This window comes from Camellia sinensis, chromosome 5 (genome assembly GCF_055761805.1).
Source record: "Camellia sinensis isolate YWXY chromosome 5, ASM5576180v1, whole genome shotgun sequence".
Lineage (NCBI taxonomy): Eukaryota > Viridiplantae > Streptophyta > Magnoliopsida > Ericales > Theaceae > Camellia > Camellia sinensis.
This window is the reverse complement of record NC_138965.1, coordinates 212,161,180-212,232,737: the sequence shown is the minus strand read 5'-3', so window position 1 is coordinate 212,232,737 and position 71,558 is coordinate 212,161,180. Positions and strand designations below refer to the sequence as shown.

At 36.8% G+C, this 71,558-nt stretch overlaps 4 protein-coding genes and 1 long non-coding RNA gene across 11 annotated transcripts; 3 read left to right on the top strand and 2 right to left on the bottom strand.

The window, feature by feature from the left end:
• The first annotated feature begins 15,470 nt into the window (after positions 1 to 15,470).
• Positions 15,471 to 21,651, top strand: CSK (chloroplast sensor kinase). Of its 6 annotated transcripts, none has more exons than XM_028258814.2 (9): positions 15,471 to 16,104; positions 16,775 to 16,936; positions 17,046 to 17,342; positions 17,851 to 17,916; positions 18,001 to 18,069; positions 18,175 to 18,267; positions 18,359 to 18,561; positions 19,478 to 19,754; positions 21,140 to 21,651. In XM_028258814.2, the coding sequence occupies exons 1-9, from the start codon at positions 15,604 to 15,606 to the stop codon at positions 21,383 to 21,385; spliced, it is 1,914 nt and encodes a 637-aa protein (XP_028114615.2). In that variant the 5' UTR covers positions 15,471 to 15,603; the 3' UTR covers positions 21,386 to 21,651. The 6 variants fall into 6 exon arrangements, 4 of the variants coding, with proteins under 4 accessions (XP_028114615.2, XP_028114614.2, XP_028114616.2 ...); XR_014331020.1 differs by having other exon boundaries at positions 15,525 to 16,104; positions 19,481 to 20,931; XR_014331019.1 differs by having other exon boundaries at positions 15,525 to 16,104; positions 19,478 to 20,931.
• Positions 21,652 to 23,796: 2,145 nt separating this feature from the next.
• LOC114312577 (uncharacterized) lies at positions 23,797 to 36,671 on the top strand. 2 transcript variants are annotated; one of them, XM_082871409.1, is made up of 15 exons: positions 23,797 to 24,363; positions 24,683 to 24,814; positions 24,900 to 25,011; positions 25,131 to 25,274; positions 25,552 to 25,656; positions 26,083 to 26,204; positions 26,248 to 26,325; positions 26,427 to 26,528; positions 26,612 to 26,725; positions 26,832 to 26,888; positions 26,987 to 27,053; positions 27,462 to 27,515; positions 27,640 to 27,714; positions 27,983 to 28,018; positions 36,091 to 36,671. In XM_082871409.1, the coding sequence occupies exons 2-15, from the start codon at positions 24,795 to 24,797 to the stop codon at positions 36,202 to 36,204; spliced, it is 1,200 nt and encodes a 399-aa protein (XP_082727535.1). In that variant the 5' UTR covers positions 23,797 to 24,363; positions 24,683 to 24,794; the 3' UTR covers positions 36,205 to 36,671. The 2 variants fall into 2 exon arrangements, 1 of the variants encoding a protein (XP_082727535.1); XR_014331018.1 differs by lacking the exons at positions 23,797 to 24,363; positions 24,683 to 24,814; positions 24,900 to 25,011; ... (8 more) ...; positions 27,983 to 28,018; positions 36,091 to 36,671 and having other exon boundaries at positions 25,519 to 25,656; positions 26,612 to 26,689.
• A 4,111-nt stretch (positions 36,672 to 40,782) lies between these two features.
• On the top strand, positions 40,783 to 43,490 carry LOC114312576 (RING/U-box superfamily protein). Its single transcript, XM_082871408.1, has one exon. It carries the CDS (start codon positions 40,935 to 40,937, stop codon positions 41,403 to 41,405), a length of 471 nt encoding a protein of 156 aa, XP_082727534.1. The 5' UTR covers positions 40,783 to 40,934; the 3' UTR covers positions 41,406 to 43,490.
• Positions 43,491 to 47,259: 3,769 nt separating this feature from the next.
• LOC114303589 (zinc finger BED domain-containing protein RICESLEEPER 2-like) lies at positions 47,260 to 50,951 on the bottom strand. The gene is made up of 6 exons (XM_082872554.1): positions 50,391 to 50,951; positions 48,866 to 50,273; positions 48,540 to 48,556; positions 48,249 to 48,275; positions 47,419 to 47,556; positions 47,260 to 47,352 (listed from the first exon to the last, which is right to left on the bottom strand). The coding sequence occupies exons 1-6, from the start codon at positions 50,949 to 50,951 to the stop codon at positions 47,260 to 47,262; spliced, it is 2,244 nt and encodes a 747-aa protein (XP_082728680.1).
• Positions 50,952 to 51,630: 679 nt separating this feature from the next.
• Positions 51,631 to 52,398, bottom strand: LOC145791175 (uncharacterized). Its single transcript, XR_014331016.1, has 2 exons — positions 52,221 to 52,398; positions 51,631 to 52,021 (listed from the first exon to the last, which is right to left on the bottom strand). It is a non-coding gene; the product is annotated as an uncharacterized LOC145791175 (long non-coding RNA).
• Positions 52,399 to 71,558: the final 19,160 nt, after the last annotated feature.

Sequence of the window (71,558 nt, the reverse complement as noted above, 5' to 3'; positions counted from 1 at the left end):
TGACTCAAGATGAGGATAGTGAGGAGGTTTCCAAAGATGTTACAACTGAGAAGGCATTAGCCGACGTGCTCATTGCCGACAAGAGCCTTGATGAAACCCTTCAAGAAATTGATGCTGAGCGTGCGGTGGAAAAGGCTGCCGAGGTGTCTTCCCAGCAGTCTGAACTCCAAACCCAGCCATCTGCTGTTGCTGAGGAGTCTTAATTTTGATATCTTTTTCCTTTGTATTTTGTACTTCCGTTCTTCTCTTGTTTGGAACAGTTTGTAAGTTTTTGGCCGACGTGCCTTCTTTTGAATGTTAATATAACTTTCCTTCTCTGAATGCTTGCATGTTTATCTTTCCTTTATTTCTCTTGTATGATTCTATACTTAGAATATTTTGCACATCTTTAATATATACTTCAATCTTGTGCAACCTCCCTAGGTTAACATACCTTGGATAAGACTTTCAACCTTGCTTATCTCGGTCTCGGTTTGATACTTGAAAACATTGTAACAAATATTTTCACAAATGTTGCTTTTACTTCTTAAGACTTCTATCTTTCATTATCTTCTAAGTCTTGGTAACATATTCACCTAGGCACGTGTATAGATACTTCTATAACCTTGGGTTTAACTTCAACTTGTAAATTTTCTCAAAATTTCAACAAGTGTTAAACGTCATCTCGGTTTAACTTCAACTTGTAAATTTTCTCAAGTTTCAACAAGTGTTAAACATCATCTCGGTTTAACTTTAACTTTTAAACTTTTCTCACGTTTCAACAAGTGTTAAACATCATCTCGGTTTAACTTCAACTTGTAAACTTTTCTCAAGTTTCAACAAGTGTTAAACATCATCTCGGTTTAACTTCAACTTGTAAAATTTTCTCAAGTTTCAACAAGTGTTAAACATGATCTCGGTTTAACTTCAACTTGTAAATTTTCTCAAGTTTCAACAAGTGTTAAACATCATCTCGGTTTAACTTCAACTTGTAAACTTTTCTCAAGTTTCAACAAGTGTTAAACATGATCTCGGTTTAACTTCAACTTGTAAACTTTTTAAGTTTCAACAAGTGTTAAACATTATCTCGATTTAACTTCAACTTGTAAACTTTTCTCAAGTTTCAACAAGTGTTAAACATCATCTCGGTTTAACTTCAACTTGTAAACTTTTCACAAGTTTCAACAAGTGTTAAACATGATCTCAATTTGACTTCAACTTGTAAACTTTTCTCAAGTTTCAACAAGTGTTAAACATCATCTCGATTTCACTTCAACTTGTAAACTTTTTAAGTTTCAACAACTGTTAAACATGATCTCGGTTTAACTTTAACTTGTAAACTTTTCTCAAGTTTCAACAAGTGTTAAACATCATCTCGGTTTAACTTCAACTTGTAAACTTTTCACAAGTTTCAACAAGTGTTTTAACTTCAACTTGTAAACTTTTTACAAGTTTCAACAAGTGTTAAACATGATCTCGATTTAACTTCAACTTGTAAACTTTTCTCAAGTTTCAACAAGTGTTAAACATCATCTCGATTTAACTTCAACTTGTAAACTTTTTAAGTTTCAACAAGTGTTAAACATGATCTCGGTTTAATTTCAACTTGTAAATTTTTTAAGTTTCAACAAGTGTTGAACATGATCTCGATTTAACTTCAACTTGTAAAATTTTCTCAAGTTTCAACAAGTGTTAAACATAATCTCTTCCCTCTGCCCCCTAATGTGAACCTAAGTTCCACTTGGGTCTCATTATGCATGTATTCCAGGAACAACGTTATATATCTTTATCAGTCACAAGTGTATAAACATATAAACGAGCTAAAACTTTATTTATTTACTTCAGTAAAATGACAAAAAAATTCTAGTAATAGAAAAATTTCAAATTGCAAGTGTTCCAAGGCCTTAGCAACTTTTTGCCCTCATTATCTTCAAGCCGATATGTCCCATTGCCCAGTACCAAAATGATTCTGTAAGGTCTTTCACAATTTGGGCCAAGCTTTCCCTATCTGGGATCCTTCTTGTTGCCGACGACTTTCCTCAGGACGAGGTCACCGATTTAAAACTCCCTTGGGTTGACCTTTTTATTATAAGCTCTAGCAAGCTGCTGCTGGTATGCTGCCAACTGAATTGCAGTTCTTTCCCTTCTTTCTTCTAGTAGGTCCAGATCTCGGGCTAAGAGTGCATCATTAGTTCCGTTCTCTACTCCCTGGGTTCTGATCCCAGGGATGCCAACCTTTAGCGGAATGACAGCTTCTGTGCCATAAGCCATGGTAAAGGGAGATTCCCCCGTTGATCTTCTCGGCGTAGTCCGATATGCCCAGAGCACACTTGGTAGTTCATCCACCCACTTTCCCTTTGCTTGCAGCCTTTTTTAATCCCATCCAAGATGACTTTTTTGGATGCTTTTACTTGTCCATTGCTCTGAGGAAAACTTGGGATTAAAAAGTAGTTCTTGATCTTGAATTTTGCACAAAAGCTTTTGATTAGCTTGCTGTCAAATTGTGTTCCATTGTCAGCAATTATTACTCTCGGAATCCCAAATCTGGTGATGATGTTCCTCCATATGAAGTTCTTTATGTCCACATCTCGGATCTTGGCTAGGGGCTTAGCTTCTATCCACTTGGTGAAGTAATCCGTTATTATCAGCAGGTACTTCCTTTGTCCCGTTGCTTGGGGTAGTTGATCAACGAGATCCATGCCCCATTGGGCAAACGGCCATGGACTGGATACTGGGTTTAGGTCTGCTGCTGGTTGGTGTATCAAAGGTGCGAATCTTTGGCATTTTTCACACTAATTCACATAGGCTTCTGCATGTAGGGCCACCAATACCCCCGGGTAATGGCCCTATGGGCAAGTGATCTGCCCCCAGCATGGCTTCCACAAATTCCTTCATGTATTTCATATAAAAAATCTTCGATTTGTGAAAGATGTACACACCTCAAAAGGGGTCCAGTGAAGGATCTTCTGTAGAGGTGTCCTTCTGCTGTCAGACTAAATTTTGCCGATTTAAATCTGATCTTGTGTGCCTCTTTGTGGCCATCTGCGTAACAACCCTCATACTGTTTACCGATTAATGACTGACTGATAGATTACCGATAAACACTGATTACCGTTAAACTGAGTTGATTAAAGTACTGAACTGACTGACTGAAAACTGGAACTGAATTGACTGAGTATGTATATTAAATTGTATTCTATCTGTTTGATTGATTATTTGCTTTGTTTGTGTTTTATGTTTAAATTGCTAATTGAAGGCCTTATCGGCGGCCGAATCTGGAATTGATTGAAGTTTTATGATCATCATAATTTGTGTGATTTTATGGTGTAATTATCTGAAAACTGATTAGGTATGAATAAATTAGATTAAACATTGATCAATTGTAAAACTTTGACTTATTTACCAAACTTGCCACTAAGTGGGCCACTATCTCACACATTGAGCCTTACACTTGATCATAACATAATTCCCTCAACCCTTTTCTTGAGCCTTGCCAACCTAGAGAGTAGAGAGGGAGAGAAATTGGTTTTTCACCTTGAATTGCTTGGTAATTGAAGTGTAGATTGCTAAATTGAACCTCTAGACTTGCATTCAAGGAACCTAGGTAAGGATTTCATCTTCTCATTCTTGTGTTTGAGCTAAGTCTTGCATGGTCCATGATAAATTGTAGACCTAAGCCATGTTTTGGTTCATACATGTTGACATAGAGTATAATTCATGCATGCATGTTTGAATTGTTGAATTTTGAGTTGAGTTCATGGCAAATTGTTGCATGCATGTCCATGTTTTGAGTGTAGGCCATGATTTCATCATGTTTTGGAAATAACTGGCTCTTTAGAGCATCAAATTGAAGCTTTAAATTGGTTTGAATTCATGCTTGTTTGCATGTTCATCTTGTTCTTGAAATTGATTTGAAATTGAGTTTGAACTAAACACCCTTGGGCTTTGATTCCTCAAATTGAGCTTTGAAACATGTTATTCTATGTGTTTATAAAGGTTTTCCAGAAAAATGGGCCCAAGAGGATTGGTTTTGATGCATTTGAACTTGGTTTTGAGCTTGGAGGTGCAATCTGGAATTTCCAGATTCTGCACTTCCGCTCGAGCGGGGGAAATGACGCTCGAGCGTGGAATCCGAGCATCCAGTATCTCTGCACTGTTTTACAGTCCGCTCGAGCGGAGGATTGGGCGCTCGAGCGGAATCATCGTGTCTCAAGCTCGAGCAGGCGTCGAGCGTCCGTCGAGCGGAGATTCCACCCATCCAGCACTTTTGACTGTTTTTGCAGAACGCTCGAGCGGGTACCTTTGTCTGCATGTCCGCTCGAGCGGAGTGACCTACGCTCGAGCGTAACCCCTGTTTTCTAAAAAATTCGAAAATGCTTTTAAAAGTACATCTTTGCATCCTCATCCCATTCTAGGCATTCTTAGGCCTAGTTTAAGGTATATTGTTGAGGAGATAGATGCAGAACACACCGAGGCATTAGGGATTAAATTATGATATTTCCCAACTGTGTAGCTTAGTGTGTGTTCAACCTGTGAACTGTGTAGGGTTGGCGACTGGGGAGACACGCTCTAGCACACTGTAGCCCGAACATTATGAGTAACAATTGTGTAAAGATATGTTCAACTGAGAATGTTTTCTAACTGTTTAACGAAACTGCTTTCTGAAGTACTTATTGTTAATTGTTGAATGTATGTCCTATATTCTGAAATGTATTGTGGCATCCTTAGCAACTGTTGTATACTGTTACTGCTACTGCTACAGAGATCTCTGTCGGTTCCCTCGCGGAACCATTACTGTTTACTGACTGATTGCCATCATTACTGTTCGGTCTTTAAGACCTACTGTTTACTGCTATGCTAATGGATGTACCACATATGACTGAATAACTGTTCTGACTGAAAGACTGAAGTATTGTTTAATGAACTGTTTTCATTACTGTAAGGACATTTCATTCTTAACCTCTTTACGCATTATGTTATTCACTGGGCTTTAGCTCACTGTTTATATCTATATGTAGGTGCTCAGCTACCAGATCGAAGTTAGGAGCGCGGGTTAGACTCCAGTTTTGTCAAGCCAGCCTTTGTGCCTCACTGCGAGGTTCCGAGTTGCCATGCTATGGCTTTGGGGTGTTTTATTTTTCCCCCGTCTGTCCCCACACTGTTGGACTACTGTATAGACTGTCAGCTGCTAACTGTACTGTTACCAAGGGATTAGGTCCCTGTACTGTGTGACTGTAAATTTTGTATAGACTGTACTGCTTGTATATGTGAATGCATGAAAAATCTTTTGGCATACAGATTGTCACAGCTCAATGGACATTATTTATTTACTGTACTGGCTTCCGCCAGGCCCTGTACTCTGTATTACTGTATTACTGTTCTGCAAGCCTTCGGTAATCTCGGATTACTGGCTGGTTACGGTGCTAAACCCATAGGGCTGGGTTTGGGTCGTGACAATCTGGCAGCTTCCCTTCCTTTAAGAATACTACAATTGTATCCATTCAGCTTGGTCCTATATTCGCACACATTGCTTCGTGCTCTGCGATCGGTGGTTCAATGCTCGAGCCCGACAGGTATTCGACCATTATTGTCCTTGCTTTTCCAGGTTGTACTGCACTGGCTAGGTTGGCCAATGCATCGGCGTGACTGTTATTATCTCGGTTGACCTGAAGGAGTCAACAGTTCTGAAACAAATCTACCAACCTGATGACCTCCTTTGCATAGGCCGACATCCTTTCATCTCGGGCTGCAAACTCACCTGTTGTCTGGTTCACTATAAGTTGTGAGTCACAAAAGACTATTACCTCATTTGCTTGTACTACTACTGCCAGTTTCAGTCCTGCAATGAGTGCTTCGTACTCTACTTCATTGTTTGAGGCCTTGAACCCCAAACGAATTGATTGTTCTAGTACCTGCCCATCTGGAGATATTAATACTACTCCTGCCCCCGCTTCTTGTCGGTTTGAACTCCCATCAACGAACAATCAAAAGGAGTCGCCGATGTAAATGCTGCAGGGTCTATCACGACCCAAACCCACCCCTATGGGTTTAGCACCGTAACCGGCCTGTAATCCGAGATTACCGAAGGCCTGCTTAACAGTAATACAGAGTACAGGGGCTGGCGGAAGCCAAAACAGTAATTAAAAGATGTCCAATGAGTTATGACAGTCTGTATGCAAAAAAACTTTTCATATCATATTCACATTCATAACTGAAACATATTTACATCGTATACGGAAACATTCAGTACAATATAAGTCTTAAACAATCGGTACAAAACAGAGACAGATGGGTGAGACTAAACACCCCAAAAGCAGCCTTAGCTTGAACAGATCTGGAACCTCGAAGTGAGGCACAAAGGTTGGCTTGACAAAACAAGAGCTTAGCCCGACGCTCCTAGCAACGGTCCGGTGCCTGAACACCTACATATATATATATATATATATATGAGCAGTGAGCTAAAGTCCAGTGAATAACATATGCATAAAGAGGTTAAGAATGAATGTCTTTCCAGTATTTAAAACAGTCAGTTATAACAGTATATCTGTCATTCCGTTTGTGGCTCATAATTCATGCCATAATAGTCATTTATAAACCATAATAGTCATATATGGTACATCCAATAGCAAACAGTACAGTAGGTCTTATCAGACTGAACAGTCAGTTGATGGCCATCATATCAGTAAACAATAGTGGTTCCAACATGAGAACCGACAGAGATCTCTGTAACAGTAACAATAACAGTAACAGTAACAGTAACAGTAACAGTACAGCAACAGTAATTGTTAAGGATGCCACGAATACAGTTCGCAAATAGGATAAACATTCATTCAGTAAGAAATATCATTTTAGAAAGCAGTACAGTCGATCATTCAGAAAATATTCATGATTGAACATATCTTTACAACATTGTTACTTACAGTGCACTGGGCTACAGATAGGCTAGAGCGTCCTCGGATGCCAACCCTACAATTACAGAATGAACACACACGAGGTTATACACTTGGCAATCAATGACTTAGTTTCTATCTTGACTCGGTGTGGTTCTACATCAATATCCTCATCAAGATGCCTTAACCTAGGCCTAGGAATGCTTAGGATGGAATGAGAATGCAAAGATGCACTTTAAAACACTTTTCAAAATTTTCAGAAAACAGGGGTCTCGCTCGAGCGTGGCTTTCTACGCTCGAGCGGACATGCAGATGAAGGTCTCCGCTCGAGCGTGACTTTCTCCGCTCGAGCGGACTGTAAACTCAAGCAAAAGTACTGGATGCACGAAATTCACGCTCGATGGGCGCTCGATACCCTCTCGAGCGTGAGACACAAGTCCTCGCACGAGCGTGCATTCCCCCGCTCGAGCGGATTGTCAACACATGCAAAGTACTGGATACACGCATTTCCCGCTCGAGCATCACTTTCCCCCGCTTGAGCGGACTGCATGAACTCAGGTTGTACGCTCGAGCGTGAAGTTCCCCACTCGAGTGTGAGTTCAAATTCTGAAAATTCCAGATTGAACCTCCAAGCCCAAACTCAACTTTTAACACATCAAATTCGATCCTTTTGGGCCAATTTTCTAGAAAACACTTGTAAATTCATAGTATAACATGATTCAAAACTCAATTTGTAAAATCAAGGCCCAAATGTGAGTTAATTAAACACAATTTCAAACAAAACTTCAAGAACATGAAGTGTATGCAACATACAAGAATTTAAACAACTTTAAAGCTTTAAATACTTGTTCAAAAGAGTCAATTTCCTCAAGAACATGATGAATTCATGAACTATATTCAAGATATGAACATGCATGTAACAATCCCCTTGAAAACAACCTCAAAATGCTAGAACATGTACATGCATGCATGGATTAAGCTTCAATTCAACATTCTTAGACCAAAACTTGACTTAGATCACTAAACTCCCATGAACCATGCAAGACAATACATAAATACATCAATGAGAGGTTGAATTCTCTACCTTAAACCTTGTATTTCAAGTGTAGAAGCTCAACTATGCAATTAGCCTTCAAATCTCTTAATCTCCAAGCCAAAACAAGATGAAATCACTCTATCTCCCTATCCCCCCTCTCTCTAGTCGATTTTGTCTTTCAAAGATGAACAAAAGATGTATTTAACATAAATGAGGTAGAAAAGGGATGGTCTAGTGTCAAGCCACTAAGTGGCAAAATGGTAGTTAAGTCCAACTCATACAATTTAACATTATTTAAACCAATTTAATCATGCCAAATCATATTTCAATTAAACATACCATAAAATTACATAAATTCTAAATAGCATGAAACACCAATCAATTTCAGTTTCGGCCGCCGATATGGCCTTCAATTCGCAATTCAAAGATAAAATATGAACATATCAATTAACAGTCAAACAGATAGAAATGCGTTTAAACTAATATACTTAATCAATCAATCAGTATTTCAGTCAATCAGTTACTTAACATGCTTAATCATAGATTAGCACTAATCAGTGGTATTATCAGTAAACAGTGGTGAGGATTGTCACAAGGTCTGAGTTTTTTCTCTTTCTTTTGTTCTTTCGCCTTTGGCTGGGCTCCTCTTTGCTTGTTTGAACATCGTTCATCTTGGCTCAACGGAGTCCGATGTACGATGGAATCTAGCGTGAACTCGGCCACGAAGTCGGCTAAAACTTGGCCTTTGATTGCTATTCTGGGTCTAAACTCCAAGTCGTACTGTCCCAAGGTTACTGCCCATTTAGTTATTCTTCCTGTCAAATCTCTTTGCTGTAACAAGGACTTCAAGGGGTACTCAGTTAGCACCACAATTTTATGGGCTTAGAAGTAATGGTTCAGCTTCTTTGAAGCCATTACCAAAGCCAGTGCCAATTTCTCTAAGGGTAGATACCTTGTTTCTGCATCGGCAAGGGTTTTGCTTACATAGTAAACAGCCATTTGCTCTCCTTTTTCTTCTCGGATTACTACTGCACTTATCGCATGTTCTGAAACTGCTAAGTACAAAAACAACTCCTTTCCAGGTTTTGGATTTGAAAGGACTGGAGCCGTGGTCAGATACTTCTTCAGGTCGGCCAAAGCGGCTTCGCACTCCTCGGTCCATAGGAAGTCTGTGGCTTTCTTTACTAAGTTGAAGAAAGGTCTGCACTTGTCTAAGCTTCTGCTGATGAACCTATTCAGGGCTGCAGCTCTTCCAGTCAGCATTTGCACCTGCTTTGCCGACGTCGGGCTTTTTAACTCTAGTATGGCCTTGATCTGATCTAGGCTGGCCTCAATGCCCCTTCTGGTCACCAGGTATCCCAAGAACTTACCAGATCCAACTCCAAATGCGCACTTAGATGCATTGAGTCAGAGCCGATATGATTTAAGGATTTTAAAGACTACTTTGAGGTCGGCCAGATAACCTTCAAGTTCCTTGGTCTTCACGACCATGTCGTCGATGTAAACTTCCACCGTTCGACTAATTAGGTGTCTAAACATCATGGTTACTAACCTTTGGTAAGTTGCTCCTGCATTTTTCAACCCAAAAGGCATCACCTGGTAGCAGTACAACCCTTTTGGGGTGATAAACGCAGTTTTCTCTTCATCCGCGGGGTACATGGCTATCTGGTGATACCCCCTGTAGGCATCCGGGAAGCTCATCCTTCCATGCCCTGAAGTGGCATCCACTAGCTGGTCAATCTTGGGTAGAGGGAAACTGTCTTTGGGACAGGCCTTATTTAGGCTAGTAAAGTCCACGCAGACCCTTCATCTACTGTTCTTCTTTTTCACCACTACTGTGTTTGATAGCCATGTCGGGTAATTTACCTCACGAATGACCCTGGCTTCCAGTAGTCTATCTACTTTCTCTTCTACTGCTTCGACGTGCATCAACATCGGTCTTCTTGCTCGTTGGATCACAGGTTTGGACGACCTGTCAACGTTCAGTTTATGGCAAGTGACCTCGGGGTCAATGCCAGGCATTTCGTAGGGCGTCCATGCGAATACCTCAATATTTGCTCTCAAAAAAGCTTCCAGCTCTTTTTCCTCTTCTTCGGCTAAACCCGAGCCGAGAAGAAAAAAGCGTTCTTCATCCCCCTTCCTGGACGAGGATTTTCTTCAGTGCTTCTTCACTCTTCTCGGCTGGCTCCTTGCCGACGTCCTCTAGGACCTCTACATCCTCGTCTTCGATCTCTACCTTCTCTGGTTCTCGAATACTGCAGGTGGATTTTATTGCTGCCATAGAGCAATTCTTTGCCTGCAGCTGATCTCCTCTGACCTCCTCAATCCCATGCTCTGTTGGGAACCGCAATAGTTGATGCAATATTGAGGGAACAGCCCCCATTGCATACAACAATGGCCTTCCCAAAATGATGTTGCAGGGGGAGGGTGTGTCGATTACGGTGAACTATGTTGTTATCTTCTTGGTGCCTGCCTGCACCTCCAAGCTGGTTATTCCCAGTGGCCATGTCGGCGTTCCATTGAACCCGACCATTGGGCTGTTAGATTACTCCATATCGTCTGGGTAAAGGCCGAACTCCTTGTAACATCAGACGTACATGATGTCACAAGAGCTGCCTTGGTCAATCAGGATGCGCTTTACTTGGCATTCCCCAACCTGGAGGGATACTACCAAGGCATCATTATGCGAATGCTGTACCATCTCAAGGTCAGCTTCAGAAAAGGACACTACTGGTCCTTGGCACTCCACTGCCCGATGTCTCTTCTCCCCAACTTGGTAGACATGCTGCAAATGCTTCACCTTCTGGGTCTCCTCCCTGATTTCGTTCTTGTTGACCTTCGAGTGAATTACATTAATTACCCAAGGTCCTCTTGCCTGAGGTTGCTGTGCTGGGGGAGGTGAAGCTATTAGTGCTTGAGGCAGTCTTGCCTGTTCTTCCCTCGTTCTGGCCTCATCGACAAGGTCTCTCAGATGGCCTTGCCTCACCAGGTCTTCCAAGTGTGTTTTCAGGGCTCTGCAGCCTTGAGTCATATGTCCGTCTTCATTGTGGTAAGCACAATACCTACCAAGGTTTCTTCCCATAAATTCTCCTGGTGCCCTTGCTGGTGTTCTGAAATAGGTTTGATTCCGAATTTGATCCAGGACTTTTTGAATTGGGATGCGGAACACAGCTGTCACTACCTGTATAGCCCTCAATTCTGTCTCTTGCTTGCTCGATCCATTGTTACCTCGGCCTCGCTTCAGCGAGCCGTTTCCTTTCTCTTGCTTTGTCTCCTTATTTCCCGACGTATCTTCCTCGGCTCTGACATACTTCTCGATTCTCGCCATGAGCTCTTCCATGCTTTTTGGCAATGTCTTTGCCAAAGACTTTTGTAGTGGGCAGTCGTCTTTTAGGCCGTTTTTGAAAGATACGACCGCCACCTCTTGATTACACTCGGTATTCGATTGAATACCTCATAATATCTTTTTGCATAGGCCCTAAGGCCTTCATCCTTACTGATCTTCAGAGCCATCAATGCGTCCACCCTTAATGGCTGCAGTTTGTTTGTCACGAACCTGGCCACAAACATCTCGGCCAAGCCTTCCCAAGTCTTCACGCTTCCCTTTAGTAGTTTGTGGAACCAATCTGATGCAATCTCCCCGAAGGATGAGGGGAACACTTTGCAGAACAACGGCTCGTTCCCACTGTACAATGCCATTGAGTTCAAGTATAATCCAACGTGGAAGTTTGGATCAGACTTACCATCGTATATTTAGAACCTCGGCATACTGAATCTCTTCGGCATCTCAAATTTGTCCAACTCTACCGAGAATGGTGTTCTCAACTTAACAAGTGAAGTTACTTCGGCATCGGCATTATGTTGTTTCCTTTTGAGGTAATCTCTCAGGTCTTCCTTGCTCCGCCCAGGAGCTCGGCTATCCCCCGACTTCAGTTTTTTTGGCATACTACTCTCAGCTTCGTTGCGGGGCCTTTTCAACCTTTCTCCGTGAGTTGTGTCGAAGCACAGCTCCTGCCTTTGAACATGCCGATGTTCTTTGGGGTCTGCTTCTTTAGTTCGATGTATCCTTCGTGACTTTTCCCTTCTTGACTCTCCTCGTCCGACCTCCCAGGAAGGTTGGTGAGAGTGTCTTTCACTCCTGGTGTGCTGAGGTGCTTCGGGGATTGTTTTCTGCCCTCCCTTCGGGGCATTGGCCGCTGGAGTCGGCGTGTCCTGCAGTGGGAATGGTGGCTACATGACGTTGTTTTGCATCATGAAATTGGCGACCGATTGCAGGTCCGCCAATTTGTTTGCCATCTCTTTTACCTCTTCGTCCCTCCGCAGACATCTGTCCTTCCATACCTGGAGGTCGACCTCGTTGTAGTATCAATTTTGATCTGGTTTCTTTGGTATGTCGCCAGTCTGGCCGACGTCTTTCATTCCGTGATTCTAGTCACGAGTTTCTGTGTTGCACTCGTCTCCTTCGATATCAAGGTCAATAGGCCTCCCACTCCCAGTAGGAGTGTTGTCCCAAATCTTTTCCTTCTGTCCGTTACTGGCCATCTATTCTCCTTTCTTTCCCACAGACGGCGCCAAATTGTGTGAGTGATTTTCTGACCACACTGCCAACTCAATTATTCAGCTGGAAAGTACTGGCAGAATAGATGACACCTAGCTATCCTGTAACAGAAAGAAAAGATTCCGGCAGTGGTTCGTCCACCCGGGGGCACTCCGACGATCAAGTCAGTATATCTCTCAAAGATAATCAATAGTGCTAAACTCACTATTCAGAATATAAATTGCGTACCTTAGATCTATGGGGGTGCCTCTCTTTTATAGTCAGCTCAATCCTAGTCTCAATAGGAGCCTTGCTTCAATGGACTTTAGTTCTCTGTTTATCCTAGACTCCTTAATAGATAAAGATAAATTCCCTAAGAGCGTTATCCTTATCTAGGCTGAAATCCTTCCTCATATTAGGACTCTTGTCCCTTATTCGCTTATCCCGGATTCCGATATCTTCGGAGGTAACCTCGGCGTCACAACCAGGATATGTGGCACCTCGGCTGACACTTCGGCGTCACCTTGGCCACGTGTTGGTACTCAGAAAATATATCCCCACAGATATGATGTTTGTAAGAGAAAAATTAAAATGATTATGGGGTTTGATGTAATATTTTGTTTGAATTAATTTTTTTTAATTTTGTAAAATATTTGTCTTGTAATAAAAAAAATAAATAAATAAACTTAAAAATCAAGTTGCCAAACACCGCCTTTGTATTCATCTCATGATGGTTATGTGCCTTACTAATAAGGTTATCTATCTGTTTGAAAGCTAAATTTGTTCATTTGGGTGTGTGTTGGGTTTGACCCTTATGAAATTGAGATCTTTTATGATTTGATTTGAGGTGATGTGGTTCAAATAAATTAATAAATTATTATTATTATTTTTTTTGTCAATAACAAAGAAAAGTCACTTGTTGGGTTGAATACGAATATCTTAAATGATATATTATCAATAAAATAAAACAAAAGAAAGAGAAAAAGAGTGACAGTACAATCTGTAGTTTTTGTAATGTTAAAAACTAGGGCCGTGTTTGGTTTTATTTTAGAATTGTGATTTCAATTAAAAAAACTTAAAATTCTTTTCAAAACTTATAATCAAACACACAATTCAAAAACATATCAAACTCAATTAAAAAACTATCTTCAAAACTCATAATCAAACGCATAACTCAAAACTCTTTTCAAAATTTAAAACTAAACTCTTTTTAAAATTTTATTTTAAAAAAAATTATTTATTTTTAAAAATTATTTTTAGAACTATGATTTGAGTGTGGTATTGTGTTTTGAGTTGAGTTTTGAAAAAAAAAAATTGTTTGGTTATGAGTTTTGAAAAGAATTTTGAGTTATATTTTGAAATTTTTGAAATTGAATTTTTTAAATAAATATTTAAAAACTTTCTTAATTTTATTTTTTAGAGTAAATATTTTATATTTTAATATGCACTGTATTTTATACATTTGTGTGCTGTATTTTTTAAATATTAAAAAAATTAATTTTTTTTAATTTTCAATATATAGTTTTTATTTTAAATATTTTTATTTTATAAATATATTTTTAAATATTTTAATTTTTTAGTTATGTGGTTTGATGATGATTTGAGCGTTGAGTTTTGAAAGTAGTATAAAGTTTTAAGTTATGTGTTTGATTATGAGTTATGAAAATAGTTTTTGAATTGAATTTTGAGTTATGTATTTGGTTACGATTTGAGTGTGAAGTTATGTTTTGAATTTAAAATATTAAAAAGAATTAAACTATTTACAAAGTAAAATAACATATTTAAAATAAAAAAAAATAAAATTTTCTTAAACATTTTTAAATATTTTAAGAAAATGAATCTAAAAAATTTCAAAATAGTACTCAAAATTTAAAATTTAAAATTCAAAACTCAAAACTCAAAATACAATTCAAAACCTCTTTTTCAAAACACTTTTCAAGACTCATAACCAAATAATTTTCTCTTTTCAAAACTTAATTGACAACTCCACACTCAAATCATAATTCTAAAACTAAATCAAACGGAGCCAAGTTTGTATAATTATTATTATTGAGAGAGAGGTTTGTGACGAACAAATGAGCCGAGCAAAATCTAATGTAAGCCTTGCTCTTGACCTAGCTACCGAGCTACACGTATCTCGGATGTTGGGACCAAGCTAAATGATGGGCTTGAGTCGTAGGTTGGGCTAGGTGGAATGAGAACGCTATCCTTGATCGGGGCAAGGATCGTAACCTAGTTAAGTAGCGCGTCAGTGATAAACCGGATTAAATCATACAGGATTGCACGCAGTTTGGCCGAGCTAGGATGAGTTTTAGCCATAAGCGCGGATCGAGTTATTTGTGGACCAAGCGATACTTTGAACTGTGCCTTGGTCTTGGTCATGAGCTAGGTTGAGTTATGAACGAGCCCGTCACATATGACCAAGTTGAGTACTATGATGGTTTCAGCCGTATAGGAAAGTCGGTTGGAGTGGCCGACCTGGGTTAGCTCAGCAAGAGGATTCCTAGAGCTAGTATGCTCAAGGATAACAGAAGTGACTCCTCGGCTAGAGTATTCCACGTGGCCCAATGAATTATGGCAAGAAATTCGCTTGAAGTACGTGTCAATACCATTTGGCAGTTTGGCCAATACTGTTTGGTAGTACTAACGATGACACATGTAAAGAAGAAAAAAGGACAATACTGTCACGCGTCCCAAAAAAAAGGATAGAGATAATGCGCATACAACTTTTATTAGGCTTGCCTTCATGCAAGAGGTTTGAAATTTTCTCTTTACTCAGAATTATCTTTGCTTTTGTCTTTCTTCTTTCTCTAAGGGTGCTAACTTGATTGTTGGAAGAATTTTTCGGCAACACATTCACCGGTAGCCCACTGTCGTTGTACTTTCAGGCTGAACGACATCATTTGGAGTAATGCAAGGTTTGTACGAAAGGAGTACATAAGCAAAGAGTATTTGTTCCCCAAATAATTATTATTTGAAAAAAAAAGGAAAACACAAAAGTGGTAACGACGTCGTTTCAATGTGTTTGGCTTCGGTCGGTCCACGTCTTCTTCCCGCAACGAGCAAAATATATGCGACTCGCCGACTCCACCTGACTTCACCCATTTCTCATTTCACTCAGTCCATCCAAATGTTTAAGCCCAATTGATTAATCCAATACAATGCTGCTACTCTCTGCGGTTACAATCCCTCTCTGCAACTCCAACTGTAGCAACTGTAACCTCCTTCTCTGCCCCAACAACAACCTCACTCCCACCACCACCACCACCACAACTTCCACCTCCACTCTCCGGCACACTCCACTCTCTCTCCTCACCACCAACGCCTCCTCCTCCTCTTCCCTCGCAAACGGCAGCTCCGAGCACCACTCCCTCCACAACCACAACCCTAACCCTAACCCTAGCCCTCTCCGTCACGTGTGCCTCGATGAATCGGAAGAAGGCGGAGGAGGAGGAGGAGGAGGAGAGGCCATGGTGTCTTCGGCGTCGGCAGTGGCGTCGGTTATACGCAAGGCGTCGACCTCACCTGTTGAATTCGTGCAGAGGATTGACAAGGATGGGAAGAAGAAAGGATTGACACTGCCGAGTCCTGACTTTCAGATACTCTCCCTTGAACAGTTGGATCTCTTTCGCCGTATCGTCCATCCCGATGCTCTTCTCTCGGTGTGTCTCTTTTCTCTTCTTCTAACTAATCACGCTTTTATCAATTGAATCATCTCACATTCATTACTAGTCATTAGCTGAGAAAGCTTTCGTTGTTGATTTAATTGAATGGCAATGTACAAGTGTGATGTGGTACAACCTTGGAATCGCCTTCAATAGCAGCTAATATAGCGCCCCAGGCACTTGTAGTGTTACCTCCTACTTACTTATCCCGTTTGGATCAAGTGATTTTCCGAGAAAGGATAAGAAATGAAGACAAAGAGATATGTTCTGTTCTTATCACGTTTGGTTTTTAAGTTAGGTGAGAAAATTTTGAGAAATGAAGAAAGATTGAGGGAAAGAGAACTCTCTTATTGCATAAATGTTTCATTTCTCACCAAAAGTGGTGAAAAACAAGCTCTAATTGGTTGTGTTTTTTTCTATAATACTAAGATTGTCATCAAAATACAAAGTAAGAAAAAGAAATTGCACCCATATCCCTACATCATATGCTTTGCTTTCTTACTCATCTAACTATGATTGTGAGAAAATATAATGTTTCTTTTCTTTTCTTTTCTTACCTAGATGAGAGATCAAGATAATTTATTAATGTGTTCAATATTTTTTTTGTTTTGTTGGATATTTCTTTTTTCAAATCATTGATTTAGGAATATGAAGTATGCATGTGCAGGTCTTTGTAAGACCGGCTGGAAGTTATGTAATGGACCAATTGGAGCTGCGTCGAGTTACTGTCTATCCACGAGTTAATGCAGCTGATATTGTGATATTAATCAGTAATTTTAGTGTTCCAACAGGGTTAAGAGTGGCAGAAGCTACCATTTCAAATCAACAAGTATGATAGTTTTTTGACTCTGTGCCTATATAAGTTGAACCTCCATTCTTTGTTGTTCCCCGATCACTCTTAAATTTAAATTTAGGGTCGATGTTGATTTGAATTGTAGGCAGAATTTATTCCCGAGTGCAGAGCGGTGGTTTTTCCTATGGTGAAACATCCATTTGTGGTGGGTTTTTTGGTTGCTGAACTACCTAAGATGGAATTTGAAAGGGAAGAGCATGATATAAAACACTGTCCTTTGCCTGAGGAATCTTATGCTTTGCCTCCATATATGGATATGAAATCATGGGAAGTTCAATCATTCAAGGATAACCAATTGGAAATATACAGGTTCACTGCTGAGCAGAGATTAAATGCTATAAACATTTCTCGGTCTCTTGCAATGGCATATGTTATGGATCAGGTGGATTACAGTTCCTTTTTCAGCACTTCTAATTTTTTTTTTTTTTTGGGAGTTCTGTTTTGTTTTTCCTCTCTTTATTTATTTTTATTTTTTTAAAACTTTTATTTTTACATACACAGAATTCTATATCATGCTCAACTCATAACTGATAGATAATAAAATTAGTACTGCCTCACAAATATCTATAATCCTTATCCCATTTTGAGTTTCTGGATTTATACTTTTTTTTTTTGTGTGGGTAAATTATGCATTTGTACTTGTGATCCTTCTCTAGATTACACATACATAACCAAAATTTCCTTTTTATTTAATTATTTTAAAAAACGAGAATCCTCTCTAAGGTAGGGTCATGTTGGATCTACCCCATGTAGTATGTATTCCATTTATATTATAGGTTAGTGGTAATGTATGCACAGCATACTAGAGGTTTAGATATTTTCTGTGTACATTACGGCCTTTCATTGCTTGGAATCATGGATAATGTTTTCTTTTTTATATCTCTCTACAGAAAGCCATATTGCTCCAGCAATCGTCGTGGCAAAATAACATCAGGATGAATAGTTTGGTTGAGCAAGTAAGATGTTCTTTGCTGTTGTACTTGATTTTAAAATGGCTTTAGAAAATTTATCATGATATCCTTATCAATTCAGTTTTGCAGATTCGTGGTCCTCTATCGAGCATTCGAACTTTAAGTCAAATGTTATCTCTACACATGAAGAGAAGTGAGGTGTGTGTTTCCATGACATGGGATTTATTTACTGAACCTCACATTACATATTTTTCAATTTTTTATTCGTGTTATAGATATTACAGCATGAATATTTTCATTCAGGTCTCTTATGATATTGTTGAAGACATTTTAGTGCAAGGTGATTGTATCAGAGACACCCTTCAACAACTTCAGGATGCTGTTTACGTGACAAAGGTTCTCTCTCTCTCTCTAGACTTATGATAATCTTTTAAAAGATAACCAGTTATAATAATATCCGATTATTTTATTGTGTGGGTATTTCCAGACTAACATAATCCGGTATAATGAAGAAACATTGAAGAAAATGCATCACTCATCTTACGTCCATCCTGAGCCAGTGCCATCTCAATTGTCCACCAACATTTCCACAGATACGGATGGACCATTTTCTTTCACTTCTACATCCAAGGATTTAGAAATACCCATGCCGCCTCTTGCTCTTGCACCGCTACAACAAGAAGGCATCAGGTAGGCTTTTGTCCTGTTTATGTTCTTCAATTTTCAAGGAAATTATTTTTAGTTATCAATTGTGATTATGTTAGTGCACTCCAACTTCTCGAATTTTCTTGAAGTTGCCCCATTCATGATTAGATGGTTGGAAGCCGACCAGCATTAGTATATATTTAATTTATTATTTTTTTTGCATTTTGCAAACTACATTGTATTGTTGTGGAAGGACCAAAATTATGATAATGGGAAATGGAAATGGAAATATCATAGGTGGAAAAAGGGAAAATGCAGCCCAAAAATTCTAGGAAAAGTTTTTATTTTATTTTTATTTTTTAAGTATGAATGCCTTGGAATCTAATTAGAAATTCCCAGGAATGTTTAATGAGTTATGCAGGGTATCTAGTAAGTATTAGCAAACAATCCATTTATCAAGTGTATTGGAAATCTTCTCCTATGACATATGATATGAGGGTTCCAAAGCATTTCCTTCCAGGATTTGTCTGTAAAGTTTCCTTTCTTCTGAAGTTGCCTTGTGATTTAAAACCCTGTGTTCTGTTGAACAGTAGATTGTCACGTTTTTGTGTACATTATTTAGTATTGCCTTTGGACAAATATGGGTGAGGGCTTTATTGTGCCCTGAAGAATCCTTGTGCTTTATTCACTGAACTTATATGAAATTAAGCACCTCCATCTCCTTGTGGGGCTCTTTATATTATTGCAGACTGTCACTAATCTATGATTGTATTGTTGGTTTACCATTCTTAGTATCTAGCATGAGCTACATCTGATGTTGAATATTGTTATGTTTTTGACATCAACTCATTTGAATATTTTTCATTATGTTTCATTTGACCATGTGCTCACAAGAGAGTTGTAGATTCATTGGTCCGTATGCATTCTGAAAATGTATGTTTCTTATGCTCGTTTATTTCAGAAGACCATGCAACGTTTCTGGTGTACTAGAAGATTTGGTTGGGGCTGTAAAACCTCTGGCTCATAAGCAACAACGCATGGTTGAACTACGTGGACTTTCACATTCCTTGCAAGTTGCTGTAGAAGAACCTGCTTTGCGCCAGGCTTTGAGCAATCTAATTGAGGGGGCTTTACTGCGCACACACGTTGGAGGGCAGGTTGAAATTGTGTCTATTGGAGCACCAGCCGGAGGTGTTCTTGTGATAATCGATGATGATGGACTGGATATGCACTACATGGTAAAAATTGAACTGTCTAATTTCCTCCCTACTACTAATCTAGCTATTGTAAATCCCCTGTTAGCCTCCATGTGTCACTTGCATACAAGCATAGAGATTGACCCCCTAGCCTCCTCGATGTGCTGTACCCAAGATTTGTACTGAGATTGACTGAAGAAGTTTCATTCTTTGAGGATGTAGGTGCTACGAGTGTGAAGTCTATCTTCCCTAGGATGGGAAAATAGAAATGTACTGATGGGGGACACACGGTTGTGAAAGGAAAAGCAATAAGAAAAAGAGAGAAAGTTTAGGAGCTTATTTCCACACATCCAATACTCACTCTCTGTCCACATCTTTTTTCAGTAAACATAACTAAAAATTCAAATGTATTAATTTTTCTCATACACGCATATTTATATTAAAAATACCCTTACCTTCAACCTAAAAACCCTAACACTAAGGTGGTGTTTGGGAACTTGGGTTCCGAATTTTTTTTTGATTTTTTTCACTAAATGACAAACTTTTTACAAAACCAAAAAAAACACATCCAAACAAAATATCACATCTAACCCTATAATCATTTTACTTTTTCTCTCACAAACATCACATCCAACCACAAAAAAATCCAATTATCTTCCCAAACACTAAAATTTTTTTATCTAATAATATCCTACAACTAAAAAAACTTACATAAAAACCCACTTCCCAAACACCCACTAAACCTTACCACCACTGGCCATCACCCACCACCCCAATCCCTCCCTCACTATCCCCTGTTGCTGTCACCCTCTCCCCCACTTTCTGCCAACACCCCAGCCCCCCTCCCCACTGTCCACGACTACTCCAACCCCACCTTCCCCTGACAACCCCACTGACCATGACCATGAGAGAGAGAGAGAGAGATATTGTGGAGGGGGAGCTTCACAGGGATTTTTTTTTTTTTGGGGGGGGGGAGGGGTTTGGTGGTTCCAGAGGGGGGCTCGCAGAGAGGGGTTCACAGTGGCGGGAGGGATTGTGGCCCTGGAGGGGTTCATATGGCAGTCGATGGATCACAGTGGTGGGAGGGATCGTGGTGATGGAGGGTTTCATGGCATTCGGTGGATCGTGGTGGTGTGGTTAGCAGCAATGGCCATGGCTGGTTAGTAGTGGTGGTGTTGGATGGCAGCGTGTACTGGGAATGTTGATTTTGTCCAAAAAGGTAATTTGTTTAAGGGGTAAAATTATATTCAAAAAAGGTTGTACTCAAGTGTGTGAACTGAGATTTTTGATGTGTGAAAATAGAAGCTCTTAGCAAGTTGTGTTTATTGAATTACCAAAAAATGTTTTGCCTTTATTGCCATTGTTCTTCAATTGTAGTACATGTAATTGGTAAGATATGAACTGTTTCTCAGTTCATTTCCCTGCAGACACAGATGCATTCGCTCACGCCATTTGGAGCAGATCTCCTTTCCGAAGATATGGTTGAAGACAACATGACATGGAACTTTGTTGTAGGGCTGACTGTTGCTCGAGAGATACTGGAAAGTTATGGATGTGTTGTTCGTGTTATATCACCACGGAGAACAGACGCTTCGCTTGGAGTAGGTGGAACCCGTGTTGAACTTTGGCTTCCCTCTTCTTCTGATGCATCTGATCTAGACGGCCCAGCTTAGGAGGTGTAGTAAGCAAGCGAAACTACACTATTGTTGAACAGTTAAATGAACTTGTGTCCAACTTCAGATTTTATGCTTACAATAAGTTGGAATTTGGCAACTGCCTTGCCTCTTTGGTTGCGATTTCTTTGTATAATTTGATAGAGAAAAGGTTACTCTCCTCACCTGTTCTCTACTTCGTTATGTACAGGTTGTATAATTTTTACTGATGCATATTTCAGGAAAAAAATTGTATATATGAAGATGGTGTGACTATTTTGGTGAAATGTTGTTTGCAATTTTATCAATTATATGTGGATGCAATTTACAGGAGAAATATGATACTAAGAACTTGAGTGGCTGTTGTTCTGGATCATTTTTAGATTGATTCAAAACGGCATATTTGTGATATCTGTAAAGTTATTTGACCACTTTTCTGAATTCATTCAAATGAAGGGCTGTGAATGAGTTGAGTCAAATAATAAGTTGTTCAAATTTAGTTTAAAATTTTAAGAAATTTTCAAAATATGTTATTAAGTTTGCTTGTTTGCTTTTTGAGTAGATCTTGAAGGAGTTTTAATTTAGCCGATGATGAGTTAATCTCGAGTATTTTGGTTTCTTATGGTGCATATAATTGAGTCGACTTGTCAAGTAATAAATTGTTTAAGTTTGATTTAAAAATTTAATAAATTTTAGAATGTATAAAGTTTGTCAAGTAATAAATTGTTTAAGTTTGATTTAAAAATTTTAAAATGTATGAAGTTTGATTATAAGGTAGTGGTTTTTATAATTCAAATGATGCATCAGCAATACTCACTAATATGGTAAAAGCCCAATATTCAGTAGGAAAGTATAACCCATGTATTGGTCCCTTCATGGTTTTTCTTGTTTCAATTTTAATTAAAAAGATTCTTTTTCATTTTAATAATGAAGTTGTTATTCATTATTTATTTATTTTTCGTTTGAATATATGAAATATGCAGATAGGTTATTTTACATGTTTGTTAAGGAGCATTGTCTCCAACATTGATCCTACAACAAGGTTGAAACTAAAGTCTCATCACATATGTTCTGGATGTTGAAGAGCTGGTTTAATTCCATCGAACCGCATACTCTGGATACTGAAAAATAAATGGGGAAATTACCCATAGGTCCTATGGGAAACATGTGATCTCCATTTAATCCCATAACTTTTTCACTACACCCAAAAGTCCTTTCCCCTCTCTCTCTGCTTTTTGCTTCCCTTCCTCTCTCGTTTTTTTTCTACATTTTTCTGTCACCGTGTTTGTCATGGAAGAGAACCACCGGTGATAATATCTTTCTCCATTGATCGGGGTTCATTGATAACCACCAAGCATTGAAATCAACTCCGACGAAGAAGATGATATATTTTCCGATGAAGAAGATGAATGGATCTACTTAGATCTGATATAGATCTACTCAGATCTACATCAGATCTGAGTAGATCTACACAGATTTGGTTAGACATCCATCTTTCCCCTTCGATCTCTTTTTTTTTTTTTTTTTTCTCTCTGCTATACACTTCTGTTTTTCTGTTCTAATGGAGAAAATTTTCGAATTCTGAACAAGCAGTTTTCGAGTTTTAGTTACAGGCGGTGAAAACTGTAAAATTTTGCAGTTTCAAATTTTTTTTTTGGTGCTGGAATGAATCATGGTTTAAAACTGTAAAATTTTGCAGTTTTATAACATTCTTTAGAACTGTAAAATTTTACAGTTTCATAACATGTTTTTTAATTTTTTTTTTCCCGGCAATATTCTAGACATTACGGTGAGTCTCCGGCGACCGTTAAACGGAAGTCCGACGGTAGTAAGATGTGAACAGTGTCTATAAATTAAAAAAAAAAAAAGGATTTTTTGGTAACAATTAAAAATGTGTTGGACTAATTGGTGTAAGTATTTTATTTTGGGATTAATTGGGTTTTGAACTTGTTACATGGGACTTATCAGTAAGTTCCCCAAAATAAATTTAATCTAAACCCAAACGTTGAGTGGGAAAATCTGAGTAGTTGCCACTGAACTAAACACCAAAGTTGGTGAAGTAGTTACTCATTAGGACTATTATTGATCCTTGAACTGTAGCCAATGAACTCAATGAGAGCACATCAAAGCCAATTAAGGGGTTTTTGAAATAAAGACAAAACCCATCACAGGGTTTAAAGTTCTCATTTTGAAAATTTTGAAAAAAAGCATTCTCTTCTCGAAAAATTCTCTCTTCTTCAGTTTATAATATTCTCTTTTGCACTTATACATAAAATACAATCAGAAAAAGTTGATCACGAAGCTTCTGAAGGGTAGGAGCACCAGATTCAACCCACATTAAAGTAGCTTTATTGTGATTCCCAGCTTTTCAGGCTCTCTCTCTCTCTCTCTCTCTCCATATATATGTATATGTTTGAGTAAAATGGGTATCTGTAATCTGCATTAGCTTACATGTATTACAACGAATGCTATTGAAAATATTAGTAATGCTCTACCTTCATGTTTAGATAAACGTTTTTGCAAGCTATGTGGAATAGCTTTGAATCTAAGTTATACAGTTTGTATTATCTATTATAATACTGGGGATTTGGATGTATATCTGTGAAGGGTCAAAAAGTATTCACGGTGGCTTGTTTTTGGGTCTACCTAGTTGAGGAATTGAATTGAATGTGCTTAGTTCTGTGCTCTGTATGTGCTAGAGAAGCGCAATAATCAAATGGAGCACATGGGTTGTTGCTTGCTTGACTACGGAGTCACTTGTGGTGTGTTGGGTGTGGAACCAAATATATTAATCTATTGAGTTTTAAAGGGTTGCCACTTTCTGGGTTTGAGTATAGGAGTTGATTAAGGAATTACTTTGTGCTTTTGACTTTTACACTTTCGATCTTGTTTTTAAGACGAATTAAGAAGAGGAGAGAAGGGAATTTGAGGGATTCGGAATTTTGGAAAATATTGGGCTAATTCCCGGTGACTGAATTCTTTTTATGTGAAGTCTTAGGGTAGGTTTCATCATCTTGTCTCCATGCAGAATCCTGCAATGTACTTGATGATATTAGCTTTATGACACAATCAAAATTGGGAGCAACTTTGGGTTGTGACGTAAACTAGCATGATTCACTCCGAAAGATTTTTTCATTTTTGCTACATTTTGTGGTTGATATTTCATTATAAAACTGCTATAGTATTAATTTTTTTATTGGGTATTTCATTAGAGACATTCTTTATTGTATATTTACATGAAATTTACATATGGTTCCAATAATTTATTTATTTTTTTCATCTAACACTTTCCCTGTTAACAATGTATCCTGTTCTCAGGTCTTATCTTCCTGCCACACGGATCTTTCTTCTTTTCTGAAGGATTGGCCTTCCAAAATTTGCCGAGCAATGCAAAACCTTCGAGCTTCTTTTTTTATGGATATAGAATAAAATGGGGATCCTTGGACGCAGGTTTGTGACTTCGGTTGATTTTATTGCTGTATTGAGCTCAATTTATTGATGTTATTTGTAATAGCAACTATATTGTTGTCTGCAGTGCAATTGTTACAAAGCCAAATGAGTCTGTGAGGCTTATTGTAACGACTTTTATTGGAGTTGTTTTTGGCTTCCTGATAGGAGCATCATTTCCAACACTTCCATTAGCGAAGGTGCACAAAGTATTCTCTTTCCTGTCTCTGTCTATAATTCCACTTTGCTTCTTGTTAATTTTATTTGTTTTATTCAGATTACATGATGAATATTTTCTTTTTGCATCCAAATTTGGCAGTTGAATGTCCCTTCCAGCCTTCTTCCTTCAATTAATCTTTCCTATAATGAGGACAAAAATTCAACATTTTTGAATGCTTTGTCTGCTTCGAAGGGCAACAAAAACACCTCAACTGAAGCTAAAAAATTGAACAATACGTCAAAGGTATATCTGTTTCCTTGTTCTTAATATGAGATGAAAGGTGCAAATTATTTGTACAAAGTTAAGAATTTACTGGAACAAAATATTTCAAATTTGATTGTTTATCTGCAAAAAAGAGTTTGGATTTGAAAGTTCAAAAATTATTTCCTTCTTTATCTTTTACCAAACAAACCATTTAATGGAGAAAGACTTAGAAATGATGATCTTACATTAATATCTTGGAGAGATCAACAGTTATATCCGTCTTTGACATTCCAGCGGGCTCATGATTCTAATGCAGATTTGGGTCCCATCTAATCCACGAGGTGCAGAAATATTACCCCCAGCCATTGTTGCAGCTGAGTCAGACTTCTATCTCCGCAGATTGTGGGGCTTACCCAGTGAGGTATCTGTTTTCTGTCGCAACTTTTTTATTTTCGTGTGCATGATGGTTCTCTTGTTGTTTGATGTGATACAAGTATTTTTATTTAGGACTGGAAAATTTCACAACAGAGCTTAAATTGTAAGGTGGAATTGTTTGGAACAGTTTTTGTAGCGCTTGCGTCTTCTGGTTTACAACATAGATGCTAAAAATAATCAGTAAGATTAGGGGGGTGAAAATGGAAGTATTCTAATGTGGTAAATGTGTTATGTTGGCTTGGGATGAGATGAGAATGATGACAGTTATCTTCTAGATTTTCTTACTAATGGGAAATTATTGCTCACAAAGAAGATTATGGATTGATAGCATTTATAAAGAAACATTGACCGTCTGATGTTAAATAGTTAGTTGGATGTGATACTTGGTGTTTGATAAAGTGGGCATTTGCAGGACCTAACTATCAAACAGAAGTATCTTGTAACCTTTACAGTTGGTTATGATCAGAGACATAATATTGATGCAGCAGTCAAAAAGGTCTCTCTCTCTCTCTCTCTCTCTGTGTTTGTGTTTGTGTGCTTTGTGCACATGCACACTAATGGCCACGTTTTGCTACAGTTCTCCGAAAACTTTACCATATGAGTTTGAGTGGTCAAAACGAGCTATTCATGTCAGTGCTCTAAAGCAGACAAAATGGTATGAAATAAGTACTTCATCTCATTGCTGGTAGTTCCGATGATGCAGATAGTTGATCTACTCCTTTAATGCCTATACATTAAATACTTTAAATCTTGAAGGTGGTATGCCAAACGATTTCTGTATCCTGATATTGTGGCGCCATATGATTACATATTTATCTGGGATGAAGATCTTGGGGTTGAGCATTTCAACGCCGAAGAGTAAGTGTTAAATGCAAAATGTTGTGTTAATGAAAGTTTTGAATAATTTCACTCAAAATTCCTCTTTTATTTGGCTGACCCAGATACATAAAGCTTGTGCGGAAGCATGGGTTGGAAATTTCCCAGCCCGGTTTGGAGCCTGACTGGGGGTTAACATGGCAGATGACAAAGAGAAGAGGTGATCGCGAAGCTCACAAGTAATGATGGGAGTATTATTCACTGCAAACCTTATTTGCCTTCGGATAAATTATTTGATGAAATGACTTAATTCCAACACCCCCACCCCCAACATTTTCTAACCAGTGAACCAGAGGAGAAACCAAGCTGGTGCGCTAACTCAAATTCGCCTCCTTGTGCAGCGTATGAATAGTTATTATTATCATTAATTAATCACTTCTATTCCAGCAGGATCTTCTAACAGGGTCTAATAATTCTTTCCACTTCCTTTTATTTTGTAGATTTGTTGAGATCATGGCTCCTGTGTTTTCTAGAGATGCATGGCGCTGCGTGTGGCATTTGATTCAGGTTCGGAGCAGTTATCATATATATTTTTTTTTATTAAGATTTGTGTCTTCTCTTTTTTTTTTTTTTTTTTTACTTCAAGTTCACCTAGTCTAGAAAGATTCAAAAATTTAAAAATCCATAAGAAAGTTCACTAAAAACCAAAAGTAAAAAAAACTCGATTTTTTAAGATTTTTTTTTGTTTGTTTGTTGTCTTTATTGGACTTTTTCTATTTTTTTAAGGCCCGTCTAATCTAATAGAACTTAAAAGTGAAATTTTTTTGAATAAAAAAAAAAAAAAATCACTAAAGACAGAAAAATGCCAATAGAAAAGCTGTAAAAAAAACGAGGGTCAAACTCCACCCAAGTCCTCATATGATTCCTCCCCGCTCTTCACTCTGTATAAAAAATACCTTATCTTGGGTGTTGTAGAATGACTTGGTCCACGGATGGGGTCTGGACTTTGCCCTGCAAAAATGTGTAGAGGTCAGTAGCCATCGTTTTTACTTATTTGAATTTTATCTTCTTTAATATTCACCTGTTTGTTGGTTTTGAAACAAATAACATACAAGGCATTAACGAGTACGTCTCTCTTTCCTCTTCAAACTAGCCTGCTCATGCGAAAATTGGAGTTATAGATGCTCAGTGGATAGTTCATCAAACTGTTCCTTCACTTGGGAACCAGGTAAGCACTTGGGGCACTGAATGAAGAAGATGGTTGAATTTGAAAACTGTTTTAGCAGTTGTTTTACTTGATGTGGAGTTTTAAATTAACAGAATTATACTTCTGAAACAATGTGTGAGCAGTTTGCAAATTTATGGGTATTCTTGGAAAACAAGAAAAAGTTTGATGAAGCTTGAGAAAATGTTCGCACCAAATGAATACCACATTTTATATAAATAGAATAGATGTGATGAACATAATACTGAATTACCTTTTTCTTGTTTGGTAGGGCGAAGCAGAGAAGGGGAAGGCGCCTTGGCAAGCGGTATGAAATGCTGTCAACATAATTTCTGTTGGGAATTTTCAAAATGGTTTTTAAAATTTATATTTTAATTTTTGAGTGTTTTCAAAACCTTCCTTGTTTTTTTTGGAAAGCATTAATTAAGCTTGGAGACTTTGTCCCACAATGAAAAGAGAGCAAAACATGGAGCACTTAATCAAGTGCTACATGGAACATTTTTTGAATATGGAATTATGAGATGAAAGCTAGTGTGCATGCACCCACACCGCAAGGATGATGCTTTGCACCACACGTGCGTGGCATGGGCTGTGTGGCTTTTGATGGTGCACTTAGCATTGGCGCCATGAGGGCGCTTTCCTATTTGCATCGGACAGGTTGGAACGATGACGTGGAATACAGTCAGCTCCATGTGGCAATAACGTGTCATCCTTTGGCGATGAGTCAACCAAACGATCAAACGGTTGTGTGTTCGATCTGGAGCGGGTTAATCATAACCGTTGATTGGAGATGCGCACGATCGTATGGATGAGATAGCACCCGATCGTGGTCAGGTGTGATTAGTCAAGGCATCTATTCAGTGTCAGAATGATCTGCACCATAGATCGCCGATCCAATAGTCAGATCTGATCGGATGCGATCAAGGGACATGACCATTCGATTAGATCCATTAAGGCCTATAAATAGGCTACGAAATCAGCCATTTCATTCCATCCAAAATCCTGAAAAGCATTCCTGCAATTCTCTCTCCCTCTTCCTCTTGATTTTGAATTTTCGATCAAGAGTTTCTTAAGCAAATTTCTGTTTTTCTTATTGATAATCAAGTTCTGCAGATTTGATTATCAGTGTCTTGGTTTCTTGATTATATCAAGAGTGTTCTAATCTATTGTCGTCAGTGCAGACGCCGATAGACTAGATCTTTAGATCAGGTTTCATTGTATACTGGAGACAAATTTGTTGTAACCTCCTGCACAACTTTTGGTGGGTACAAATATTGTCTTTAAGAAAGCGACTTAGTAACGTGACTTGAAGCACTAATTTTCTGTTCTATATAGACAAGGTCATTGCCAAATTTTGCAGACCTGAAGACCACCATTTGAAGAATTCAAGACCCTTTGTTCCAACAATCTAAAGACAATATTTGGATATGGCGATGTCTATTCAGAAAATGACTCAAGATTTCATGAAGCTTGACCATTTTGATAGAGGAAATTTCCGACGGTAGCAAAAGAAGATGCATTTTTTGCTCACCACTCTCAAAGTGGTCTATGTGCTAACTACCCTCTATCCGATAAAATAAGAAGATGAGACTGTGGAGCAAACCCGTACCAGAACCAAATGGGAGAATGACGACTACATTTGCCCGAGGACACATTATGAATGCACTGTCAGACTCTCTATTCAATGTGTATTAACATCTGGAAATGACAAAGCAACTCTGAGACTTATTACAGTCAAAGTATCTCACTGAGGATGCCGCCAATAAGAAATTTCTTGTTAGTAATTTTATGCGTTTTGCAATGATTGATACAAAACCCATTATGGAACAATTCCATGAGATCCAACATATTCTAAGTCAATTTCGACAAAAGAATATGAACATGGATGAATCTATTGTAGTTTCATCTATAATAGAGAAACTACCATCTTCTTAGATAGATTTTAAGAAAACTCTGAAACACAAAAAGGAAGATCTTATTTTAGAAGAATTGGTTCAACACCTCCGAGTTGAGGAAGAGTCAAGGTTACTTGAAAGTAAAGATAACCAATTGGCTTAGACGTCCAAGATCCACATGGTGGATGATGGTAAGAGGTTCAACAAAAAGAAGTGTAAGCATGAACCCCAATTTGAGAAAAATGCTAAGAAGCCGAAAGGCACTTACTGGCATTGTGGCAAGCCATGGCACTTCAGAAATGAATGCCAGTCATACAAGAAGAAGCCAAAAGCATCAAATGCCAAGAATAAGTTTGTGGTTGTTGTATCTGAAGGTGAACATGCTTGAAAATGCTGGTGACTGGTGGATTGACTCAGGAGCAACAAGGCACGTCTGTAACGATAAGAGCTGTTTCACTACTTATGAACAAGTGAGTGATGGAACAGTTCTCTACATGGGCAATTCTTCAACTACTGCTATCAACGGCAGAGGGACGGTGGATCTAGAGTTTACATCTGGAAAAGTCCTAAGTCTTAATGATGTTTATCATGTACTTGATGTCAGGAAAAACCTTGTATCTAGAAGCCTGCTTAATAAACATGGTTTCAAGTTAGTATTTGAGTCGGACAAATTTGTCTTGTCTAAGAGTAGGATTTTTGTTGGAAAGGGTTACATGTATTAAGGAATGTTCAAACGTAACATTCTTAATAATACATCTATTTCTGCTTATATTGTTGATTCTCTTTCTTTATGGCATGCTCGTTTAGGTCATGTTAATACTAGGAAAATGCATGATATGATTAATTTAGATTTAATTCCTAAGTATAATATTTATATGTTTGGAAAATGCAAATTTTGTGTACAATTTAAAATTACTCCCATTCCATTTCCTAAAATAGATAAAACCACGCCTCTGCTTGAACTTGTGCGTAGTGATGTATGTGACATGCATAGTACCCCCACTAGAGGTGGTAAGAAATATTTTGTAACATTTATTGATGATTTTTCTAAGTACTGTCATAACTATCTTTTGCATTCAAAAGATGAGGTGCTTGACAAATTTAAGATTTTTAAGACAGAAGTAGAAAATCAGAGTAATATCAAAATAAAGAGACTTAGGTCTGATAGAGTGGTGAATACCATTTTTCAGAATATTGTGAAAATGTTGGTATTATTCATGAGAAGTCTGCACCCTACACACCATAACAAAATGGAATAGCTGAAAAAAAGAATAGGACATTAACAGATATGATTAATGCTATGCTTTCTTACTCCATTTTAAGTTCTGGTTTTTTGGGTGAAGCCTTACTCACTACCTGTCACATACTTAATAGAATTTCTCTCAAGGGAAGAAATATTACTCCTTATGAACTTTGGAAAAACAAGAAACCTAATCTTGGTTATTTGAAAACATGGGGTTGTAGAGCAATAGTCAGAGTGCCTAAACGTAAAAAGAAGAAATTAGGTGAAAAATGAATTGAATGCATATTCTTTGGCTATGCTATACATAGCAAAGCATATAGGTTTTTGGTAGTAGAGCCCAATGGTTCAATGGAAACAAAAACCATCATTGAATCACGTGATGCGGTATTTTATGAGAATCGTTTCACAACCATTCCAAGGTTGGATTCTAATCAAGAAAATGAATCAACTCCTTTGATGTCTACAGAGGAAAGTGAACGACATGAACCTATTGAGCCCAATGAACCTAATGAGCTTATTGAACTAAGGAGGAGTAAGAGGGCTAGGACTGAGAAGTCATTTGGCCCTAATTTCACTATTTACCTTGTAGAAGGAACTAGAAAAGCTTATTATAAGCAAACAATGATTTCTTTGAATATGGATTCAGATCCATTAACCTTTGAAGAAGCTATGAAGTCTAAAGATATTGCATTTTGGAAAGAAGCAATAAACGATGAAATGGATTCTATCATGGGTAACAATACCTGGATACTTGCTGATTTGCCACTTGGATCCAAACCCATTGGTTGTAAATGGATTTTCAAAAGGAAAATGAAAGTTGATGGCACAATTGACAAGTTCAAAGCAAGATTAGTTGCTAAGGGTTTTACTCAAAAGGAGGGTATCGATTATTTTGATACATATGCTCCAGTGGCTAAAATCACCACCATTCGAGTGTTGATTGCCTTAGCCTCAATCTATAAGCTTGAAATCCATCAAATGGATGTTAAGACTGCTTTCTTAAATGGAGAGTTAGATGATGAAATCTACATGCAACAACCGGAAGGATTTGTTGTACAGGGTTAAGAGCACAAAGTGTGTAAACTCGTAAAGTCACTATATGGACTGAAATAAGCTCCAAAACAGTGGCATGAGAAATTTGACAAAGTAATAGTGTCAAATGGCTTTAGGATAAATGAATCTGATAAATGTGTGTACAGTAAGTTTACTGGAAATAGAAGTGTAATCATATGTTTGTATGTAGATGACATGCTTATTTTTGGTACTGACAATGATGTCATTGAAAGTACTAAAAGTTTCTTGTTGTCTAGCTTTAGTATGAAAGACATGGGCTTAGCTGATGTAATTTTGGATATTAAGATCAAACGAGAGGACAATAATTTGATTTTAATCCAGTCGCACTATGTTGAGAAAATTCTTAAGAAATTTAATCAATATAATTGTACACTTATGTCTACATCTTTTGATTCAAATTTGAAATTGTATCCTAATACTAGAAAAGTTGTTGATCAGCTAGAATACTCAAGAGTAATAGCTTGATGTATGCTATGATTTGCATTAGACCAGAAATTGCTTTTGCAGTGGGAAAACTTAGTAAATACACTAGTAATCCCAATAGTGTGCATTGACATGCTGTTAACCAAGTACTTAGGTACTTGAGGAAAACAATAGACTATCGAATAGTCTATAATGACTATCCAGCAGTGCTGGAAGGATTCACGGATGCTAGTTGGATAACTAACCGTGAAGATCACTTGTCCACGAGTGGTTGGATTTTTACTCTTAGAGGAGGAGCTATCTCTTGGGGTTCTAAGAAGCAAACATACATAACAGACTCAACCATGACGTCAGAGTTTGTCGTATTGGCTTCTTGTAGCAAAGAGGTAGAGTGGCTAAGGAATCTCTTGTTAGAGATTAAGATATGGCCAAAACATATGCCACCAATATCTTTGCATTGTGATAGTGAAGCAATTCTATCACGGGCCTATAGCCATGTCTATAATGGAAAGTCCAGGCATATAGGACTGAGACATAGTTGTGTTAGGCAGTTAATCACAGAAGGTGTGATTACTATTATTTATATAAAATCAAGTGAAAATTTGGCTGACCCCTTAACAAAAGGACTTGTAAGGGATTTAGTGTGGAAAATATCAAAGGGATGGGTCTCAATCCCACTTAACATAATCACTCCTGGTGGAAACTCGACTCAACGCTTGAAGAAATGTCAAGTCTTGAGTTCAATGAGCCCAAGTACACCATATGTCGTGATTGCAAGCACTTAGTTTTATTTTATTTTCATCCTAAGGTTGAAATGCTTGGTACATGTAATGCAAAAAGAAGAGGATGAGTTAGCAAACTCTTAATAAGCTTACAACTGGGTTGTTAGGGTACTATAAATTACAGAGGTACACTCAGTAAGCTTACCTATGTGAGTATAGAAGGTGGTGCCGCTTCCTATGAGTCTAAGGGCTTAACTCTAGAGCGCTCATGAATAGGATATAGACACAAGGCTAATCCACGTATCGGTTTGTTTGAATACTTGAGGTAAGATCACTAGTTCAAAGACAAGTCTACTATGCCATCTTGACTAACTTTGAGATGTCTTCACTAAGTGAATGATTCAAATCGTAAGATATCTTCACTTATGCATAAGGCTGTCAAGTGAACCAAGAGTCATTATCTGGTATTTTGAAAATGGTGGGGGAATGTTAAGAAATTTTCAAAATGGTTTTTAAAATTTATAGTTTAATTTTTGGGTGTTTTCAAAACCTTCCTTGTTTTTCTTTGGAAAACATTAATTAAGCTTGGGGACTTTGTTCCACATTGGAAAGAGAGCAAAACGTGGAGCACTTAATAAAGTGCTACATGGAATTTTTGAATATAGAGTTATGGGATGAAAGCTAGCGTGCATGCACCCACACCGCAAGGATGGTGCTTCGCACCATCCGTATAAGCACACGTGCGCGCACGCGTAGCGTGGGCAGTGGGCTGTGTGGTGTTTGATGGTGCACTTTGCACTTAGCACGGACGCATCGGCGCAAGGCGCCATGAGGGCACTTTCCTATTTGCACCGGATAGGTTGGAGCGATAACGTGGATCCAGCATGGCATGGGTAACATGGAATACAGTCAGCTCCACGTGGCAGTGACTTGTCATCCGTTGGCAATGAGTTAACCAAGCAATCAAACGGTTATGTGTTCGATCTGGAGCGGGTTGATCATAGTTGTTGATTGGAGATGTGCGCGATCGTACGGATGAGATGACACTCGATCATGATCAGGTGTGATTAGTCAAGGCATCTATTCGGTGTTAGAATAATCTGCACCATAGATCGTCGATCCAATAGTCAGATCTGATCGGATGCGATCAAGGGACATGACCATTCGATCAAATCCATTAAGGCCTATAAATCGGCTACGAAATCAGCCATTTCATTCCATCCAAAATCTTGAAAAGCATTCCTGCAATTCTCTCTCTCTCTCCCTCTTGATTTTGGATTTTCGATCAAGAGTTTCTTAAGCAAATTTCTGCTTTTCTTATTGATAATCAAGTTCTGCAGATTTGATTATCAGTGTTTTGGTTTCTTGATTATATCAAGAGTGTTCTGATCTATTGTCGCCGGTGCAGACGCCGATAGACTAGATCTTTAGATCAGGCTTCATTGTATCTTGGAGGCAAATTTGTTGTAACCCCCTGCACACCTTTTGGTGGGTACAAATATTGTCTTTAGAAAAGCGATTTAGTAGCACGACTTAAAGCACTAATTTTCTGTTCTATATAGACACAGTCATTGTCAAATTTTGAAGACCCGAAGACCACCATTTGAAGAATTCAAGACCCTTTGTTCCAACAATTTCTTGCCATTTTTTTAATTTTATCATTATATTGTTCATTTTTAAGTGCACAAGTACTTTAATACTCACTACAAGAAGAAGCACCTTTGGCGACTACATTTTTAGTTGCCAAAAGTCCATTTTTAGTCGCCAAAAGTCCATTTTTAGTCGCCAAAAGTCGACTTTTCAATCTCCTTGACTAAATTTTTAGTCGCCGGTTTTGTCGCGAATACATGGTCGCTGGAGGTATTGGCGACTAAAACTTTTTTAGTCGGCAAAAAATAGGTCTTTTGCGACCAAAGTTTTGTTTGGTCGCCAATAGTCAATTACACTTTTTAAAATTATACATTTAGCGACTAATCTTTTAGTCGCCAAGAGTCAATGAATCGCCGACCAAACCGTTTAGTCGCCAAAAGAAACACTCTTGGCGACCAATAATTTTAGTCGCCAAAGGTTGTTCCGTGAAAAAAAAGAAACTTACTTTTCTACTTTTTCGGAGATTCGAACCACCAACCTCCCACAATCTAAACCTTTAGCAACACACTCTCTCCTCTACACTCTCTCCTCTATGCCACTACAACACGACATGAATATATATGCAACATATATTATTTATATAGTATATTGACCCGTATTAATATACAACTATATATATAAATATAATTATTTTTATTCAATATAATTTATGTAAAAAATAAATTATTTATTAAAAAAAAAAGAGATCACTTTTGGCGACTAAAAAAGTCGCCAATTCTATAGTTTTGGCTATTAATTATTTTTTAATCGCTAAAAAAATTAATTCCCGGCTAAAAATAACCACTTTTGGCGACTAAACTAAATTTTGGTCGCCAATTGTAGATTTTTAGCTACTAAATTTTTTTTAGTAGCCAAAAAGCTTCACTTTTGGCTACAAATTTTTTTTTGTCGGTAAAACACGTATAATCGGCGACCAAACTATTTTTTAGTCGCCAAAACCTATACTTTTGGCTACTAAATTTTTTTAGTCGCCAAAAACCTTCACTTTTGGTTACTAAAATTGTTTTAGTCGCTAAAACCGATATAATCGGCGACTAAACTGATTTTTAGTCGCCAATAACTATACATTTGGCTACTAAACTGTTTTAGTCGCCAAAAGTGCTTTTGGCTGTTAATTCCATTTTAGTCGCCAACTCTGCTACTTTCAGCGACGAAAATTCTATTTTTAGTCGCCAATTCTACTTTTTCTTGTAGTGACTCTCTCAGTGGCACGTACATTCAGTCATAATAGTCGTGTTTCCGTGTTTCTATTTGCATGATTTTTCTTATACAAGTTTGTCTTAGTCTCAGATGTAGTTTGCAGCTTATGATGATCTCAGTAATTTGTTCATAAAAAGATAAAAATAAAAAAAGAAGTGTTTGTTATTGCCAGGTGAGGGAGCGGTGTAAAAGAGAGTGGACAATGTTCCAAAATCGAGTGGCAAATGCAGAAAAAGCTTATTACACGTCAATGGGAATCGATCCTCCAAATTCTACGGCTCGCTAGGGGACAATGTCATACAATCACCACCCTAACAGTTTCTGTACTTACTATAATCATAGCGATAAATACCAATGCTTACCATTTTTAAGGTAGTAATCAAAAACAGAATTCCCTGATTGTAGGGTCACAGGTGTAACACAAAGAGCCAAGACAACTTCCATCTATTTATTGCAGAGGGGAGGCACACCTTTTTCGATTTATGATTTAGTTCCGAATAGTTTGAAGTAAAATTGTTTTTGAATTTAGTTGAATTTTTATTTTAATTTTTTTTGAACGGGATTGAATTTTTAGTTGTGAAATCTATATAAATTGAAGGGGTTTAGAAAGTTGCTATTTTAGTAGGTTATTTTAGTTTTTAGTTATTTTAATTGGCTAAAATTTTTATGTTTAGAAAGAAAGAAAGATTTTTTTATAGTTGGATGTGATATTTGTAAGAAAAAAAGTGAAATGATTATGAATTTGATGTGACAGTTTATTTTATTGGCTATTTTAATTTTTAGCTTATTTTGTCTTTTGTAGATTTTAGTCAAAAATTGGCTACAATCTAACTTGCCAAACACCAATTATATAAGTAAAAGGGGTTTCTAATTCACAAATCTTGTGGAGCTCCAATATCTAAATTTTAATTTTTTAATTTAAAAAAAAAATCTTAACATTTATTGACTTGTCTCAACCCATAAGCCTTTCTGACTTCTTCCATATCTATTGTCACACCATTTTCAACTTCTCTCATATACTATAGTTAATTATGGGATTGTTAAATTATTTTTATAAAAAAATCTAAAAATGATAATTTGTATATTAAAAAAATATTTAAAACAAATATAAATTCTTATTAAAAAAATAACAGGTTGTAATTGCGAAAAAAAATTATAGTAAAAAATAGTTTGTATATTAAAAATATATCTAAAACAAATATAAATTTTTATTAAAAAATAACAGGTTGCAATTGTGGAAAAAAAGAAAAAATATTACACTGTACATTTCATTAAAATCTTAAAAAAATAATAATTTCTATATTAAAAAAAATCTAAAACAAATATAAATTGTTATTAAAAAATAATAAGTTACAGTTGCGAAAAAAAAAAGAAAAAAAAATTACACTGTAAAAAATAATTTGTATATTAAAAAAATTTAAAACAAATATAAATTCTTATTAAAAATAATAAGTTGCAATTGTGAAAAAAAAAATTAAAAAATTACATTGTGCATTTCATTAATAATAAATGTGCTAAGTATTTGTGTATAGGCTTGACATTGTGTCCACTTTCAAATTATCAAGTGAATATAGATGAATCAAACAACTTGGCTTTAATGACTAAAAAATATTATAAGTCCAACTATTGAAACCTAATAACTATTAATTAATAGAATTCAGATATTGAAAAGTCTCAAATCACATCTCTTTATCTTCTCAAATGTTTGCCTTTTTTTTTTTTGTTCATGCATTCATTCTAATATTGATAGAGAATCGAATGTGTGGAAGAGTGAGAGATATTAAAATTATATATTGAGTTATGTAATTGTTGTGATGAAAAATTAAAGTTGTCTTTCTATTCTATGGCGATTTATTTGGTTATATCTTTAATTAAAATGTCAGGTGTGCTTCTATATCATCATTGAATGTTACTTTCATTTTTTTAGATATTTTATCTCACAATTGTTTGTGTTTTGTGTTGTGAAATTTATTACATCTGTACTTGCTAAAGTTATTGGATGGACCTGATACACGAAGTGTAAATTATTTCAATGTCATTCTCAAGATTATAAATACAAAAAACATACACAAAAAGTATATGAATAGACAAGACTTTACAAAATTTATTTTTGAGTCCCACTTCTTGAAAATCCTATAATTTATTTATTTTTTGTATTATATTTTATGTTTAGTTTCTATACTTTTTTTTAATTTTTATATAGTTTTCTTTATTTTCTTTTAAAGTTTATTTTTAAAAATTAATTAATAAATAAATAAATCATTTTCTATTCAAACAATTTCATTTTTGTTTTTATTTTTTATTTTTCTTAAAGTAGTTTCAGTTTTGAACAATTACTTACTTTTTTTTCTATATATTGTAATTTTGAGCATTTTAAGTGTATATTATTTTCACTAATACACTCAGAGATGCATTATGAAAAAAGTATCATGTGAAAATCAAGTAAGAAGAAAAAAAATAAATAAAACAATACGATAAATGTGGAGCAAAAATCAAACATCAAAACTTCCAAAGCAAGCAAGCAAACATACAAGCAAGTATAATAGAATGTTTAACAATAGACATTTGAAAATTTGTAACAAAATTTTATAACTTTCCTTTTTATTAGGAAAATTTTATTTGGTAGTAACTAAATAAAATGCTTTTAAAATATATTTTTTTCTTTTTTTATATAAATTTGAAATTAAAATCATAGTAAATTTATGTAAGCATAATTGCTAACCACATTTTTTTACTTAATGTACAATATTTATATTGATTACCTTTTTTAGGTTTATTTTTTTAAGTATTTATATAGAAGTAAAAAAATGTCATTAGGAATAAATTTATTCTTAATTTAGTTATAAATTTTGCTTGTACATTATTTTTAAATTTTGAATAAAAGCCAATATAAAATAATTGATTGAAAATATGATGCATTTGTTATATTCTTTTTTTTATGTGCAAAATATATATATATATATATTTAAAAATTACAAATTACATATATGTAAATAACTATAAACACAATCTGTGCATAACACGGGTGTAACATTAGTTTGAATATAATGGTAAACAGAGTTCGCAATCTTGTACTCTGTTTAATTGGAATTGAACCCTGCGAGGAGGATAGGTTACACATATGTGATCTATCTTTTGCTACCATGCATGTGTTTATTTGTATCCTACTCTATAAGTGAAATATGTAGACCGCCGTCATTAACGGCGGTAATGATTGGACATTAGCGGCGGTTTTGTTACCGCCGTTAAAGGCCGGCATTAGCGGCGGTTTTGTTACCGCCGTTAATAGAGGGTTTCATTACCGTCGTTAAAGACACTTTAGTGGCGGTTTTTTTAACGGCGGTAACGAAACCGCCGTTAATGATAAATTAACGACGGTATTAACGGCGGTTTTCATTACCGCCGTTAATAGTACCTTTAACAGCGATTTTTGTTACCGCCGTTAAAAAAATCGTCATTAATGCCCTGTTTTGGCGTAGGTAATAATTTACATCATTATGAATGAATTTAAAAACGATGGTTTAAGAATTTTAATACTTTTCTGAAATAAATAAATATTGGGTTTCTTCTAAATGCTTTGATTAATAAGATTTTAATGATTATACACTTATATGGTACATATTTTTTATAAAGAAAGAATAACGCTTTATTTGGTGTTTACAGTTTTTTTTTTTTAAAATATTTATTACAACAAACATTATAAATGAAAGAAAACGTTACTTATTTAGGCGGAATTTTTTTTTTCATTTTTAAAAAATAAAATTATAATTTTATAAATGTCACCTCCATATATAATTTTATTAATTAGTTGCCATCACCCACGGTTACTGTTACCACTATTATCATTACCATCATCATCACTATCACAACTATTAATATATTAATTTTAAAATTACAATTAAAAAATATATTTTCTAAAAAATATATATATTCAGTGTTTTTTTTTTAATTTTTTGAATTCAATTTTCTAAAAATTGAGTTTTTTATTTTTTACATTTTTTTATTTTTTTATTTTTAGTGAATAATTTTAAAATTTTAAGCAATTTTTTTACTGTTTAAGATACACCTTACTTAGATATATTTAAATAGTAAAATATTTATGAAAAAAATTTAAAAAATTAATAAATACACAAAAATATAAAAAAATGTACTGAAATTATATATATATATATTGTATTTTTTGTATTTAATGAATTTTTAAATATTTTTTTCACAAATATTATACTTTTTAATTGTATTTATGTTAAGTGTGTTTAAAAATTAAAAAAATTACTTAAAATATTAAAAAAATATGAAAAATTAAAAATTAAAAATTTCTAAAAATTATTTTCTAAAAACTAAAACTAAACAAGCTAATTCCTATTTTTAACAGAAACAACACTATAATTCCTATTTTTAACAGAAACAACACTATACATAAATGGTCTAGGAAAAACGAATTGGGATTCTCTCTTTAGTCTCTCTTTGTCTCCTTATTTGTCACAGTGGAGATATATCTCAAGATGATCCAACGCTTCCAATCTAACTTTTTTTATTTTTTTTTATTTTTTTTTTAAATAATTAAATTTAAATCGTTGAATCATCTTAGGTGTATATCTACCGTGGAAAGTTGGAAGACAAGAGAGACCAATGAGAGGATTCCACACAACCAGGCGTCACCCTGGGTACGTGGCAGCGTAAAATTTACTCTCTTCACAGCCAATGAGAAGTGTGACACTAAAACTAAACAAGCCTTACACGTGTTACCACGTTGCACCCACGGTCCCCACCATGGTTAAGAACTCCCTAACCATGGTCAGTTGATTCATGGTTAAGAAATCCTAACATTTCTCACATATATATACCACCAAACCCGAGGCTGCTGCTCTGTCTGAAGCAGTGGAACCGTATTGGCTTAAGACTTGGCTCTTCTCTCTCTCTCTCTCTCTCTCTCTCTCTCTCTCTATAAAGATATATATATATATATATACAACTTTGTTTTGTTTGTGGGGAGGTGGGTTGTGGGTGAGAGAGAAGATGGGGCTGTGTAACTTTCCTAGCCCAGCTGAAGGGTTGGTTCATTTGCTAGTGATGAACGCAGTTTTGTCAGTGGCTCTTTTGAAGAACATGGTGAGATCAGTGCTTCAAGTTGTGGGTGTCAATGGGTCTCCTCCAAATTCAGAGACAAACCAATCGAATCAAGAAGAATTCCCACCAATATCTGACAACAATGGAAGAGCAAGAAGAGTTTCTACAACAAGGTTCAAATACTTATGTAACAAAAGGTCTTGTGGTGGTGACAATGACAATGGCAATGTTAGTGGTTGTGGCATTTATGGGAACATGTGGTGTGCAATGGAGTGTTGTGTGTGTTTGTGTGGGTTTCAAGGTGATGAGGAGGTGAGTGAGTTGTCTAATTGCAAGCATTTCTTCCACAAGGGTTGTCTTGGCAAGTGGTTTGATAACCACCACACTGTTACTTGTCCTCTTTGTCGTTCAATCGTTTGAGCAGCAGTGCTAAGAACACAGATAAAATTTACAAAATGAGTCACAAATGTGAGATTCATCTGTACGCTTAGACTTATTCTCCTTTTTGAGCGCTTTAATTTTAGTTTTAGTTTTTGGGAAAAAAAAAAAAAGAGAAAAAAAAAATTCCCATTTTCTTTTCCTTCCCCTTTTTATACCTTCAATGTTTTTCAGCAAAATTGGCTAAGGTAGTATATCAGTGTCTTGCTTTGCTTAATGTGAGGGTTGTGAGTTCACAAGTTGCAAAAGTTTAATGCATAATAAAGAATCGAAGATTTGACTCACATTAACTGATATTTCCCAAGTATAATGATCAAACAGTCATTTCACCTGTTGGAGCACAACTTCAGGTGGTAGCAATAACGTTTTTTATAGATTAAAAAAATGGGTAGTAGAGGCCCACAAATTCATGGCAACCTGTGATTATAAAAGCTCGTACTTCTTGTTGGGAGCTGGTCGCCCTGAGGTTATATTTATTATTTAGATTAGCAACATGTGTAAGTATTTAAAAATAAAAATAAAAATAAAAATAAAAATAGTGAGTATGAATGAAATATAATTTTTTTTTTATTTTTTATTTTCAAATGTTTATTCAAATTTATGATCTGCGTAAAAGAATCCACAATGCATAAGACAGCATAATAAAGGTTGAAATTAGTTACAAATAACCAGTATCTCATCAAAGTTTTGTGGCATTTATAGATCAAAATTGCCGACCTCATACTGGTCCTTGGCTTCTCATGATGAGTCATGACTCACGTAGGGCAGAAAAATCTTCAGAAGGTTCCTTCAAACTGATGCCTCTAATTATTTCTAGGGTGCTGTTCTTGAAAAAAAATGATTAAAAAAAAAAAGAAGAAGAAGAAGAAGAAGAAGAAAATTTGTGGATACAAAAGTGGTGCTTTCAAACCTATAGAACTTCATCGTCGCTCCACCTACAAAGAAGTCCTTGCTATTAAAAAAAGCATTGAAAAATTTCAGTTTCATTTAATTGATGATCACTTTTTAATTGAAACTGATGTTATGATTTTTTTCAACACACTTAGGTTTAAACAGAAAAAACTTTCCACTTATTCAAAATAAAAAAAAGACCACGAAGAAATCCCGTTAGGATTGCCGTCACAAAAGAAAAGAAATCCTCTCTGCAATTTCAGGATCTAAACATAACCTAAATGTTGATTTTGCAACGACTAGTTTGAAAATACTAAACATCACTTTTCCTTTTCTTTACCACCAAAATGAGCTTCAAGAACATCAAATTAAACTTTGTTAAACTGCCAGAGATCATTAAGACTTGAAGTTTTTTCAAAAAATATATATATGTGTGTATATATTTTGGAAAGGTGCACATTAGGCAATGGTAGTGAATAAACTCAAGAAAGAAAAACACAAACAAAAGCATATTAAAGGGAAATTTCACAATCTTATTATGGTCCACATATTAGCCATTATAACTATTTGTTTCACAGGGCACAACCATATGAGCGACAACAAGAGAAAAAGACATAACACAAAATAGGCAAACATCAGACAACATAGGAAATTATTTGGAGAAGCACTCCCGGGCATTATTTAGTTAAGTATCCAGCCCTCGACGTTTCATTTGATCACGAGCATCAAAAGCGATCCATGGACATCGATTTGCCCAATTGGTACTTCTTATGCTCGTACTTGATAAAGTCATCGGCTTCAGCATCAACATCCTCTTCGTAGACTTTGTAGCCACTATGTTTGGTTTTGACAAATTCATCGGCTTCAGCCTTATTTTCAGCTCCATAGACTCTGTAGTTACCGTCGTTAGCATACTCAGTAGCGCTCTCATAGTTCTTCTCCAGTATGACCTTGTGAGTCTCTTCTGGCTTCCGATAACCATAGGACGACCCATAAACATCTGGGTATGGAGGAGCATAATGGACAACTGGCCTTTGAGGCATTACATCGAACACTTGGTACTCTTCTACGATCTCCATTTGAGGATGTTGGTGATGATGTTTGGAATGGTTTTCTGAACTTCTATGCTGCATTTTTTTTTGTTGGCTTGTGTTATGGGTACAATGGAAATAATATGATTGATTGTTGATAAATTTCCAGATTTATAGACTCATTATTTTGGTGTACGCCAAGACAATGTAGAATCTGATTCTTATTAATCTTTTTGGCACAGAATTCAGTCTACTTTTGTGTGCCAAAGACTCTAAGAAGATAGGAGATAAGAACACCACAACTCCTAAGTTTATTCCATTGATGCGATACCTACCACTTGGGAGTGGTGAATCTTTAAAGCAAGTTTAGCTCAATTTTGTGTACTTGGTATGCTTATGCACACCTCAATGGCAAAATTATTTGGGTGTTTCCAAATAGGGAAATCCTACGTACACAACACCTCCAAGGGTGTGTATTATATACATTCTATTATAAATTGAGTTATTTTTATTATAAAATTTTGTAATATCAATTATAAAATATATAATCTCATATAAATTGGCATAACAAAAAATATTAGAATCAAAATATTTGTTACATAAATCATAAAATTTTGAACACTTCGCTATGTTAATTTGTAATAAAATTACACGTTTCATAATTAATATTCTAAAATTTTATGATAAAATTATTCTACTTGTGATGGGACGCATATGATATAGTGTGTACATAAGATTTTCGTTCAAAGTATCATATCACATTTTCCTTCGAATTATTCCTTAGCTGTAAACTCCATAACAATGATAGGTCGGTGTTGTCATGTAGTAAACATTTATATTACAGTGTTTGTTCTTATCATTGTTTGGGAAGTGGGTTTATGATTTTTTTTTTCTGCTAAAATTTACAGTAAAATAAAGGGCAAATTACATATACCCCTCGAGGTTTGACTAAATTACAAATTACAAATACTCCCCTGAATGCTATATTTGCATAACAAATTAGGGGGTAATTTGTTATGAAATTTAAACCTTAGGGGGTAAATTGTTATGAAAATACAAACCTTAAGGGGCGGGATGTAATTTCCGAAACCTCAGGGGGTATCTGTAATTTAGCCAAACCTCAAGGGAGGTATATGTAATTTGCCCTAAAATAAAATAGATTAAAATAGTTAATAAGATAAAATATTACATTAAATTCATAATTACTTTATTTTTTTTTCTCTTATAAACATTATATCTAAATTTTAACCTACTAAAATAATTAAAAACTAAAATAACTTACTAAGAGCCAATTTGGGAATATGATTAAACTGTTTTAGGTCATATCACATCTTTATTTTTTTTGTACATTTTTTTATAAAAAATTTAAAAAAATTAACTTTTAACTAATTTTTCAAAACAGCACAAAAATAGTCAAATTTTCAAACGAATGCATGATTCACACACTTGATGGATACAATTTTTAGTACAATTATACCATCCAGAACACGGAACATTTGTTTTCGTTTTGTAATTCATATCCGGACCATGAGTATTCGGTAATTCATTTAAATTATAAATTTTCGTTCAGTTAGTTTCTGAACTGAGGGTGTGAAATTTATTATTATTATTTCCATATAATAGAGTAACTTTGAGTCGTAATCATGGTCTCAATACAAAGGCATGTAATTTAATAATATCGGTGAATTCAGAATAATTTATTGTAAATTATAAGTTAATAATCAACATCTAGATAATCAATTTTTTTAATTTATTGAATTATTTTTTTATTTAATTAATTATACGAAATAATCTTGTATAGACTTCTACAATAAAATAATTTTTTTTATAAATAATTCAAATAAATTACATCAAATAACCCTACGCAATGTGACCTAATCACAATTCAAAAGAGTCTTATTTACAATACGTACATACACTTTTTTTAATTTTTTATTTTTTTATAAGATATGTTCCATAGTCTGACCCTAACATTATTCTTCGCCCATAATTTCCTTCTGAGAACTAGAATTGGTAAAGACAACAAGGGGTCAAAATTTTCCTAAAAATATATAAATAAATAAATAATAAAACACATGTGGTCAAAATTTGGTCTGCAATCCCAAGAACGCAACCTTTAAAAAAAATTTGGGTAATTTTACCAAAAATGACTTGGACCCCAGCTAGGGGTGGGGTCGGCTCCTATTAGACAAAAAAATTATTTTTTTTTATTTTTTTTTTATTTTCGGCCAACCCTAGTGCGACACGTCACTGGGGATTGTCAGTGGGGTCACCTCACTGGGGGTTTGTAGCATTTCCCTAATTTTATACCATAGAATTTACATTTTAAAATTCTGTATCAAATTATGTCTTATATACATCTATTTATTGAAGGTTAAAAATCTATCACTATAGTTGATAATTAGGAGGTGATTCACGTTTTAAAATAAAATCTTAATTTTGATTCTTAGTACTGTGTATAAAATTTTAATAATTAAAAGTTAAATATAAATAAATTTGTTAATAATTGATGAAATTTTTTGTTACTATGTGTGTAATCCTATTTAAAAGGCTCATTAAAACGATTTTTAAAAAAAAAAAGTGTATTCTCAACCTGAAATCAAATCTTCATTTTTGTTAATCAAATTTATCAAAAAATCATGAATTTTACTTGTATCAAAATAAACTTTTCTGAAAAAAAAATAAAAATAGAAAATTCTATAATATACAAATTATGACTTGGTTATACCTCACGGTATATTATTTTGGTTATTAATTGAAGGTCTTGTCACGACCTGCTCCCCGTACCCAAGGGTTAAGCATCGTTATGGCCAGTAACTGAAGTTACCTCCGGCCAATTCTTAAACAAATTAATAAACGCGAGCGGAAATAATATTTAAATGAGGGTACCAAAATAATCATTGGAGCTTCTATTTTTATTACAAAATTTATTGACCAAAAGGCCGATATTTACATAGAAAAATATCATAAAGTGTTGTGTGTGTCAATTCGGAAGCCCCGCGTCTAAGACTTTTCAAAAGCTATTTCTGAATTGTACTGTTTCCTGAAAATTGGTAAACAGCTATAAGCACATGGCAGAGTGAGAAATATTATTCCAAGAGTATAAGCGACACAAAATAATCATGGATAGTTATGTCACTAAAATATTTAAGATAACTTAGACTAAACAAATAATCATTTAAGTAGCAAAACTGAGACTATGTAAATAAATAACCATAACCACGGTACCGTACAAAACAGAATAGAGATCACAAGAGTGACAGTCAGAACAGAGGTACGGATTCAAGAGGTAGCTCGTACGGATTATAGAGGTGGCTCCCACAATGGTATAGCACTTATCTCCGTACAGAACAGAGGTCAATAGATCCATGACAATAGAGGGCCACAAAGTGACCAAACAAAGGCGAATGATTATTTAAGTCCCCCAAGGCGTGGGACTCCCGTGGTGGTACTTACAAAACATAATTGTTTATAAGGTCATAGTCAAATATTCTTTAAAATTTAAACAAATATATTCATGGGTTTCATTTTAAACAAATAGAGTTCAGAAATTAATCCACGTAACTGAAATATTAATATAATTTATAATAATTTATAAAACATAACTTGTATAAAATAAATTATGGTAAATCAAAATATATGTAAAATATATTATGGTGACTCAAAGTACAATATAACTCACCTTAATATTGACTCTCAAACTTTACTTTCCACCATCACAAACATTCTTACTAGGGGTGGTCGCGGGTTGGTTGTGACCATGGAACCTCTAATCCGCCATCCGTCCGCCGGATTGGCAGATTTGAAAAAATCCATCCGCATCCGTCCGCCAATCCTGCGGATGCGGATTGAGCGGATTGGCGGATTGGCAGATGGATGCGAATCGGTTTGGCGGTTTAAAATTTTTCGCTGGACTAAGAACCATCATCATCATCTTTTGATCTAAGTCTTCCAAACAGAATAGTAAACAAAGAATCTAATATTTCCCCATCAAAAGTTAAAAGCAACTATGGTTACCACATTATCAGAAATATGAAATTGGACGCGTTCACAATTTACCTCTATTTATTTACTGACTCTGTGATCACCACCAGCTTTTGTAGTGGAGGAAAGGTAAGGGTAATCACAAAAAGGCTAGAGGTGATAGCAGAGCAGAGGGATGGTAATTGAAGGCAGTGGGCGGTGGTGTGGTCACTGGAGATGAGTAATGACTGCCCAGATACAGCTATAAATTACAGGAAAGCTTCAGTAAAATGCATGGAATGAGGACCCAAAAAGTTTAAAAAAAATTCAATTCTTGGGCCCCCACACAAAGGCTAATTTCACAAATCAAGTTATAACACTGCATTCAATAACTGAAGGAGATTTTTCATCATGAATGGCCTTTCCAAAATAATAAATAAATAAATACTACCATTCAGCTACAAGAAGCAAGAACCCTTTCAGGTGAACAAACTAATACTTACTTATAGACTACCAATCCAATCATAGGGCTTTGAACAAAAAACAAAAAAAAAATCTCTGTTCAGTATATACACAACAAATCTATATGCATATGAACACAAACTAGTTTGCCATTCAAAGCAAACAGCCCTCTAATTGGTGACAAGGAGGCTGTTGAGGGTCCTGTTTGGTTGTGTTTTCATCTTCTTGGTGGCTGTATCTTTAACAAAAACAAACAAACACTATGGTTGATCAATCTGCCAGTGTGTGCTGTGTGTGCTAATTTGCTAAAGACAAACAAATAGTGTGTGCATTGCACATAGGTGGGCACAACCTGTTCAGTGTGTGTGCTAAATAAACACAAACAAATAATGTGTGGCAAGCCTTTAAAAGGATGTTTTTGTACTTAAGAGCCTAAGTCCAAGAGTCATGGAACAAACAGTGTGTGGCAGGCTCTAACCTCAAGAGTCATGGAACATGGAACAACCTGTTCATATACAAAAACAACCTACTCAAATTTAGACAAACAACTTGGACAGTGGACGGAACAACGCAGCACAAATTTTTAACATACAATCATCCAAAATAAAGTATTACAAATCATCCAAAATAAAATATTACAATCATCCAAAAAATTTAAAATGTCTTAATAGTTATACAATCATCCAAAAAAGCCAAAATGTCTTAATAGTTAATACAATCGTCCAAAAAATTTAAAATGTCTTAAGCCATTGATTTCTTTGAGCCAAACCAAGCCATGAGCCAAACCTGCATAAAAAAAAATGAAATTATTTAAAAAGGAAAACACTAAAAAGTCTTAAACTTAAAATAAATAAACATAATACAACAAAAATATGTGAAGTAAACATAATATAGCAAAGGAGAAGTATTTTACCAATGATATTAAACTTCAATATAACTACTCTCAAGACTTGGACTTGAACATGAACCTGATTCCGAAACAACTACACATAAAACATAATACACCAAAAATATGTGAAGCGAAGATAATGAATTTTGAATAATACAAAATAAATAAAATTTAAAACAAAATAAATCATTGTATATATATATTACCCAAATCATATTGTTGTTCAAATTCTTCAACATTATCCATTGCTTGTCGAAGGCATATTGGAATGTTACTTCGAAGCCAATTTTGTGTACAAACAAGAACCTCCACCATCTTGGGAGCAAGTGAACTACGGAATGGATCAAGTATACGACCTCCTGTACTAAAAGCTGACTCAAAAGCAACAGTGGAGATAGGCATTGCCAACACATCTCTTGCTATAAGTGATAATACTCTATACTTTGTTGCATTAACCTTCCACCACTCCAAGATATCAAATTGAGAATTTTTCCCACCTTTCTCAATATCACCCAAATACTTGTCCAATTCCGATATACTCCCACTACTACAAAATTGCCCCTCCAAGAATGAGTTAAATTGAGAGTTCACAATAGAATGTGGATCATTTTCATCTATCATCATATCTATTGTTTCATTTACATTGGAGACATAGACATTTGTTGAATCAAGTGTGGCATAATGATTATACAATTGAGTCAAACAATGTTTCACCTTGTCTAACATTTCTTTCACTTTCACCACATCCCCACCAAAAATTGTTGATAAACAAAATTGCAAGTATGTCATTTTCCTTCTAGGATCAAGCACAATCGCAACATACAAAAGGAGATTGATTTTATCCCCATTTCCCCAATACTTGTCAAACTTCTCTTTCATTTTCTTTGCCATTGAAGACAAAATAGGATCGTTGTCTTTGATTAATTGTCCAATCATGTTTTCAATGACAAAAATTTCGGTGTAGAATGTATTTGAAGTAACAAATAAAGACCCAGAAAATCTCTTTGTTGCATTATAGAACATTTTAAGAAATTTCAAAAACACCCTGCAATTATCCCAATCCTCGGCTGTAGGCATCTCTCTCCTCTCACCCCCTTCATTATCTAAAAAATAGTGTTTATAATTGTAGTCCTCCTCACCCATTCTTTGAAACGCACTTTCAAATTTTTCCGCCACCTCCAACATAAGATATGTGGAATTCCACCGTGTTGGCACATCTAAGCACAAGAGACTCTTACTCTCAATTTTCAAACTTTCTACATACTTTTTAAAAGTGTCAAGACGGTTTGGAGAAGACCTCACATATCTCACTGCATGCCTCACATTTGCTATACAAGACTCAAGATCCTTTAATCCATCACTAACAATGAGATTTAGAATATGCGCACAACAACGCATATGTAAAAACTCATGACCCAAAACAGTTCCCTTCCACAGTTTTGTAGTTCGTTTCAAGAATCTAATGGTTAGATTATTAGAACTCGCATTGTCAATAGTTAAGGTAAAAAGCCCATCAATGTCCCACTCTTTTAAGAGTGCCTCAATTTTTTTCCCAAGAGTTTCTCCTTTGTGGTCTTCAACTTGACAAAAATTAATGATCCTCTTTTGTAACTTCTAATCATCATCAATAAAATGTGCAGTTAGACACATGTAACACAAATTTTGTATGGAAGTCCATGTGTCTGTGGTAAAGCAAATCCTACGCCCCTTCACAAGTTTCTTCAACCTCACTTTTTCATTAGTGTATGTGTCTACAATGTCCTTAGCTACGGTATGTCGAGATGGAATCTTGAACTTGGGTTGCATGACATTACAAAACCTTTTAAAACCAACCCCATCCACCAATTTAAAAGGCAATTCATCAATTACTATCATCTCGGCAAGATATCTCCTACCAACTTCTACAGAAAATGATGTAGCCACAACATCACTACCACCCTCCCCATCAACTTGTCTTGGTTTAAATCCTAATGTTTGTTGCCCTTGAGTATCCCTATATGGGTACTTTGTACAATTTTTCAAATGAGTTAATAAATTACTTGTTCCATGACTCTTAGAGCCTGCCATATATTCTTTCTTACAATACTTGCACATAGCCCTATCTTTCCCATCAATACCCTTAATCTTTTCAAAATGATCCCAAGCCTTTGATTGTGTTCTCCCACCACTACTACTTTTGGCCAAGGGTGGTCTAGGAGGGCAAGCAATAGGTTGGGTAGAGGGGTCAATAGAAGATGATTCAGGCTCAACATTAGGATTAACAAAAAATGTTTCTTCACTTGGAGGATCCATGAGTAAAAGATTATCAAATAAACTGCCAAAAACCAAACATAGAACAAGAGAGAAAATGAATAACAAGACAAACATCACTACTTAGCAACTACTTAGCAACTCATACAATGTTAACTTAGTGTTATTTAGCAACTCACACAATGTAACTCAATGTTACAATGTTAACTCATACAATGAAAGTTCATTCAGACTTCTATATCTAGTAAGTAGTAACTGAATCTGTTACATTGATCATGCATGCATTGACAAGATTGGTAGCAGAATTAGGTGAATTGACAAGATTGAGAAATAAGATAAACTAGGTTAAATAAGAAGTATGTGACCACTGACCAGATTTTCTTTCAAAAACAGGTTAAATATGAATAAATTACTGGTCACTTAATTAGTTACTTAAGACTATCTTACACATATGAATATCTCCACAGGCTTCAGATTCATTCAGACTTTAGATTCATTCATTCTCCACTGACCAATTCTCTAAAGAATTTTAGTGTTAAAAAACAAATTCAACAATGCTTATCAAGCCAATCAATCTCAACACCACTTAATTATGAGCTTTTTCACACTGTTTAGAACCTCTAAGTAATGAATATCAAGCTAAGCAAAAACTATAATTATAATTAAAACCATAAATAAAAACAGATTTTTCATTTTCCATTTTTCATTCACAAATTTGCCATTTTCTAAGTAAATACAGAAAAAAATTTCATTCACAAATTTTTCATTCCATTTTTCATTCACAAATTTGGATATTGAATTTGCTGCACTATTATGTAAAAACAGATTTGTCATTTTCTAAGTAATGAACCTCTAAGTAAGTAATTTTCCATTTTTTATTCAGATCACATTCAATTGTAAAGAAAAAATGTCAACTAACAGATTCAGCCTTTAGGAGCTACATTATTTTTCCGTCTCTGATCTGTGAGTTTTTTAACATTGTAAACAGATTCAATGCATAATATAGAGAGGGAAAGAAAATAGGAAACTTACATTTTTTTTCCTCTCTGTAACCTTCTTCACACTGTAACCTCTCTTCCACTGGTTTGGTTTCACTTTAGAACTATAACAAACTGGAACCAAAAAAATAAAAAGGAAAATAAGAACGAACAGATTTATAGAACAAAAAAAAATATTATTGAACGAACAGATTTACAAACAGATTGCAGAAAATAAGAACTTTAGAGGAAGTTGAAGTCGGAAAAAAAAAATTACAGAACGAACAGATTAGAGAGGAGAATAAGAGAAGGAGAGAAGACAATATCTCACCACCACCACACCACGATCGTCGATCGCCGATGGCTATTTCAGTGTAGATCGTCTCTCGATCGTCGTCGTCGTCGGTATGGGTAGGGTAGGGTTCTGGGGGAGAGAGAGAGAGAGTGTGTGTGTGTATCGAAGAAGAGGACTAAAATATTAGGTTAAGTGTGGTGAGATAAGATCAGAAAATGGGGGAAAATAATAAAAAAAATTAAATAATAATAACAAAAGCGGGCGGGTCGGGTATATTGAGTAAAGAGGCGGGTCAACCGTAACCCGACCCGAACCCGCGAAAAGCCAAATAATGCACCCGCGCCCGCCCGCCACGTGTCACGCATCCATCCATATGGTGTCGGGTCGGGTCAAGTCGGCCGGTTCAGGCAGGCCGGTGCATCCATTGACCACCCCTAATTCTTACTATAGTTTCCTAGTTCTAATATCTCTTTCGTGTTTTCTTTTTTTTTTTTTCTTCACTAATCTTTGAGCAACTCCTCCCAATTTATAGGGAGGCAAGTCATGCCATCAACCAACACGTGGCCACACCAAATCTTCCTCAGATTGATCCAATCTTGCCTTAGATTGATCTTTATCCTATTAACTTTTAATTATACTTTGGCCTTAAATTTCGTACTAATTACATTGTTTTACAAATTACACATAATAATACAAATAAATCGTATATTTTCTCAACTGTAATTAAATAATATTAGTATCAATTTTAAAGAATAATTAAAATCTAGGTTGTTACAGGTCTTTAATAATTTCTTATTTTTTGGTTATGCCTAAAGTGGTATATTGGGTGTTTAATTATGTTTCAAGTGGTGTTTGATTATGATCTATTACAATACTTTTATATGACAATATTTAAGTATTTTGTGGGAGCTGTTTTCTGACCTCACTGTCAAATAGTAGGGGTGTAATTTTGGCCCGACCCATGTCGGGCCTTGCGGGCTCCCGCCAAAAATTGGGTCGGGTTGGCCCATGGGCTAGAAAACTAGGCCCAAGCCCATCCAGGCCCAGGGGTATTCGGGTTTTGGGCTGGCTAGTGGGCCGGGCCCAAACAATTTAAAAATTTTTTTTTTAATTTTTTCCACCAAAATCTTATTATTTTCCATTAAAAATAATACCGAGTCTCAAGTGGGCCGGGCTTTTGGGCAAACCTTGAGCGGGCCGATGGCCCGGGCTTCAAAACGATGGCCTAGGCCCTGGTCCAAGGCCTCGGGCTGGGCTTGGGCTCGGGCTTTAACGGGCCGGGCCCACCTCGGGCCGCTAGCGCGGCACAGGCCAAAATTACACCCATACCAAACAGGTACTCAGCTAAAAAACACCAGCAGAATAGATTGCGCCCAAACAACCTGTCACAGAAAGATAAGATTCCGGCGGTGGTTCGTCCACTCGGGGGTACTCCGACGATCAATTCAGTACTCAATTATCTCTCAAAAATAGCAAACAGTGCTTAACTCACTAGTTAGGATACAAAAAGCGTACCTTAGACCCACGAAGGTGCTTTATATTTATAGCCAACACTAACCTGATTCCTCTAGAAGCCTAGCTTCTCTTGGACTTTGGCTCAATGCTCATCTAGACTCTCCAATAGATAAAGATAAATTCCCTAAGAGCTTTATCCTTATCCAGGCTGAGGTCCCCCTCCATTCTAGGACTCTTACAGCTTATCCGTTCATCTCAGATTCTGGTATCTCCGCAGATAACCTCAGCCTAGCCGAGATCACCTTGGCGCCATAATAGGACACGTGGCACCTCGGCTGGCACTTCGATGCCACATTTGCCACGTGTTGTTATTCACAAAAATATGCCCCCACAACTGCCCCTAGGTTCTATTACCTCGGTATCCTAAGGTGATGAAACCTATATCATTTTTTCACATAGTATGTCGGCTAAAACTTGCTCTACCCTTTATTACTAGGGTCGTCACACGTCGGCTCCATCTGTTCAAGACTGCAGTCTGCTTTATCAATGCCTTAGAACCAAGTTTTTCAAGTTCTTTAGTCGAGATCGCCCCCTTAGCTGAGGTCTTTGCTTAACTAAATCAAGAACTCCAAGAGTTCTATCTGCACATGAGCTGTCATGCACGGTTTCTCAACCGTTTTCGTCACGCCTCTTCTCCTCATTGATCCGTACCTGACATACGCCATCAGGTCGCGTCACTTCTGCGCGCGCCGCCTAACAGATACGTCGTCCAAGGCACATTCATTGTGGTCTCGCTGCCTTTTCGTGTTTTAACAAAATCACTTCCCTCTTTCCGTATTTTCACTTTACGCTCTTTGATTTCTTTCAAGTTTTCTTTCTCTAAAACTTCTCTCCCCAAAAAATCGCCATTGTTTCAAGTTTTTAAAGCTCTGCATCTTGCTCCAATCACCTCCCCCGACGAAGTATCCACCGTTCTGCTACATTCGCTATCATTGTCTGACTTCGGCGTACCTCATACCGGCGTCATTTTCTGCAGTAAGTCACTGTTTTCCCTCTTTTGAGTTTCAAACTCTATCGCTTTTGTTTATTGCCATGGTAAATCCATTTATGTTCCCTAGTCTTTGCTTGTGTTTTAAACTTTATCATTCCCATGTTTGAGCATGTTCTATTTGCAATTTTGTGTTTGTCCACTCTGTATCTGGGTCTACATATGAACACGCATACTGTTCATTCACTTGTTTTCATAATTTTCCATTGTCCTTGGCTTTGCACACTTGCACATAGTTCGCTACAATGTTATTGATTTCCTATTTCTTTCTTGAGTCTGAATCACACTATTTTTCCTGTTTACTTGTTTGCATTTTCTAGATTCTTGCCTTTATTTCTCTGCTTCTACATAGATTTAGGCTTGGGTTTGGGTAAAGAAATCACATTCTTAGGAAAACTGAAACAATCTCCCCTTGATCTTGAAAAACCCTTACCCCAGTTTCTATTTTGGGTTTAGCCGAGGTCCCTGAAAACCACACAAACCTCTTTCTTCTGAATTCTCACACCTTGTCCCTCTTGTCGACATTATGGGTATGTTTAGGTGGAGGGTGGATAACCCGGAAAAACTTGAGCATTTTAGAAGGGAGTTCTTCATCCCTGCCAATGTCTAACTCAGGTTGGCTAGGGCGGAGGACTCCATTATGCCCAATGACAACCTCATGCCCTTCCCAGTAGTTCCTTTTATCGAGTGCGGACTTAGGTCCCTCTCGACATTCTTTTTCGCCATGTCCTTCATTATTACAAGCTTAACCCAATGCAGCTAGCCATTAACTCCTATAGAGTCATAAACGGTATAATTGCCCTCGCTAGTCGAAAAAACTCTAGGATAACACTAGCCGACATCCAATACTACTATACTATGTGTGGCCTTAAATCAGAAAAAGGCTACATCTATTACCTTAAGCCGAGATCGACCGAGTACAAACTTATTGCCGACCTCCCAGACTCCAACAAAGGTGCTGGAGATGATTATTTTATCGTCTCGGGCAACTGAGAGTTCCCACCAGATGATGACCTCTACCTCTACCCCTTAAGCCGATCAATCTTTAAAGAGGGTAATGGTAAGAACCAAGTGTCACTTTACTTGCTTTCAAGTCTTTATTACTTTGTTCCTTTTATATGTTCTAATGTCTGTTTTTTACTTTGCAGCTCTTCCTCAGCCTCCAAAGGACTTTCGCAAAACCTTTTATCCCAGCAAAGACTTCAAGAAGCTGTTGGGCTTGCTTGTCAATCAGCGCAAGGCCCCTCTGCTGCTCAACTACATCTCAATTTATAAATCGACCTTGCCCGACGTCCCTAAGAAGAGCAAGTCTCCACCCTCTGCGACAACTCCTCCTACCGCTTCATCACCACGGCCAGACCAAGCCTCAACCTCTGACCCAGCAGGGCAGCCATCAACATTGACTCCCCAACTGATTCCTTCAGCTCAGCACCAACACCGTCGCCGAGTTCCCGCCAAAATTCTTGCTAGTAGAACTCGTAGCAAAAAACGCCAAAATGTTAAGGCTTCGGCTTCCGATCCAGCTAACCCACCTATTGCACTTCCGGTAATTCATTTCGGCACCAAAGTCACAGTTGTTGCCACCGCCGCCGAGATGCGGCACAAACCTGCAGTTGTTGAAGACTTATTTGCTAACATTCCTGGAGTCGTTACAGTCAAATCTTCATCTTCTCCTTCTCAACCACCCCCAAAGTCGAAACGAATAAAGAAGGCTAAGGCAAAGGTTACAGTGACTCAGATCGATTCTGAGGACACTGTGTCCATTTCAAAGCTAGCCGAGGCCGAGAAGAACACCCCCTCCGCCGAAAAACGTCCCACCGAAGACCTAGCATTCGAGGCCCCACCTTCCAAAAAGTCGAGGTTTGACCTCCAAGAGAGAAGCATCTACCCCCGAGGCATGGTCTGGGTGCCCGAGATCATGCTTAACGATAGACCTCTTACCGCCAGTGACAGTGCTTCAAACCTTGAGGTCAGTGCGGCCCTGTCCACGGCAGTTCTTCTGCCTGAAAACATGAATCGTATGGCCGAGCTACACGAATATGAAGATTTCGCTTTTATGATGCAACATTCGATTTTGGTAAACCTCTTTCCTACTCTTTTTGGTAGTCTTTCCATACTTAGTGAGATTCCACTAATCTGTGTTACTTCTTGCAGGCAATCCAGCACGCCCACACCTATGCCACGAAGACCGAGATAATGGGAAAGGATTTGGTGAAGAAGACAAAAGAAGCAGCCAAACTCCTATCCTCCCTTAACAAAGCCAAGGCCAGCAATCGCGCTCTCTTGGACCAGGCTGAGGAAAAAGCCAAGGCGGCAAAAGATGAAGTCGAGGCTGCAAGAGCCGACCTTGAAGCTGCCAATGCCAAAGTGGCTGATATGAAGGCCAAGCTTTAGGAGGCTCATGCAAATAAAGAGGCTGACGTGAAGGCGGCCGATGAAAAAGCCTTTGAAGAGAGACAGGCCGCCATTCGCGACCAATACAAGAAACAAGTCAACTTGGCTTGTAACCGATGTTACTACCTCAGTTAGACGGCGGCCCTCAACAAATTGGTTGTTTCTATGGACTCCAACCTTCGCAATATCAACCAGCTTGAGGTGCCTTTCCAGCCAAAGCCCGAGGACGACGCCGAGGACGATGAAGTCGATGAAGCCGATGAAGTAGAGGAGGAGGCTACCACTGATGCCAAGTCTCCCACCCTCAATGAGCAAATTGATCTAACTCAGGATAAGGAGGATGACTTGGCATCCAAGGGCGTCTCCCCTAAGCTAACCACATCTAAAGCCGAGGTTTACTGTACTGAAAAGAGTCTGGACAAGACTTTGCAAGAAATAGATGCTGAAATAGAGACCGATAAGACTACAATACCACCATCTGATCAAGCCAATCCTAGCATTTAGGAAATTTCATTTTTTCCCTTTCCTTTGGACAATTAAAATACTTTGTTTGAACAATGTTAGCTCTACATTTGGCCAGTGTGCCCTCTTTGTATCTGAACAAGTAATTCTTCTACAGGCCGAAGTGCCTTTTTTTCTTTTGAATGCAAGTATAATTTCTTCTTTCAAGTGTTTGTATGTTTGTATGCTTTACTGCTTTCATACTTAGAATATTTTGCATGTCTTTAATTTATTCTTTTAGCAGTATAGTCTTCTCAGAGAAAAATACCTCGGACATAACTTCCAATTTGTTCATCTCGGCCTTGGCTTAACACTTGAAAACATTGTAAAAATATTTTCACAAGTGTTATTTAGAACTTGACACTTTACTTATTGTCTTCTATCAAGATTTCAGCCTTCCATACTTTCAAAGTTTTGCAATCAGGTAATCTCAGAAAGTACGGATGTACTTCTTTCAAATTTACCTCGGCTTGACTTTAACTTGTAAATTTCTCTAAAAAAGTTCAACAAGTCCCAAGTACTTTAAATTATTACTCATTGTTCTCTAGCTCTCTGCCCCCTAATGTGAACTTAAGTTTCACTTAGGTTCTCATTAAGCATGTGGCTACGACCTTGTTTAGATTCAAATAGAGACTAGCCGAGATTTTCAACCTTGGTTCCTCTGTTAATCTTACTCAAATGTACTTAGTTCTAATCTGGGTTTGATTCTGCCGATATGGTAAATCTAGGTTAATCCAACTTAGTTCAACTCCATTATATGCAAGTATTAATTTTAACTCTGTCATATAATGAGTCTAAGTTATTCGTCATGTTTCAATCAGAAACATCGCCAACTTAGTTCAACTCTATTATATGCAAGTATAATTCTACTCTGCCATATAATAAGTCTAAGTTATTCGTCATGTTTCACTCAAAAACATCGCCAACTTAGTTCAATTCTATTATATGCAAGTATAATTCAACTCTGCCATATAATAAGTCTAAGTTATTAGTCATAATTCACTTAGAAACATCGCTAAGGGACTGGTTAGTCGTATTACACAAGTTTGAAATAAAAAATTGAGCTAAAATTTTATTATTACTTCGGCTACTAACAAAAAACATTAATTAAAAAACTAAAAATCTAATGATAAAAAAACTTCAAGTTGCAAGTATTCCAGAGTCTTGGCAACTCTTTGCCTTTGCTTTCTTCAAGCCTATATGTCCCATTGCCAGCGACCGAGATGATTCTTGTCACGACCCAAACCCCCCCTATGGGTTTAGCACCATAACCGACCAGTAATCCGTGATTACCAAAGGCCTGCTTAATAGTAAAGATAGTAATACAGAGTACAGGGGCTGGCGGAAGCCAAAACAGTAAATAAAAGGTGTCCAATGAGCTGTGACATTCTGAATGCAAAAAAGACTTTCCTGAACATATTCGCATTCAAAACCAAAACAGTATATACATACGTCATATATACAAACATTCAGGTTAGGGACCAAATCCCTACCACAACAGTACAGTGCAAGTCTTAACATTGATTATAGAACAAAGGCAAAAGAGGAAATCTAAAACACCCCAAACCAGCCTTGGCTTGAAACGACTTAGAACCTCGCAGTGAGGCACAACGTTTGGCTTGACAAAACGAGAGCTAACCCGACGCTCCTAGCTCTGGTCCGGTGCCTGGACACCTACATATATATATAAACAGTGAGCTAAAGTCCAGTGAATAACAGTTGTGTAAAGAGGTTAAGAATGAATGTCCTTTCAGTAATTAAACAGTCATATCAGTCATTTAGAAACCATAGCAGTTATATGTGGTACATCTAATAGCAAAACAGTACAGTAGGTCTTAACAGACCGAACAGTCAGTTGATGACCATCATAACAGTAACAGTAGTGGTTCCAAACTTGGGAACCGACAGTGATCTCTGTGACAGTAGCAGTAACAGTACAGTAACAGTAAGTTGCTAAGGATGCCACGAATACAGTTTACAAATAGGACAAACATTCGATTATTAAACAATAACGTTTCAATAAACAGAACAATCGATCATTCAGAAAATATTCATAATTGAATATATCTTTACAAAATTGTTACTCACAGAGCACTGGGCTATAAGCAGCTAATGAGCGTCCTCGGATGCTAACCCTACAGTTACAGAATGAACATACACTAAGTTATACACTTGGGTTTAATAACTTAACCCCTAACTTAACTCGGTGTGGTTCTACATCAATATCCTCCTTAAGATGCCTTAAACATGGCCTAAGAATGCCTAGGATGGAAAGAGGATGCAAAGATGCACTTTAAAACGCTTTTCAAAATTTTCAAAAAACAGGAGGTCCCGCTCGAGCGTGGCTTCCTACTCTTAAGCGGACATGCAGAGAAAGGAGCTCCGCTCGAGCGTGACATTCCCCGTTCAAGCAGACTGCAAACTCAGGAAAAAGTACTGGATGCATGCAATTCACGCTCGATGGGCGCTCGATCTCCGCTCGAGCGTGAGACACAAGTCCTCGCTCGAGCATGCATTTCCTCACTCGAGTGGAGTACAAACACATGAATAGTACTGGATACACACATTTCACGCTCGAGCGTTACTTTCCCCGCTCGAGCGGAATGCATGTACTCAGCGTGTACGCTCGAGCGTGGATCCAAAATCTGGAAATTCCAGATTGAACCTCCAAGCTCAAATTCGACATTTAAAGAATCAAATTTGATTCTTTTGGGCCAATTTTCTGGAAATCACTTTAAAACTCATAATATGACATGCTTCAAAGATCAATTTGCAAAATCAAAGCCCAAAGGTAGTTCAATTAAACACAAATCCAAACAAAACTTCATGAACATAATGTATATGTAACATGCAAGTGTTCAATTGAAATCAAAGCTTCAAATACTTGATCAAATGAGTCAATTCACTCAAAAACATGATGAATTCATGGGCCATAGCTAGAATATAGGCATGCATGTGAGGATTTCCATGAAATCAACCTCAAAACTCAACAATGTGTACATGCATGCATGATTTAGCTACTCAAATCAACTCTTTAAACCAATTCTTGACTTACATCACTAATGACTCATGAACCATGCAAGAACCAACTTGAATTCATAAACTAAAGGATAAATATCCTACCTTAGGTCCTCAATTTCAAGTCTAGAAGCTCAATTACGCAATCTACTCTTCAATTCTTCTAATTCTCCAAGCAATTCTTGTTGAAACCAAAGCTCTCCTACTCTCCCTCTCTTGCTCACGGTTTTAGTCTCAAGAAGGATGATGAAATGATGTATGGAATGTACTAATTAAGTCCCAAACAAGTGTATAGGAAAAGGCCACTCAATGGCAAAATTGTAATAAACTTGAACTAATGTAATTTAGCTTTATTTAATCTGATTTAATCACACTAAATCAAATTTAAATTAAATCTACCATAATATCACATAAATTCTAATTAACATAAAACACCAATCAATTTCAGATTCGGCCGCCGATAAGGCTTTCAATTCGCAATTCGAAGTTAAGACACGAACAGATCATTTAGTAGTCAAACAGATAGAAATGCATTTACAGACAATACACTCATGCAATCAGTTTAGGATTTCTTCTTAATCAGTTAATTATCATATTCAGTCACAGTTTAGCAGTAATCAGAGGTGATGGTTGTCACAATTCTATAAGGTCCTTCCCAATTTGGGCCAAGCTTTCCCTCTCTAGGATCCTTCTTGGTGCCGACGACCTTTCTCAAGACGAGGTCCCTAACTTGAAACTCTCGCAGGTTGACCTTTTTATTGTAAGCCCTAGCAAGCTGCTGCTGGTAAGCCCGCAGCCAAACTGCTGTTTTCTCCCTTCTTTTTTCCAATAGGTCCAGATCTCGAGCCAAAAATGCCTCATTAGTCCCATTCTCTACTCGACTTCTAATGGGATTACTGCCTCTGTGCCATAAGCCATGGCAAATGGGGATTCCCCAGTCGATCTTCTCGACGTAGTCCGATATGCCCAAAGTACATTGGGCAACTCTTCCACCCACTTTCCCTTTACTGCTTCTAACCTCTTCTTAATTCCATCCAAGATAGTTTTGTTGGATACTTCTGCTTGACCATTGCTTTGAGGGAAGCTTGGAGTGGAGTAGTAGTTCTTGATCTTATACTTTGCACAGAAGCTCTTGATTAGCTTACTATCAAGCTGTGTACCATTGTCTGTCATTATTGCCCTTGGAATCCCAAACCTGGTGATGATGTTCTTCCATATGAAGCTCTTTACATCAATGTCCCGAATCTTTGTAAGGGTTCAGCTTCTACCCACTTGGTGAAGTAATCTGTTGCCACCAGTAGAAACTTCCTTTGTCCAGTCGCTTGAGGTAGTTGTCCAACAAGATCCATGTCCCACTAGGCAAATGGCCAAGGGTTGGACACTAGGTTTAAATCTGCTGCTGGTTGATGTATCAAAGGTGCAAACCTCTGACACTTCTCACACTTTCTGACATAAGCTTCAACATCTTTCTGCATATAGGGCCACCAATACCCCTAAGTAATGGCCCTATGAGCAAGTGACCTGCCCCTGCATGGCTTCCGCATACTCCTTCGTGTATTTCATACAAAAAGTCTTCAACTTGTGAAGGATGCACACATCTCAAAAGAGGACCAGTAAAAGACTTTCTGTAGAGATGTCCTTCTACTGTCAGACTGAACCTTGCTAACTTCAGTCTGGTTTTGTGTGTTTCTTTGTGATCATCTGGCAACTTCTCATCTCTAAGGAACACTACTATTGCATCTATCCAACTTGGTCCTATCTCTACACACATTGCTTCATACTCTGTGTTTACTGGTTCTACGCTTGGGCCTGACAAATATTCAATCATTATTGTCCTTACCTCTTCTGATTTCATTGCACTAGCCAGGTTAGCCAAGGCATCAGCATGGCTGTTGTCATCTCGACTAACTTGATGTAGTCGACAATCTTGGAATAAGGCTACCAATCTGGCAACCTCCTTTACATAGGCCATCATTCTTTTTTCTTGGGCTACGTATTCGTCTGTTACTTGGTTGGCGATAAGTTAGGAGTCACAGAAGACCACTACCTCGTCGGCTTTCATTGCTGTTGCAAACTTTAATTCTGTGATCAGTGCTTCATATTCTGCTTCATTGTTTGAGGCTTCAAACTCCAAACGAATAGATTGTTCCAGCATCCGCCCATCTGGCGAGACTAGCACTACTCCTGTCCCTGCTCCCTGACGATTTGAACTCCCATCAACAAATAGGCAAAAGGAGTCGCCGATGTAAATATCGCAAGGCTTGAGTTTCTCTTCTTTCTCCTGTTCTGCTATCCCCAGCTAGGTTTCTTCCTATTCACCTGGACATCCTAAACCGCAACTCAACGGAGCCTGATGTGGGATGGCGCCAAGTGTGAACTCGGCTACGAAGTCGGCCAAAGCCTGGCCTTTGATTACTGTTCTGGGTCTAAATTCCAGGTCATATTGGCCCAACACCACTGCCCATTTGGCTATCCTGCCTGTCAGATCTCCTTGCTGCAACAAGGACTTCAAAAGATGTTCAGTTAATACCACAATCTTGTGGGCTTGAAAGTAATGATTCAGTTTCTTGGAAGCCATTACTAAGGCTAGTGTTAGTTTCTCCAAGGGTAAGTATCTGGTCACTGCATCCATTAGGGTTTTACTCACGTAGTATACTGCCCTTTGTTCTCCCTTCTCTTCTTTGATTATTACTGCACTTACTGTATGCTCCGAAACCGCCAAGTACAAGAATAGTTCCTCTCCAGTTACTGGATTTGAGAACACTGGAGCTGTGGTAAGATATTTCTTCAAGTCGGCTAAGGCGACTTCACACTCTTCTGTCCATAAGAAATCTGTGGCCTTCTTCACTAAACTAAAAAACGGTTTGTATTTGTCGGAACTTCTGCTTATGAACTTATTCAAGGCTATGGGCCTTCTAGTCAACATCTGCACTTGTTTTGCCGATGTCGGACTCTTCAAGTCCAATATGGCCTTGATCTGATCTGGGCTCGCCTCAATGGCCCTTCTGCTAACCAAATATCTCAGGAACTTTTCTGACCCAACTCCAAATGCGCACTTCGACGCATTGAGTCGGAGCCGAAATGTCCTCAGGATATCAAAGACTGCTTTTAGGTCGGCCAGATGATCCTCAGGCTCTTTGGTCTTCACGACCATGTCATCAATGTATACCTCCACTGTTTTGCCTATTAGATGTATGAACATCTTAATCACCAATCTCTAGTAAGTTGCTCCTACATTTTTCAACCCGAAAGGCGTTACTCTATAACAATACAACCCTTTTGGGGTGATGAATGCAGTCTTCTCCTCATCGGGAGGGTACATGGCTATCTGATGATACCCTCTGTAGGCGTCCAGAAAGCTCATCCTTCCATGCCCTGAAGTGGCATCCACCAATTGGTCAATCTTGGGGAGTGGCAAACTATCTTTGGGACAAGCCATATTCAGGCTGGTGAAGTCCACGCAGACCCTCCACTTCCCATTCTTCTTCTTTACAACAACTATGTTTGATAACCATGTTGGGTAGTTTACCTCTCGAATGACTCTAGCCTCAAGCAATTTATCCACCTCCTCTTCTACTGCCTCAACATGCATCAAGGTCGACCTTCTAGCCCATTGAATAACTGGTTTAGCCGACCTGTCTACATTCAGCCTATGGCAAGTGACCTCGAGGTCAATGCCAGGCATCTTGTATGGTGTCCAGGCAAACACCTCAATGCTTGCTCGTAAGAAGGCTTCTAACTCTTTTTCTTCTTCCTCGGCCAAGCCTGAGCTGAGAAGGAAGAAGCTCTCTTTATCCCCTTACTGGACTAGGATCTTCTTCAGGGTTTCCTCACTCTTCTCGGCTGGTTCTTTGCCGACGTCCTCCAGGACCTCCATGTCCTCGTCCTCAATCTCTGCTGATTCTGCTTCTCGCACGCTGCAAATGAATTTCATTGCTACCATGTAGCAATTCTTTGCCTGCACCTGATCCCCTCTGACCTCCTCAACTCCATGCTCTGCTAGGAACCGCAACAGTTGGTGCAGTGTAGAGGGGACAACCCTCATTATGTGCAACCACAACCTTCCCAGGATAATATTGTAAGAGGAGGGGGTGTCAATCACTGTAAATTCTATGCTCACCTTCCTAGTGCCTGCCTGTACCTCCAAATTTATTGCCCCCAAGGGCCATGTCGACGTTCTGTTGAACCCGGCCATTAGACTACTGGACTGCTCGAGGTCATCTTGGTAAAGGCCGAGCTCCTTGTGACATCTGACATACATGATGTCACAAGAGCTGCCTTGGTCAATCAGAATGCTCCTTACTTAGCATTTTTCAATCTTGAAGGATATCACCAGAAGATCATTGTGTGGATGTTGTACCATGTCTAGGTCGGCTTCAGTAAAATACACCATGGGTCCCTGGTACACGTTTGTCCTGGGCTTGATATACATGTTGTAGGTGTTTTACCTTCTGTGTCTCTTCCCGTATATCATTCTTGTTAACCTTCGAGTGGATCACATTGATCACTCGAGATCCGTCTACTTGCGGCTGTGGTGCTAGTGGAGGCGGTGCTGCTGGTGTCTGAGGCAGTCTCGCTTGTTCTTCCCTTGTCCTGGCCTTATCTACTAAGTCCCTTAAATGACCTTGTCTTACCAGGTCTTCCAGTTGTGCCTTTAGGGTTCTGCACCCTTGAGTTAGATACCCATCCTCATTGTGGTAGGCACAGCGCTTCCCCAAACTTCTTCCCATAAATTCGCTAGGAATCTTCTCTGGTGCTCTATAATAGGGCTGATTCCGGATTCTTTTCAAGACTTTGTAAACCAGAATTCGGAATACAGTAGTGATTGCCTGTGCAACCCTTAGTCCTGTCTCTTGCTTGTTATATTGAGTATTACCTCGACCTCGCTTTGGCGAGCCATTTCTCTTCTCTTGTTTCGACGCCTTTGTCCCTGGCGTGTCTTCTTCAACTCTCGCATATTTCTCGATCTTGGCCATGAGTTCCTCCATACTTTTTGGCAGTGTCTTTGCCAGTGATTTTCGATGCAGACAGTCATCGTTCAGGCTGTTTTTAGAGGATACGACCGCCATCTCTTGGTTGCACCCTGGTATTCGATTAAATACCTCATAAAACCTCTTGGCATAAGCCCTAAGGCTTTTATCCTCGCCAATTCTCAAAGCCATCAGGGAGTCCACCCTCAATGGCTGTAGTTTTTTGTCATAAACTTGGCCACAAACATTTCAACCAAGCCTTCCCAACTTTTCACAGTTCCTTTCGGCAACTTGTGAAACCAGTTTGATGCAATTTCTCAAAAGGCTGAGGGGAACACCTTGCAGAGCAACGGCTCGTTTCCAGTGTACAGTGCCATTGAGTTCAAGTACAAGCTGACGTGAAAGTTAGGGTCAGACTTACCGTCGTATATCTGGAATCTTGGTATATGGAACCTTTTAGGGGCCTCAAATTTGTCCAATTCTACCGAAAACGGCGTTCTCGGCTTGACCGAAGATGTTACCTCGGCATCCTGTCGCTTCCTCTGGAGGTAATCCCTCAAGACCTCCTTGGTTCGACCAAGAGCTCGGCTATCAACGGATTTCAACCTTTTTGGTGCGCTACTCCCGGTGTCATTATGAGTCCTCTTGGACCTCCCTCCATTAGTTGTGTCGAAACAAAGCTCCTTCCCTTGAGCATGCCAATGTTCTTTGGTGCAGGCTTCTTTGGTACGATGTGTCCTCCGAGACTCTCCTTTCATTGACTCTCCTCACCCGACCTCCCGTGAAGGCCGGTGAAAATGTTCCTTGGTCCTGTCATGCTGAGGGACTGCAGGAATTGTTTTCTACCCCCATTTCTGGGCATCGTTCTTGGCCGTTGGAATCAGCGTGTCTTGAAACGGAAACGGTGGCTGCATGACATTGTTCTGCATCATGAAATTGACGACCGATTGCAGGTCCACCAATTTGTTTGTCATTCCCTTCATCTCGCCGTCCCTCCACAAGCATCTTTCCTTCTATACCTGAAGGTCATTCTCATTATAATACTCGCCTCAATCTGCCTTCTTTGGTACGTCTCCCTCCTGGCCGACGTCTTTCTCTCTAGGATTCTTATCCCGAGGTTCTTTCTTGCAATTATCCTCCTCTACGTTAGGGTCAATGTATTTACCACTTCCAGTAAGGATGTCGTCCCCAATCTTCTCTTTCTGTCCGTCGTTGGCCATCTATTCTCCTTTATTTCCCACAGACGATGCCAAATTGTAGGTGCTGTTTTCTAACCTCACTGCCAAATAGGTACTCGGTTGGAAAACATCAGCAGAATAAATTGCGCCCAAACAACCTGTCACAGAAAAGATAAGATTCCGGCAGTGGTTCGTCCACCCAGGGGCACTCCGACAATCAATTCAGTACTCAATTATCTCTCAAAGATAGCAAACAGTGCTTAACTCACTAGCTAGGATACAAAAAGCGTACTTTAGACCCACGAGGGTGTCTTACTTTTATAGCCAACAGTAATCTGATTTTTGTAGAAGTCTAGCTTCTCTTGGACTCTGGCTTAATGCTCATCTAGACTCTCCAATAGATAAAGATAAATTTCCCAAGAGTTTTATCCTTATTCAGGCTGAGGTCCTCCCCCATTCTAGGACTCTTATAGCTTATTCGTTCATCTCGGATTCCGATATCTTCACAGATAACCTCGGCCTAGCCGAGATCACCTTGGCGCCATGACAGGACATGTGGCACCTCGGCTAGCACTTCAGTGCCACCTTTGCCACGTGTTGTTATTCACAAAAATATGCCCCCACATATTCTATTACACGAAAAAATGCTTAAGGTGGATTGAATCAAAGATAAGAATTCTGCTTATATTAGTAAGATCGTAAGAGTTATTTATATTGATACATAACAAATTTCAAATTCATATAATAAACAGTATCCTCAACGGAAATCAAGCACAAAATCTTTATAATTTTAATAATTTCAATTATCAAAGGGGTTCTGATTATTTATGTGACATATCATAATAACCGTAAAATTTTTATTTTAGCCAAATTACTTTTGCATATCTTTTCTGGCGGAACTCATGAAGGTGCATTATCAACAATATTACAAATTCAAAATTTTTATTTAAAAGTTATTTTTTTAAAAAATCAATAGGTGCCCTAAACATACACAATCATTTTCGATGAATCATTATTTTTTAAAATAATACTCCACACTATTTATCATTTGATATTTGTCAATTTATCTTCCAAACACTTAACAAAAAAAGCATTGAGTTCCATTATTTTAATCAATCAATATCAAATTGGACGCTACACGTATATGTAAATCACTTCTAAAAATATAATATCTGACATAAAATCACAATTGAGTTAACTTTAATTAATATAATGATATTTTATATTATGATGTGTTACAAAAAAATAATTTTAATTTTAATTTTAAATAAAATTTAAATTTAAATTTAAATTATTTATTTTAATAATCTTACCCTTATCGTTTTATAAAAGTGCTACTTGAATATTTACATATTATAAATTTAATTAAATTATTTGTTTATTTTGATAATTTTAATTCTATTGTGTTATAAAAGTGTAATTTACATATTATAAATTTAGTTAAATTATTTGTTTTTTTGTTTTTTTGATAATTTTAATTCTATTGTGTTGTAAAAGTGTAATTATCATATAATAATTTTATATGATATATATTAAATTATAAGATAGTAAAATAAACACTCATTTTGATATTAAAAATAATAGTTAAATTAGAAAGAGAATTAGTAATATAAAATTAAAAGTGATTCTAATTATTTATTTTTATTTTTATTTTTATTTGGAAAATAAAAATATGTAGAAATAAAACTACGCAAAATTTATTTAAAAGATTAAATATAAATATGCTGTGGTTAGATTAAGAAGAAAATACATAAATTAATTATGTAGAGTGTTAATTTTTTCTTTAATATTCTTTTTGAATTATTCATACATATTATATATAGGTATATGTAATTTAAATTAAATATAAATATTTTGTAATAAATAATTTCATGTTAAATAAAAAATTAAATATAAATTAATATTAAGACATCAATAAGATAGACAAAAAAAATATAAAATGAGATTAATTTGATGTTTGTGATATACATAATTAAGCATATTTTGTCTTATTTATTTATTTATTTGTATATTGGGATAATTATTTTTTTTAAATATCATAATAATTATGGAGAATTTTTTTAAGGTACTTGATATTAAAATTTTATAAGATAAACAGCATATAATATTTTCATAATAGTTGGGGTACCTCAATATTTTTACAGAGAAAATTCGATACAAAGAAATTTCGTCCGGACATAGAAAAATTTCATTGAGGGACCTTAGCTAATAAAAAAAAAAAAAAAAACATATTGGATATCTCCTACAACCTAAAGTTAGAGAGGGATGTTTTATTAATTTTTTCAATAATTAAATTATATCTATGTATATGAAAAATAAATATTTCTCAAATAGAGTCCATATAAAATTAGTTATTATAATTGAAATTGAATTCGTATAGAATTTTATATGTAAATAAATGGAAAAAAGTTACATATGTGACTTTTATAAATAAAAAATAATAATAAATAAGTCTTTAAAATATGTCATATATATATATATATATATATGATTACAAAAATGTAATTAAAAAATATTTAAAAGGAAAATCGAGAGAGTTGGTTCAACTCACCACAATCATATTATTCTTAAAACAGTGTTACAATAATATGCAATATGATTTGTCATCAATACCCCGTAACATTATTATTATTTAAAATTATATTATCTTCTCAAAACCAAAAACAAAAATGAAAACAACAGAACAGAACAGAAAAAGCAAAAATGATTCTTTGATAATCGCTAATTGTTAATGACACTTTCTACATATTAAAAGGGGAAAAAAAAAAAAAAAAAAAAAAAAAACACTATCTACAAGGAATTTCTTTTCTTTATTTTGTGCTGTTTTGCATCTTTTTTATCGTCGTCACTCTAAAGAATTGAACAAAATGCCCTTCTAGCTAGGATTTTGAATTTGTAGTCCAAAATTTTTTCACAAAGGACTGAGCTTTTCTCTAATTGGTGAGGTGTTGTTAGACTTTGATAGACCATCTTGAGTCTATATTGGTAATTCAAAGATTTTTTTCATGCAAAATTTAGTTCATATAGTCAGATTACAATACTATTTTTGTATAAATAATTTGTTTGACGAATAATAATAAAATAATCATTGTATTATTTTTCTCACCTAACATTCATAAAATTATTCAAATGTAGTGTTGAATTCGTTGGAAAATGGAATGGTTACTCTCCTAAATTGGCTGGAATATAAATTTTTCTCCTTCTTACCAAACCAAACAAGAGAGAATATTTTGATGAAACAAAAAAAATTTCATTTTCATTTTCATTTTAGCGAATCAAACAACCAAACAGGAAATTTATTTATTTATTTTAATAAACGGACCAGAGACCCCAATTCATAACCTGTCAAATATTGGCGTCATCCCTAAACCAACATATGCTTGGTTGTACCTGAGAATTTCTCTTTTCTATTCCTTTTTTTTTTTTACCACATTTTGGTGAGTATTGGACAGCAAATTATGCTATGAACGCATAAAGGAAAATCACCAATCTTTTCTTACGTGATTTTGGAAATCGAATACCAAAAATTGAAAAAAGTGTACCAAAATCACCAATCCTTCTATGTGATTTCATGTGTTCATCATTCAGTCTTCTTTTTTTTTGTTTTCTTAATTTTTAAAAAATTTTATTTAGATCATGAATTTGGATAGGGATATTTAAAAAAAAAAAAATATGAATGAAATATCATTATATTTCACTTACTTTTTTCTTTTCTTTCCAAATTTTTACCCAAATTTATAATTCAAACACAATTTTAAAGATTGGCACCTTTCTGTCGATTGATGGAAAATGAAGAGATAAGAAGAAAGCACAAGTCACCATGTGTCAACATGTTGATGGTAAACAATACCTATTATTTACTATTTTTAACACTTTAACATTAGAGAGCCACCTTGAGCTATTGCCAAAGCATCACATTAAGTATGTAACCGAATACAAGTATGACAATCTTGGCTTTGGGGATATTTTTAACTGCCCTGTACTCCACTTTCTGGTAGCCATTTCCAGGATTACATTGCTTAGCTCTGCCTCTGGGCTGCGACCACCACCACCCCAAGAAGTCTCATATTCTTGCATCACGGTAATTGCCTTCGGAACATGCCACTCATACTGGTGGTCTTTTTGGCCACTCCACCCCTCTTGTGGCTGAACATAGCCACCTCCATTGAACTTCGCAATATGGTGGTTTGAGGACGGTTGTTCTGGCCACTCCACCCCTCTTGCTGCTCAGCATAACTACCATCGAACTTCATATGACGATGGTTTGAGGGCAGTGGAGTGGCGATGCCACCATATTGGTGGTTGTTCTGGCCACTCGGTGGAGTGGGGGTGCCATCATATTGGATGTTGTTCTTGCCACTCCACCCCTCCTGTAGTTGAGCATAGCCGCCATCAAAGATCATTTGATGATAGTTTGATGGCAGCAAATTGGAGGTGCCAAGTGGCATCTGTGGGACATAGGTTAGGTGGCTGTTTGACGGCGCGTACCAGTAACCCTCTTGCTGGCGGACATCGTAGACTTGGTGCTGCTGGTATGCAACACCAGGATAGGCATCAATTTGGATGACCATATATAATTTCTGAGTTTGCGAATGTACACATTTTATCTGAGCTTTTGCATGCTATTTATAAGGTTTGTTTGGTGGTGAAAAATAGATGAGCCTAACAACTTTAAACCGCTAAATTTTACTTTTATCGCCTTATGGTTTGATCCCTGTATGGATTACTCTCATCTCATTTGAAAATAATTACACAACCCCTTTGTGATTTGTGATGCACAGTAATAATTTAATAAAAAGACTAAAATACTCCT

What these genes read in the sequence shown, in the direction of transcription:
- CSK (XM_028258812.2), top strand. Translation starts at nt 15,604, where the DNA reads ATGCTGCTACTCTCTGCGGTTACAATCCCTCTCTGCAACTCCAACTGT. An exon ending in ATCCCGATGCTCTTCTCTCG is followed by an intron (nt 16,105 to 16,774) that starts GTGTGTCTCTTT and finishes ATGCATGTGCAG; the next exon opens with GTCTTTGTAAGACCGGCTGG. An exon ending in CTACCATTTCAAATCAACAA is followed by an intron (nt 16,937 to 17,045) that starts GTATGATAGTTT and finishes TTTGAATTGTAG; the next exon opens with GCAGAATTTATTCCCGAGTG.
- LOC114312577 (XM_082871409.1), top strand. Translation starts at nt 24,795, where the DNA reads ATGGGGATCCTTGGACGCAG. An exon ending in CTCTCTGTGTTTGTGTTTGT is followed by an intron (nt 26,205 to 26,247) that starts GTGCTTTGTGCA and finishes GTTTTGCTACAG; the next exon opens with TTCTCCGAAAACTTTACCAT. An exon ending in GCTCTAAAGCAGACAAAATG is followed by an intron (nt 26,326 to 26,426) that starts GTATGAAATAAG and finishes TAAATCTTGAAG; the next exon opens with GTGGTATGCCAAACGATTTC.
- LOC114312576 (XM_082871408.1), top strand. Translation starts at nt 40,935, where the DNA reads ATGGGGCTGTGTAACTTTCCTAGCCCAGCTGAAGGGTTGGTTCATTTG.
- LOC114303589 (XM_082872554.1), bottom strand. Translation starts at nt 50,951, where the DNA reads ATGGATCCTCCAAGTGAAGAAACATTTTTTGTTAATCCTAATGTTGAG. An exon ending in ACACATACACTAATGAAAAA is followed by an intron (nt 50,274 to 50,390) that starts GTGAGGTTGAAG and finishes GATGATGATTAG; the next exon opens with AAGTTACAAAAGAGGATCAT. An exon ending in TGGTGGTGATCACAGAGTCA is followed by an intron (nt 47,353 to 47,418) that starts GTAAATAAATAG and finishes TGGTAACCATAG; the next exon opens with TTGCTTTTAACTTTTGATGG.